General features: G+C 48.0%; 1 protein-coding gene across 2 annotated transcripts; it reads right to left on the bottom strand.

Moving 5' to 3' along the window:
• Positions 1 to 466: 466 nt before the first annotated feature.
• On the bottom strand, positions 467 to 26,439 carry GPR20 (G protein-coupled receptor 20). 2 transcript variants are annotated; one of them, XM_026113678.2, is made up of 3 exons: positions 26,272 to 26,439; positions 12,523 to 12,618; positions 467 to 1,821 (listed from the first exon to the last, which is right to left on the bottom strand). In XM_026113678.2, the coding sequence occupies exon 3, from the start codon at positions 1,798 to 1,800 to the stop codon at positions 739 to 741; it is 1,062 nt and encodes a 353-aa protein (XP_025969463.2). In that variant the 5' UTR covers positions 1,801 to 1,821; positions 12,523 to 12,618; positions 26,272 to 26,439; the 3' UTR covers positions 467 to 738. The 2 variants fall into 2 exon arrangements, with proteins under 2 accessions (XP_025969463.2, XP_064363994.1); XM_064507924.1 differs by lacking the exon at positions 12,523 to 12,618.
• Between the last annotated feature and the right edge of the window lie 44,779 nt (positions 26,440 to 71,218).

A 71,218-nucleotide genomic window follows, 5' to 3' on the forward strand; every position in this document is an offset into this window, starting at 1 on the left:
GAACAGAGTTTGTTGGAAAGCACGTTCATTTTCACAGCTTTTTTATATTTTCATCTGCAATTTAGGGGATTTAGTGATCCAAATGAACGTGGAACATATCCTTAACTTCTCCCCAAGCCCAGACAGTATACATGAAAACATATACCCATGTGTATTTTTTCATATAGCTGAAGTAGTGAGAGGAGACATTACTGCTTAACTTTATCATCTCCTCCCTGAGAAAGTTTGGAAACAACTGAATAGCTGCAGGTGGTAGGCAGGTTAGAGTATTTTCTGTCCCACTCTGCTGGCATCTAAAATCCTTGTAGTGGAAAGCTCTGGAAACATCTCTGTTATTCTTTACTCTTAAGCACATACCCAAGGCCTGAGAGCTTTCACAGAAAACAAAGGGATTTACTGCTTTCTAAGTCATCCTAGGAGTGTCGCATTGCAATGTCAAACAGGAAAAGAAAACCACAGTAAGGAATTTGTTGCTAGCAAAATGTCTGTATTAAAATACAAAGAAAACATTCCTATTGGGAACAGTAATTAATAGACTCTCTTTTGCATTGGTACTAACAGCACTGCAAGTTCTTCTTTCCAAACAGACCATAATGTTCTTTAGGAATAAATTCCACCACTGTCATTCTGAACCTCAGCCTGAAAAACAAAGAGGTCAAAGACAATAGTACCATGCATCCTAGCGATATTCCAGCATCATTACACTGGCTTACTGCAGCATGTCCCATCAGAAGTGGGTTACATCTGGGCATTGCTTGCTGACGGCAAGCTCAGAGGGCTTCCTATTGTGTTTGAAAAGGTGATGATTGCATTGGAGCTCTTGGTGTTCTTGTTCATACCCAGGATGTCCACACTGGTTTGTCCTGGCTCGGTTTTCCTGAAGATGTTTTTCATGGTTGACTGAAAGTTATTGGTGACGAAGCAGTAGACAATGGGGTCCATGCAGCTGTTGAGGCTACTCAGAGTCACTGTCACGTGGTAGACAATGAGGCTGACATCATGGGGCATATCGGGGTTGATGGAGATTGCTACCTGTCGCACGTGGAAGGGAGTGAAGCAGATCATAAAGATGATGAGGACAGTGATAAGGAGTTGCACAGCTCTCATTCTCCTCTCCCGACTCTGGTGCATGAGGCTGGGCTTGGACAGTGCACACATAATCCTAGTGGTGAAGAAGATGATTATGATGAGGGGGAAGAAGTACTCACAGACCATCAAGGCCAGGATCTTGGGGAGACAGCACTGGGCAAACTTTATTGCCAGACTCAGGATGGAGAAAGTCACCACGGTTGCAAAGATCCAAATGAAGACACAGATCCCCTTGGCACAGGTGGGATTCCTCCACTTACGTGAGGCCTCCACCTGTACGATCGCAAGATAGCGGTCAACACAGATGCATGTCAAGAAGAGGATGCTGCAGTACATGTTGACAAAGTAGCCAAAGATATGAACCAAGGAACAATTCAGGCAGCCCCCTGCACTATAGAACATGATGAGCCGGACAGGCAAGGAGAAGCCCACCAAGAGATCAGTTACAATCAAGTTGATGGTGTAGATAACGGAGGTGGTTTTTGTCTTGGTACGAAAGCAGAAGACGTACAGTGCCAAACTGTTCAGCACAACACCCACCAGGAAAATGATGGCATTGACCACCATCAGGGCAATCCACAGGTTGTAAAATTCTCTGTACAGTTCTTCGTCAGGGTGGATGAACTTGGAGAACAACTGGAGGCTGGAGTTGGGTCCATGTGTAGAGTTGATAGAGTCAGTGACTGGCAGTTGGGTGGAGGAGGTCGGCATGGTCACTGATTTCCCAAAGATCTGGAAGAAAAGAAACAGAGACATCGATGGGTATGTCAGCGTTCCTTTAGGGCTCAAAATATTGTCCCCTAAGAACACTTTAACCAATGTATTTACACATCCTCAGTGACAATGTACATTGCTGTAGTTTCTGAGCATTTTGCCTGTCAATATATTAAGTGGCAGGCCAATTTACCAATGATCGCCTACAGAATACCTGTTTTTATAGCTACGGTCTTTCAGTGCTTCCAGCTGGATGTTTCAGAGAAGACGCACAAGACTCACCTCAAGTTGCTCTTCCCCTGCCCTGGACACAAGTTTTTTTAAGGACAGAGCAATAACAGAGAAGTGAACTGTGCTGAAGGGAGCAGAAAGTAGAAGGGAAGGACTGGGGTGGTAGGGTGGAGAAGTGTGAGTCATGCTTGGCCCAGCCATGTGGCAAATGACCGAGGGAAGTAAAAGGGGTTGCTGAGGGCAAGCGAGGTGCATTGCTGCTCAGGGAGGGCACGACACATTTCCTGTCCTGACAGGGAGGATTGGACTGATATGGGGCTCCTAATAAGTTTTGTTTCCTAAACATGGCATTCACTCTTTTGACTACTTCTTTCATCAGAGCAGCCTCTTCCTAGCTGGGCGCTCTGTCTGCCTTGCCATGGCAGCAGGGTAGTGGTGGCAGCCAGAAGATGTTTGCCCGATCTAATAGCACAACTGTAGCCCCATCATGTGACTCCTAAAACATTGCATCCATTCCCCCAGCCAGGTGATGGCATGAGAGTCATGTGCAGCAGCATTTTCAGGAACTGTGAGAGTTGTCTAAAGGCAAAGGATGGCTGCATCTTCCAAGGAAGCACGAGCAGGTTGTGTGGCATCTTCTAGAGATTTGCACTCATAGCAACAGCAGCCAGGAGATTTCAAACCAAGGGCGTCAGCTGCTACTCCTGCCAGGGTTTGACAGTTTAATTTGCAAATCATTCCTGACTTATACACTATTTAAAACTGATTTGTATATTAAAAAGATAAAAAAAAGCCCAATATATACAGAGACTTGGCTGGTTTCAATAAAAATAAATGGTTGAAAAATGTCTGGAATATCTCAAAGTGGCTAAGCAGGACTGTGAGGTTAAAAAAAATCAGCTTGAATCAGCAGAGAATGATGCTGAAAGACTTGAGTTATGAGGGTTTGAAATCCTTGCTACCAAAGAGCCAAGTGCGGAAGGGCTAGGAGACAACGAGCTGCGAGCACATCTTCCAGTGCTCGCAGAAACACAGTGAGCCTGGATTGCACGTCTGAATGGAGGAAGTTGAACTGCTAAGGGGGTCCAGATATCCAGCTTGCCTGTGTCCTTTGGCAGCTGACTCTGCCTGGACTAGTCCTCTTTGCTCCTTCTGGGGATAGTGAGGATGGAAAGATGTGTCCCATTGGCTGTGAGATGCTTCAAGTTGTTGGTGGCAGAGGAGGAGGCTACCTGGGCCAGAAGCTTTCCAGTGAAAAGTGATTCCACAGGAGAGTGTTTGCTGGCCAACAGTAAATGTTTCATGGGGACTGTCCTAACTAGGTCCACAGAGGGTTACAACTGGTCTTGGCCTGCCTGATGAGTGCCAAAGCCCACCTTTCCTGCCCAGCTGCGTGAGAAACCCTGACGAGCTAATGAAATGCAAGTCCCTGCTAGCCATAACTCTCAAACTGTTGGACTGCTCCACATCTCTTGAGAAAAGTAGGTTTCCAGCTCTTTGGGATAAAAAGTTGGGGAACTGAGATTTAGGAGAAGAGAGTCCCAAGTCCCTGAGCCTACGGATCTTCAATAGCTCCAGCCCCTACAGTTAGTATCTCCAGAACAGACAGCTTGGGATTGTCAGAATATTTTTGTTTCTGAATTTGAACAAGATCAAATGCTAACAGAACTGTATCCTCAATCACTATGAGATTTTAAAACCCTCTGAAAAATGCTGGCCAAAGGTGGCCTTGGGCTTGGTTTAGAGTTACAGTAGTAACCCAGGAAAAGAAAGACTTTTATAAGCGCAGTCACGGACTATTGATAGAGCATGTCTCAGAAATGCCAGCAGAAAGTTTCTTTTTTTTTCTGGTGTTTTCTACTGGGTGCACTGATGGTTCTGTAAATGAGCCCCTGGTCATGAGTTAGTTCAGGATGGGAAATCTTGTACTTTCCATCTTGTGGATAAAAACATCTGTCAAAGTTGTGTGAATTGAGGAAAGGAGAAGAGATTTAATACAAAAATCGTACTTCGAATCTGAATGGCAGGGGAGGGGTATGAGCTTTCCAGTGGCGCATAGGTTGAAGGCCTATACTCCTGTCTCACTGCCCTACAGCATTATGGGAACAGGATCATAGGATCATGGTAGCATTGGCTGAAAGGGACCCGTGGGTCTAGTCCTACCTCCACTCTCCCTGCAATATTCTCCTAGTGAAGAAGTTTTTCTTAATGTCCAACCTGAACCTCTCAAACTGCAATTTCACAGAATCACAGAATAACTGAGGTTGGCAGAGTCCTCTAGTGATCATCTAGTCCAACCCCCTGCTCAAGCACAGTCAGCTAGAGCAGGTTCCTCAGAACTGTGTCCAGTCAGGTTTTGAATATCTCCAAGGAGGGAGACTCTACGACATCTCTGGCCAGCCTGTTCCAGGGTTTGACCACCCTCGCACTAAAAAGTTTTTTCTTATGTCCGGATGGAATTTACTGCATTTCAGTTTGTGCCCGTTGACTCTTGTCCTGTCACTGGGCACCACTGAGGAGAGTCTGTCTCTGTTTTCTTTACTCCCTCCCATCAGGGATTCGTACACATCTAGTCTCTGGAGATGGTGTCAAAGAAAAAGGCTGGTTTCAAATATCCTTGAACTTGGAAGGATATTTAAAATCAAATGGCAATTTGTGGTTTTTATGTAGCTACTCAGTTCCAGGTATTTGGATTGCTCATTGGCATGGTTGGGGCTTACCATACAGCCCTCCTCCGATCAAACCCAGTGTTGGGTTTTGTGACAGGAGTGAAATCCTGAAGGCTGGCATCAGAGCACCTGCAATGTCCCAAGGAACTGCTCAGCAAACATGAGCAATCCTAACTCACAACCAAATTTGCACTTCTTAGGACATCGCTAGCAGAAACTGGACGTTGGAACATCTTGTGTTTCAGGAATGACTGGATTACCTCACTCTGCACTGAACTCCAGTGGCAGCCAAAGTAGCACACATGCTCACATTATTTTGTCTGGGTCTGATTGAGCCTGCAAACTCCTGGGGGAGAGTCTTGTCTCTTTACATTTTGTGCCAAGCATGCTGTCAGTGAATAACAGGAAAAACTAGACCTGAGACTGGCTGAAGGTAGAAGGGTTGGAACATCTGGTACCTGAGAAAGATGCATGGGGAGGATGCAGAACATGGTCCCATTTTCTAATGACTTTTTAATGATTTTCTCAACATCTCATCCTCTCTGTTTGTTTGTGTAGCACTTTAATTACCCAATAACAAAAACAAATGAGCAGATGCCTGGATCTGCTCCCAGATTTCCCTTTGCAGATGCTGTCAAGGGGAACAATGTGGAAGCTTCTGCACCCATGCAAACCGGGAAATAAAGATGTTGCTGCTTCTTGAGTGCAGCATGAGCTTGTGTATCTGTGCTCATATAGATGGGGGAGCAAGTGGAGAAGACAAATCACCTGTCCTGCCCCTTAGCAGGCACTTACGGGTATTGCCCTGAGTGTGCATTTGTCTGTTTTTCTAATGTACTTCTGAGGTACTGACTGTTCACTCAGATTTTACAGCCTGTAAGCAGCTTGCCTCCTCTGGGAGATTTTTTGTCCATCTCAGTTACCTTCTTATCAGGAATACCTGACATTCATCTTGCATTTTTCATTTTCTGCTTCAGCAAAATTAGTAACTTGAAATGCATTCAAATGTGCCTTATCCTCAGATTGCTGTTGAGGTGTGTAGGCCACTCTACAGACTAATAGAATATGATCCCCTATGAGTATTGCCCATACACGGAAATTAAAATCATCAACATACAGAGTGTGCTGCTTACGTATTCACCCCTCCCACCGAGTCCGATTTACAGTAGAATAAACCCTAGATGTTGTAGACTGCTAAAAAGAGACAGGTAGCACTTTGTCTGCCAGACTGAATATGCAATGCTGACGTTGCGTGAGAGCTGGTATCTCTTTCCACTCCATGGCTGCACTGCGTGGGCTCAAAAGCCAAGCAGTTATATGCAAGAAACCCCAGCAAGATTTAAGTAATTCTGAAGACTTCCCCACTGACAGGCTATGAACTGTCTCTTAGTCTGCAGTGCAAAAAGCCTTCCTCTAATCAAATAGTTGCTGATGGATGTTTGGGTGAATGGCCTTTTTTGCTTTCTTTGTGGGACTGCTCTCATCTCATGGTTCACAATCGGAAGGGATGGAGGGCTGGACTGGCAAAGTAATAGCATTCCTCTGAGTACTCTTAATGAGATGGAGCTGGACCAAACCCCTGGTTAACAGCTACGAAGTATTTTTCCATTGTGGGTCTCCAAGCATTTGACAAAGGTACGTTGCCCCATTTTACAGAGGGCTGAGCAAGGCACAGAAAGGCAGCGTGACCTCGTGTCCAAGGAAAAAGCAAACATTTCCAAAGGTTTTCAGTTCCAACCTCCCCCATTTCTGAGTCCAAAAATTCCCACAACCAGGTCTCTCTCCGTGATCAGAAATACTTGTGCTGGTGTTAAGTGGGTCAGTTCAGCTGCCCATAACCATGGAGGGGTGACATACAGCAGTCAGTGTGGGTCATGGCTAAACACATGTGAAGCTTTGCAGCCCTGGAGACCTCTGTTTTGTTGTGATCTCACTGCTCGTTGCCACTCCAGCTTGCAGCTATAGCGTGAGCTCATGCAGAGCTACAGGAACCACAGTCGTATTTGTTTACAGAATGAATAGCCTCTGAGCTGCCCCTCTCCCTAAAATCTGCTGAGAGTTTGGAGCTGGGCCTTCCTCATGCTTAGTTCAGCTCTCAGCCCCCCAGGTTTCCATGCTATCCCTGTTTTGTAGAACAGGTAGTCTGCAAAGCCCAAGATGGGTAAACACACTCCCCTTCTGAGGGCTGTCTGAAAGCGACACTTGGCTTACACTGTTACATTATACCTCGCAGGCTGGATTTTGTCTGGCCTGAGAGTGTGGGTAGCATTTCCTTAAAAGTACAGTAGGCATCTGGGTAGAAGAGGGATAAGGGGAGGGACATAGATTTGAGGTTGACCTGGTTTCCTTGTTCTGATAAAGGTGCCTGTTCAGCACTGGGAGATGGTGACTTGCTGTGAAATACTTTCTCTTTTTATGTGACGCAACCAATTCCATCGTTCTTGGGCCAAATAGGAAACAGATGGATGCTGTGCTGAAACCGGGCCCTCCGGCCTCTTCCCTCACTTGCTCACTGCTTGGCATTGCATTTATTCATTTAATATGGACAGCTCAGTGCTACATCTGTCCCAGGAGGATTTCCTTGACCATCCTCTATTTCTTTCCACTCAACTTTTATTTCAGTGTCAGCCTTAAACCTCACCCTCCACTTGCAGGAGTCAGTGTGAGTTGCTTCCTTGACCCAAGGGATTTTTGGATCTGGCTCAGTAATTCAAGTAATGGGACGCAAAAGACAAGGCGGGTCAGACAGCTGAGCTCTGTCCTAATCGCCCTCCAAAAGGGTTATTTATTGGCGTGTGCAGATAGGCATGAGGACACAGAGAGGGAGAACCAGAGAGATGTGCACTGTGACGGGAAAGATGAAAAGGATATTAAGAAGCGAGTGTTATTTTGTATAAACAGCTTCAGCTTTTCTCATCTCCCTGCCTCCCTGAATCAGAACATCTGACCTGGCAAACTGGCTCCTCTATCATTCCCCCTTTCCCCCTCATCTATTCCAGCCTGCTAACGTTACTCCGCTGCTGGGGATGGCAGCAGCATGTGTTTAGTTTTTCCGGCTCTCCGTGTTTAAAGTTCCCTGGGCGATTTATCATCGTATTTATAAACGAAGGGTTAACTTACTCTCTTTCGGTTTAAATTGTATGATTCTCCTTCTGGCAAGCTCTCGCTCAACTCTGGCTCAAACTGGCCAAATATGGTGCTTTTGTGCATGTCGAGGACTTTGCCCTATACGTGGTAGCGTTCGTTCTGTGTGTCTCACACACAGCATGGGGAGGGTGGGTTTGCCGACAGGGAATTGAAGGAGAAAGGGAGAGAAAGGGAATGAATCCAGCTGCCAAAGGGGAAGAGCTAGCTTCCATCCCGTCCCCAGGCTCTGAGAAAGGAGCTAATGTCCTGGGGAGAAAGATCCCACTCCGAGGCAGAAAGTACCTTGTTAATGTTAATGGCAAAGGGCACCCTTGAACTTAGCAGCCAGTTTTCCACAGGGATTTGAGGGACTTGGCTGCAGAGGGATGCCCTGTGAGGTTGTCACAAGCACTGAATTCCCACTGAGCTCTGAGCAGGGAGCCTTGCTCCTCTGCAAAATCCCAAACAACCCTATTTTGCATCTGTAGGTGCCTAAACTAAACACTGCTGGTTCTGTGACCCAGCCTACCCTCCCTGGCCTGGCCCTGATGAGTTGGTGCTGAGGAATGTGATTTAGGGTTGTAAGAGGGGAGTCATGCCTCAGGAAGCAATGGGGCTATTCCTGGGGCAGGAGGACCCAGTATTTGAGGGCATCAGATCTCTGCTCTCGCTTGACTTCTCGACATTGATGTGTTCTAGAAACCTCCAGCTCTGTGGACGGTTGAACAGTGTGTGTGAAAGACCTGACTGCTGGAGAATTGCGGTTGGAAATAGTCAAACACAGTCCAAAGCAGGATTTTTTTCTTTGCCTCCAGTGCTGTGGAAATACAAGGCGCTTCAATGACACAAAACACACTGTTCTGTGAGTGTCAGATGAAATGACATCTGCTTTCATACGGTTTCATGTCTTGCAGTGACTTGCAGGGTCGGATGAATGCTTTTCCCTGGTTGGGTTGCTTATTGTAACTTTTTCCCACATGGACACTCTGGTGCCTTAATGAGAACTCACGTTCCAGCTCTTCCCTTGGCTCAGACTTTCTCCTCCCTTTACTGCCTAGTTTCTTGAAAGCTGAGGTGATCTTTCCCTTCTGCCAAACTTTGGGTGAAATTAGCCAATGGATTAAAAACATTAGGAGGACAGAAGAAGCCAGAGCTGACAAACACACAAACACACACTAAGCATGACCAGATAATCCTTGTTTCCTCAAATATGAAACTGCAGGAAGTTTACTAGCATTCTCCACCACATATCCTCTGATTTAGGTTTTCATCCCCGCAAACTCTGAATTGCTTTGGCACTAAAACACTGTAAACAGGGCTGAGTGGCTTCTTTGCAGGGAAAAAATATTGCCTGCCTCCTCCTTTCTCTTTGTTTGACTGCACTGCAATAATTTCAGATTTACACCAAATCATATCTTCCTTAAGGCAGAACCAGCCTAAGGATAGCTATTAGCTGATTGCGTGGCGTCTGCACTGTCCAGCCACGGCCTGCTTCTCCATGTGTAATGGAGAGCATGATGGCCAGCAGCTCCTATCCTTGTGTCCCAGTTTGAGTAGCCACATATTGAATTACAGCCAGAGAGCCTTTGGTTGGAGCTGAGAAGGTCCAAATTCCCTTTGCATGACACCAAGAGAGATTAACAACCTCCTACCGACTTTTGCAGCTCTAATGTTGCCTTTGGGAATCAGATCTTCTGTCTGGCCAGAGGAAAAGCTTGGTTGTCTAGCCCCTGGCATGGCCAGAGGCTGTCCTTTGGGCTGTGTAAGCCATCACAGCCTAAGGATTTGTGGAGGCTAACACGGTGCTAGTCTTTGGGCTGCTGTTGCTGACATGCCATTGAGCCATTTGCCTCCTGTCTGACGTGCCTGAGTGGTCTGCACGTGACCCTCCATCTCTAAGGCCCTGCTGTGGATGGCATATGGGCACTGCTGTGGGTTGTGATTTGATTTCCACCCACCCTGCTGTGTTCAGTGCTTTGTGTGCACTTGGGTAGACCCCTCCCATCCCCAGTAAGTCTAAGGACAAAATCAGGTGCTCTGCGAGCGAGGGATCTAGCTGCCTGGTTCAGGCAGGGGCAGTCAGGTTGCAAAAGCCCGTGGGTGCCTGAGCAACAATTTAGTGGAGCAGATCATCCAAGGCCCTGAGGGATCATTGCCAGTCAGAAGAGAGAGTTTTGTTATGATCTCACACAACTCTCTGAATGGCACTTATCTTCTTCATGGAGCAAAATGACCCAGATGTGAGGGAGACCACTCAGCTTGGCCCAGAGGCACATTCTCTGCATCTAGGTTCGAACATGCTGGTTAACACCAGGCAAGGGCTCATCAGTCCCAGACACCGCAGACACAACTATTTAACATCAGAAAAGGTCTGCATGGTTGTCCCCCAGCCCTGTCCTGAGCATGCATGGAAAATACGGAACAAAGCTCCCAAAGATACACAGAGCAGGAAGTTCATTTGCCGGCAAATCTGTTAAGGGTTCACACCTCCTCTGTGCTCCTTTGCGGCAGCAATGCTTCAGCCTTCAAAAGAAGGAGCCCAGCTGTGTGCACTGGTTGAAGTGAACAAAGAAGCAGACCTGCGCACTCGAGCTGCAGCTCCCTGGCCGGCCTCTCCAGGCTCACACACATGCACCTGGCAGTTGCGGGGGAACCACAGGCCCTTTACAGGTCTCCGATAAGGCTTGCTTATCCAGGTCCTCTTGTAACTGCTAATAAGTGCCTCCACTCCCTTGTTTATACCACGTCTTATAGAAAAGTCCCTCCTGAAATGTTTAGACTTCTAAAATGCCTTATTGATACCGTTGCATTTTTCATATCCCTCTTCTCTGCGTTACCAGATCTTGGCCTTAGAATGACAGAAATATTAAGTGTCTTCATGAATGCTCCATAAATCATGCCGTTAGCGTTTAAAAGTCCAATGTCTCATAGCCTGCCAGGGCTAGTACCAAGTACCATCTGTCATGAGGAAGCATGGAATGACATCTCTGCAACAGATACTCTTTCTGACTCTGATACAAGAAATCAGAGCATGACTTCCCTCTCTGTTCTTTGTGGGCCTATATAATGTGAGGGGAAAGTGCCTCTTTTGGGGGAAAAATATATTTTTCCAACAGGTTTTAAAATTATTTTTAGGCTAGATCTGGAAAGAAACTCATGGATTTGGAGCTGCATAAGTATAGTCAGTAGAGATGGATTTATGCCTCTCTTCTTGGGAGGTAGTAACATTGCAAGAGAAATGAATTTGATTTTATTGGGATTACGATAATCCATCTAGCAGCTCTCGGGTGCCTAGTACACAGTGCTAGAAATGTCAGTTTAGGAGAAAGGCTATCATGGCTGTGTACAAGGAGATCTCTGCAGTGAGAATTGCCATATGGGCACATACAGGAACTTCACAGACAAGCGAAGAAACATTGCGGGAGATTTAACTGAATAACATCTGGCCGATGCATTGTTGCTAGCTTCTGAAAGGGAAGTTTTTGATTGCAAATCTTTGAGCAATTTTCCCTCTTTCTGCCTGCAGCTGCCTGTTTGCTTTATCCCTTGATGAGAGGCCTGAGCAGGACAGCGGAGGAAGAGCAACAGCGGAGGTTTGCATTTGGGGAACACATTGGGTCCTGCATGGCCCAGGGATGCAGGACAGAAGAGGGCAGGCTCCCTCCCCAGGGAGCACAAGGAAAGGAGAGCAATAAAAAATGCAGGTAGGGAGGAGATGAAGGGGAGAAGCAGGGGAAGAAGAGTCTGTTGTTTCCTTTGCTGGGCACATGTGACACTCTCTGCTGTGCAGAGGATCCCCCCACCCCCAGTCCCTTCAGGGATGTGCAAGTTTTGGATAGACTGGGTCAACCTGAAGAGAAATTGAGGTGTTGGTGGGCGTAGTGCCAAGAAAGCAGTGAGCATTTCTGAAGGGCATAAAACACTCCCTGCTTAATGATTTTGGAAAGAATCTGTTTCTCTTTGGGCTGACCCAGCAAATTGATTCAGAGAAAGAAAACAGCATCTTCCTTAGAGCTGAACTCGTACCCTGCTTCACGGCCGAACAGAGGCTAAAATATCCCCAGCCCTGGCTGATCCTGTGCCAGGCACACGTCTGAGGAACAGTGCACTGTCTCCTCTCCTGATTTCCAAAATCTGCCTGAATCATTTCCCCAAGATTTTGTTATGCCTGGGAATACCCTGATACAAACAAGACATCATTCCTCGCATGAGCTGACACAGTACTTTTCACAGCCATTTCATACACCTTTTCTCACTCCCCCATTTCCTCGGGAAACAGGCAAATATCATGGCACTGACCAGAAACCAAAGTGCAGAGAAGCTTGTTCTGAAAAAGCCCTCTCGCAGCCTGGAGTGACCGCTGGTGCAGCCTCGCTCTCTGGGGACAGGTAGCTCCTGATGAGCTTCGACATCTGCTGCAAGAGCAGAGGCAGGGGCTTGCCAAGGTCTTCTTGCACATGTTGGATGCGGGGCCCTCTCCACCTCACCTGCAATGGCTCACAGCCCCACAGGGCTCCCTGCCATGATAGCCATGATTTCCAGAGCAGACTTTGAATTCGGTCTCCAGTGATTCCCTCCTGGCCCCCGCTGCCACCTCTGCAACACCATGCCCCCCCCTTCTCTCTAACCAATAACCCAAAGTGTTCACTTCGACAGTCCCTGCAGTATATTCCTTCACAATGGATTGACTTACCTCTGTCCCGATCTCCCTTTATGTTAGAGGAGCTGCCGTTAAGAAAATTTCCTCATGGACCTGAATGTTATCGCCCCAGGAAAGAGACATCTGTTCCTACAAACAGAACAACTGGAGTGACTACAGAATATGAAGAAATGCCTAATCTCTCTCTCTCTCCCTCTCTCTCTCCCCCCCCCCCCCCTTCTAAATATAGCCTTGCGACTAATGGGAAAAAATACACACGACCAAAAAAAAAAAATTTCCACTTGTCTTCAGTGTTCAGAATTTCTCCCCAAACATCTGGCTCCTTGCCCTAAGTCTCACTGAAATTTATGAAGTGTTGGAAACGCTGAAGATCCAGCCTTCCTCACGGTGTTAATGTCTGAACATTGGTAGCAAGCTAAAATTGATGTTGCTGACCCCCTTCGTCCCCTCCCCGTGTCAACTTCCCTATGTCTCTGCGGGAACAAACTCTCCTTGCTGAGCACTAGCCAGCTCAAGGCCACTGCAATGTGTCTGAGCCATTGCCGTGTTACATGGGAGGGAAATACCTCTCTTTTCGTCTTCCCAACAGGAATTGTGATTAGACAGAAGCATCTCTGGCAGTTGGAGGAAGGTGCCATATCAAATGCCGTGACGCCTGTGACATGCTGTGAGCCAACCTGGTTGTCCAGACCCCAAGAGGGGACCTGGCACAGGGAGATGAAGGATGACCTTGCACGCTTCGGTGACTTCTGGCTGCACTAATCTGGGAGAAGGTTAGTAAGATCTATCCAATCCATGGCCTCAAGTGGCTGAGCATATATGAGATGAGAGTGGAAATGAGAGTCTGAGGTTCCACCAAGGAGCCGCCCAACAACTTGCCGCATTCATCCATTCTCACACAGCCCTTACCTACTGGCGGTACCATTGTTGTGGGTATTGGGACCATCTCAGAGCTGGTGAGCGAATGGGTAATCTCCCAAACTCCCAGCTCATGATGGGAGACTCCCTGGTCTAAATTGGATAGCAACATATGCCATCTTTTGTGGGGTGCGAGGAAAAAAGGGACGTGCACAGATTTTACCTCCAGGAGGGTATATGGTAGCTAGAGAAGTCCCTTCTGGGAAAACAGGCAGAAAAAAATAAAGTGAGAAGCTGCATCAAATATAGTTCTTTAGAAGGATGGGGAGGATGGATGCTAGATTTTAGTGTCGGTCCTGGACTGCTCTTTTCCCTCATCCTTCAGATAAAGACCACACTGGTGCCAATGCAATAAACATGCAGGATATGGCCCGTCACAATATGACAGGATCAACTGAGAGGCATTGAATTCCAGGTCAAGAGGCCAAATCCATAAATAGAGGAGAGGTAAACTCCACACATGCGTGTCTCACTAGAGCACAAACAGTAGCTATGGATATGAGAGAAGGTTGACCTCATTTTCTGGAATTAGTTTTTCACCCTTGGATCTTTCCCAGGAAGGCTGAGCTGATCTTTTTTGTCATGTTATTTTATTGATTTTCTATTTTGAGTTTCCTCACAATGAGGGACAGATTCTTCCCCCAGTTTCAGTAACATCCTCTTTGACTTCGCATGCTCCCAATCCAGACATCCAGCTTTTCACAACTGACCTCCAGCTCAGGCACGTGTCTGGGCTCTCATCTACTTTTCACTTCCTTACAACTTGGAAAGCAAGTGTGATTGGAAGGCCTCCATGAGTCATCTCTGGGTAATAAAGTTGCCTTCACTTCCTTCCATGCTGGGAGTTAAATGGGAGGAAGAACGAAAGAGAAGAAACCAACCTATGATCCAGCGCTGGGCCAGGAGACTGAACTTGGATCCTCTCTTTCATTTTGGCTGTGGTGGCAAACACTTAAGTTACCCCTAGGCTGTGACCAAAACTTTTATATTTAGGGAATAAATCTTCAGCGGAGGAAGTCGCTGGAGTTACAAATGCAAGACTGAGAAAAGGAGGAGACTTTCTCCAGGATGAGATATTGGTACCTACACTCTGTTCATCTGATCTGAGACTTCCTGGCCCTTGCAGTGGCTTGTTTTTGTGCTTTTGCGTGATACATGGGAGCTTTGTTCTCATCCCTTGTGCACAGGATAATGAGTGCTTTGCACTCCCCCACTATCCCAGCCTCTCCCTCCTTGCCGAATTTAGTGGCAACAGCTGCAAAGTTTCAAGTTGTGCCTGAGATAGTGCAGAGCATGCCATATTGGGAAGCAGATGCTGCTGTTAAAGTGGAGAAGGCACATCCGGGCTCTGGGACATGCTTTGTCCCAGACCCAGTTCCCACAGTTGACTTCAGGAGGAGTTGCAACTGTAGCTGATGAATGAAGAGCCTCTATTGTCTTTTGATTTTCAGACATTCAGACAGAAAGACAGGAAAAAAAGGGAAGCTTTAGTAAGTGGAAAATTCTCAAGCTTGTTGGCTGCATGTTCAACAATATTACATATTGCAGTGGATGTCTTGAGGCTGTAGGTGGAAGAAGGTTCTGGCTTAGCTGAAATTAGCATGTGGGAGAAGTCAGAGCAGGAAAGGGTGCTACTGTCCCATAATAATTCCTAGCAGTCCCTTAACTGCTTCATGTAAAATAGGGACGGGGCAGGACTCTGGTTAAAAGCCTGCTGTGTCACAGAGCAGCAAAGCAAGAAGCTAGGCAGCTCTGGAGAAGGTGGGCAAAAGGGTGATAGCACACCCCGTTCTGTGGCGATGTCTTTGCTGTTGTCAGGAGGGTTTCCAGTCCTATTCAAAGAGGGGAGTTGCGTGTCCTTTCACCCCTCATCGCATGAGAGATGGAGATTGCCACAGCATAGTGAACTATTATACTGTCAAGATGGGCTCAAGGCACATGGCCATATCAGTGTTCAGGACATCTGTGCTGTCCAGCTCTGTAAGGACCCAAACCAGAATCCATGTCTGAACATGTCTTTTTTTTTTTTTCAGGATGTTGTATCTCATGTCTGTTAGACCAAACAGGTCCTCAGAAATTCATTCTGTTCTTCAGTAGCAAGAGAACTTCTACCCAAGAAGCTCATGGAACTAGACCTGAAGAATCAGAACACAGAAAATTGACAGGTTGGATGATCTCTAGGCCTCTGTAGTGTTCATAAGCACTGGAAAATGCTAATGTATGACTCTATGACATGCACTGCCCATGATCCCTAAGTTCTTGAGTCTCTACAGCATCCAGGGCCATCACTGGATGCTGTGAACTAAGTGTAGGATTGAGGACTCAGGGAACTGGTTTGGTTCTCATGGGTAGCCCGAGGGTAGAGGCTGTGGAGAAGTTGCTGTACTTGATTCCCCTCTGGGACTCACCTTCTACTGCATGGTGCTGTGAGACCACAGAGGAGAGCTGCTAGAAAAGTACCGCACAGTATTTGGTTTAGGGGGAAATGTGGAGACACTGAGACTGTCGCCAGATGTGTAGGAAATTCTTCTTGTAAAAAATGGCGTTGCTTGGTCAGGTGTGTTTCAGCCTCATCGTGCTTCCTTATCATTAATGAGTGAGACATACATTCCCTTCCCTTGGAAGGCAAGCCTTGGACAGCAGTGCAGGAATGTCGTCAAAGGATGTGGAACAAAACACTGGTTTCTGTCCCAGCAAAGCACAATGGAGCAGGACAGGGTCTGGCAGGTGCCAAGCTCCTGCCTGATGGACTAAAACACCTGCCCTAACTTTCCCCACTCCGACAGTGAGGAGGGGGGAGAGAAGCAAATATTTGACTGGAAGAACTTGTAGCTATTCTGAGTTAATGGAGCTGAGAATGGCCAGGGATAACCCCTGGCTCCTCATCCTACATCCAGCCCCGACCCTGCTCGTCCCATGGGTGGCAATCTCCCTGCTAGTGAGGCCTTGGCAACAGGGATGGGAGAGGGCTCAAGGGCTGGATTCATCCCAATGAGCTCCATTTACTCTAGCTGAGTCAAAATTGGACCCTGGAGGGATGCCAGCACTGAGATGGGTGCAGCACCCAGTGTTCATGAGAGAGAGGCTGGGGTGGACACAGCAGGGTGTGCAGGGAAAAAGGAGTTCACAGAGGATCTGGCCTTGTGGTTGCTCCTTGGTAGAGTTGATGTCACTCAGTCCTACTCCATTGCTGGTCCATGAAGAGATATCACACTCCCCTTTGGCAGCTGCTGACCCACAACCAGTCGGTGCTGGAGTCTCTTCCTGAACTATTGCTCAATCACATTGATGGTCGGGGCCATTTCTGTGACTCCATGGGAAGCAGTGGTCATGTCACCAAGATCAAGATCTGCCCTGCTATGCAGCTACCTCTGGGAAATGGATCCTGCTGGCTGTGCTGGGAGACCTGCTATGTAGTGGGCTCCAGCCTACATTTTGCATTGCTGCTCTGCTCCTCTCTCACCCTGGGCTCTGTGAAAGCAGTAGTGAGGAAATGGGTGGATTCCGAAAGCAGATCTGGGATTTGTCTGGGTCCCTTAGTAAAGTCCATGGGAAGCCCAGCTGAAGTTTGGGGCTCACACCTGGATCCAAGACAGTCAGTAGTCAACTTTGGGCTCATGACATTCGCTCCTTTGGATCCAAGCAGAGAGGGATGTAGCTTTAGTTGCTGGGCTGCTGAAAGGTCCTTCTCTGCTGCTCTCTGACATGATGATCCAGGTGTGCTTCACTGGGCCATCTGGGGAAGGAATATCTTCCTAATTCCTTGGGATCTGAACCCTGAAGCACTAATAATAATTCCTGGTGGCTATTTCTAAGGTGGCTATTTCTAAGTTTGGAGGGGCTGTAGAGAGGGATCAGAGCCCATTTTACTGAGCCCCAGGCAAAACCTGTGGGGAAGAGACAAACTTTGTCCCCCAGAACTTGTCCCCTCTCCTGACAGCAGGATGTGATGTTGGGGCAGAAACACAAAAAAGGCAAGGGAAAATGAGCATCTTCTGCCCAGATAAAGAGGACTTGGATTGCTCTCTCCTGGTCACATTCAGCAGCTCCAGGCTCTCAGCTCTCAGCATGGGCAGCAGAGGCAGTTCCCAGCCATAAAAAATGGTCCAACTGCCTCTGTAATTCCAGCTCAGCAGTGCTCAAAGGCAGCTCTGCCTACCTAACTGGCTCAGCAGAGAGCAGTTGGCTTTCCCTACAAAGGCACTGCTCCGAGATCAGTCAGTTCCCAGAGCCTGCTGGGCTGTCAGTCATCATCCTCAAAGGACTGCAGAGACCAGAGGGACCATTAGCACATGGCCCTGCCTCTGAACAAGCTCCCTATCTGCGTGTTTATACAGGGAGAGAGATGAGACAGTTGCTATATGGGGGCTTCTGCTGATGGGATCCAGCCGTGATTTGTCTGTTTGATGAGGGACGGGGAAAGATGAGTGGTTCCCAAATGACAGTCACGGCTCCCGTTGGGTGAGTCAGGCATGGGGGAGAAAGTGTGCAAGAGCCAGTTTCCTTCCTGCCTGCCTGCCAGATTTTTGGGAAACTACTCTTCTGATCGTCGCCTTCCCCTGCATTTCTCTCCCCAGGCCATGGCATTTTTGCTGGTGGATCTACTGAGTTCAAAAAGATGAAGATGTCTGCAGAACAGAAAGGGCAAGCTGCTCCTCTGGGACACCCTGAGATCTCTCATGGATGACTGGCTTGGAGTTCGCTTGATCCTGCCTATATCCCAATCTTGCATGACCAGGAGTGTAAAGCTGGACATGCCTTGTACTAGTACAAACGTACTCTGTGGGGATGAGTCCAAATCCCTCTCTGCAGCCTAGTCTGCCCAGATCACCACCACTCCTAAGCCAGTGAGGTTTCTAACCAGGTCCCTCAGTCAACACACCAACAAAATGAGCTGGAGAAACCCTTTGGGTACCCAACAGGGCCTGTTGTGTCTCCACTACCCCTTGTGATCCAACCCCCCTTGGGGTCCCTCATGGGATCCCACTCCAACCCTTTCATCCCCCCAACAGCTCTGGCCAGCAGCCACTTCTTGTTATTTTCTCGCTATTTTTTTAAAGTTTCAGGAGCTAATTGCCAAGAACACGATGTCCAGTGTCACAACCTCACTGCGAAGCTCTCTCCATTCCCAGCAAAGTATTTCCTGCTGGATTTGTTTGTCACTGGGCACACAGGGACACTGGCGCTTGGAGGGGGAGGCTGTGCAGGCATCCAGGGCTCTGGCATTGCTTGGGCACGCATGCCCTGAGGAGGTCAGAGCTGGGCCCCGCGGAGTGGCTCTTGCCCAGCTCCGGCTGGAGGGCTGCAAAGCAGGAGTCTGCAGGACACTTGGCATGGCTGCACTGGGCTGTGGCTCGAGGGTTGTCGAGAGAGTCACCAGACAGCTCTCCGGTGCTCTGCTCTTGAGTTCGGGGAGGTGGGACGCACCGCATGGCTGAGCTGAGCAGGAAAACCTGGAACTCAACGTGAGCTGCAGCCTGCAAGGCAGCACGGGAGAGTCCAGCTGTGCCCAAAGCCTCCCTCACATCTGCAACAGCCCTGCCCACTCCAGCACGTGGCAGGAGTGCGATGCAGCTTGGGGCTGGAGGTCCCAGACCTCGCTCTGAGCAGATGCTGTGCCACAGAGGTGCTAATCGGGACTGCTGCTCTCTTGTCCTTCTGCATCACTTCTGTCCTGGGCATGGGCCAGGCAAGAGAGGTTTCTCCATCCTGGTGGGGTGGCGAGGACAGAAGGGTCATTTACAGACCTGTGGAAGGGAACTGGCAGGGGCCTTAGGGCACCACTTTGGTGCCTCCACCTGCTCTGATTCGGCAGTAAGCACAAACCTGGCAAAGGGCAGCAGGATGCCTGCAGGACTCTCTGCTCAACAAGCAGAGGTCCTTTGCTCTGTGAGCAGCCCAGCCCGTGCCTCAATGCCATCTAGAGTCACAGCTCCCAGGAGGAAGAACACCTGCAACTCAGAAAATCTGGTCTTTGGACCCACGATCATAAAAGGGCTTTAGAGAAAGTCTCATTCTCTCGCTGTTAGCTCTCTGCAACCTGGACATACCAATCCCCTCTCTGCTGTCCTCTTTGTTTGCCTGGTCTGTAGAGATTGCAAGTGGTTCAGGGCAGGGCTGTGTTTTGTTAGACATGCACAGAGCTCAGCGATGCTCTGATCTGGAACAGGGCAGCATAAATCTAACGGATTATCCTAGGAAATTCCACTGTGATGAAAAACCCTAGAGGAAAAGGAAGAAAAGAAAGGGCCCCATTTGGAAAAAAAAAAAAAACCATGCTGCTGCTGCCTAGTTACAAGTGGTTCCTAAAATTGCTGCCTCTTGAAGAAGCTGATACAATTGCTGATTTTTTTGTCTGTTATTTTGGAGGGGGTGTTTTCCTTTGTGTTTTCAGCTGTTTGGAATTACAGTTTGAGTCCCTGCAGGCGGTCTCTCTCCTGCGGCGAGCCCTGTGTGAGGGGCCTCAGCAGGGGCAAAGAGCCGCCTTTTGGGGAGGTGCCTCAGTTTCCCTTTTGTTGAAATGACCCCTGTAAACACAAGGTGCAGAAATGCCCTTTTCAGGAAAAGTTTTCAGGAAGTGAAGGAGGGAATTACACATGCAATTTAAGGAGTTTTCTTACTGGGAACTGCAATGTCAGAATAATCAGTTTTCTCTTAAAGGCAAATAGTGGGCAGGAAAATACAAGAGGCACCATTTCTGATGCTGATGCTTTTTGCTGCAGAATTACACACCCTTTTGTCCTGGCCATGAGGCCCCTCTGCAGAATTTTTCAGCCATTTGAAATCTACCACATTTTAGCCTATTAATCCTCAGACATTCCCCTCTGCAGCAACACTTCTGTGTGCAATGTCAACCATGGGACTCCTGCTCCTCTCGTGCCTACCCCTGCTTGGCTTTTCTGGGTGCAATGATTTGCTTGCCATGCACAGGGGACCTGCTGTGAAGGTGAGACAGGTGGAAGTGTGACTCTTCAGAAATTCCTGGGGATTTTTTCCCTGCCTGGGACAAGGTTATAGACAGAAACAGCTTCACATTGGAGGTTATCAAGGAGGCCTCGAACTCTCTGAGATGTGGGCCATGGATGGTGAGTTGTGCGGAAAACCAAGACCCTTCTCTGATTTGCATTTATGGGTTCAGAGCAAGTTTTTTGCCAAGAGGAGAAGTGCAGCTTGCCACTGCTGAACAGTTACCCATTCCTTTCCGTAGCTTTGCCTCATTGCAGATAGCTTCAGTTGCCATTGTGCCAGAGGTGCTGTGAAGTGTCACCTATTTGACACCCTTGCATCATGGTCTTTTGCATCATCTGTGGTCATCATCTTTTGCATCTTCTTCCAGAAGAGCACTTCTAGATGTAGTAAATACTGTTAGATGGGATAATAAAAGGGGCATATGTCTCTGTCTTCCTTGGAAAAGGTCCAAAGCAAAGCGGTGGGAATGACCTGAAGTCCAGCAGACATGTCCCACCAGAAGAGACGGACTGAATTGGGGTTGTTTAGTCTAGAGAGGCGATGACCGAAGGCAGACCTGATAACAGCTCCAGAGATGTCCAAGGCAGCTCTCCTTGGAGCGGTTCAAGGTGGGTTCATCTCACCTGGCTTTGGATGTCCAAGAAACACCACCAGCTCCCTCCAGCCAAGGCAGAGAAGCGGGTGTTTTTAGTGGGATGTCTCTGGCCTGCTAGCCTGCATGGTGACAAGGACGCTGTGCAGACAGGGCTTTAGCCCATGCCCTGGGCTTGCTTAATGCATTAGTACAGGTGTAGTCTAAATGACCAACCCAGTCCCTGGCAGTTCCAGGGTAGAGATCTCCTTCTGGTCAGAGAAGTCCTACTCCTCATGTTTCCTGGGGCAGGAATATGTGGTTGGCAACTGCTGTCCTCTGTCATACAGAATGGCCAGCCTGGCCAGCCAGAGGGTCCCCCCACAGCACTGGGGCTGCAGGTTAATCCCATTGCTGTAACACAGCCTAAGTGGCACCTTCTTTCAGGCAAATTTTGCTGGCTTCTTAAAAGCAAAAAATCCTGTCTGCTGTGGTTGCTAAACTGGGCTGTGCTGCTTTGGGTGTCTTTCCATTTTCCAAGAAAAATAAACCGCAGGCTCTGTATTTTTAGATATGCCATCTGATCACAGCCAGTCATATATCAGTCCCAATACTGTGAGTCAAGATGCTGAGTGCCACCGCTGAGCTCCCCTGGGCAAGAACTAATGGCTGGAGCCATCTCGAGTGTATTAATAAATCAGTGCATTTAAAATAATTACGTATTTTCCTAGGTAGGCTGCTCACGAGGAGTCATAATGTTGGGATTTATTACTGCTAGTGTCTTAGTAGCTATGGCTCTCTGAGTGAACTAAATACTGTTGTGACTGGGAGACGAACAGCCCTGGTATGAGACAGGCCTAATCTAGGCAGGGGGCAGAGGCAGCGCGACTCCCCTTCCTTTTCCTCTCCCACTCGCGTCTCTGGCTCCTGACATCTGTCCTTTGCTATTTCAGTCCTGGGTGTCCTCCCAGGCGGCTGCCAGCCAAAATGGACTTTATGATACTTTTAACGCGATGGTGGGATGCAACAACCAGCTCTTTCTGTGCTGCTGAGACAGGGGTGGGAAATATAAGGCTTGTGCATCAATCCCAGTATTGCTGAACCTCGTTGTGGGCAGCGGGAGAAAAGATAGTTCAGGGGCAGCCGGGTCTCCCTGGGCCTTACCTTGCCCACTGTGTGACCTTGCTCTGTGGCTCATCCCTGGACTCCTTCAGAAACTACCTGCTCAACCTGGCCTGCACAACAGCGTGCAAACGTGAAGTTATTGGTGTATTACAAATTTCTGCCCCTCACCGGCTTGCTCCACCCCTCACAAGTCTGTGCCTCTAGCACCAGTGCAGCCTGGAGACAATTTTCTGTGCATTTGATCAAAGTAGCAGGAAACCTTGAGCCTGGCATGTGAAAAATGGGCTGCTTCATTCCTGAAAGTTAATTTGCTGAGCTACTTCATCACTCTAATGACAATCAATTTATCTGCATAATTGGTTGCTAGAGACAGCGTAACACCGCTTGGCAGCCTGGATTTATCTCGGAGATATATTGCTTGGCATAGTCACGCAGGGCAAAAGGAGCCAGCCTGGCTCCTGGCGGGGCTGTGACTCTGCAGAAGAGCCAAGCAGGTAAAACCTGGCTACAATAACCCAACTTTCCCTCTCCATCCTGCCAGAAGAGAGCGGATGGGTGAGAATGGGTGATCCTCACCTTGGGGTGAGGATAAAACTGAACCTGGCCAACGCCCTGCTAATGAGCCCCCTAATGCCTTGGCCTTCCTGCTGACACAGGTAATGACAAGTCAGGTGAGCCTCTCTCAGCATCCTCTCCTGTTGTGCTCCGGGTTTCCACTTTACTCTGTCCTTCTGGGAAACATCGCTCTGAGAGCGTGTAGTTGGGTTACAAACACCTGCAATGATCTCTGCCCCAGTCTGCATGCTCAGAGCTAAGTCAACCTTGCTAATGCCTACCCAGGGCATCCAAGCTACTTTAAGATAATTTTTTGTAGTTGTCCAGTGCTCTGGATAAAACAGAGAGTTTCAGCCAACCTCCACAGCATCCACAGATAATCCTCACCCATGAGGCCAAACTCTGCTTTTGACGGCTTCACTGTGGGGCAGCTTCCCAAACAGACCCAAATCCATATCTCCAGGTATCCCATGGAGAAGGCTGAAAACCTCTAGGTATGTGACCATGGGGAGCTCTCTACTGGACCCCCCACCACAGGAGCCATAGCCCCACATGCATTAGCCCTAGGGGCATTTCTCTGTGCCCCATCTCTCAGGCAGGCGTCTGGAGAGAGAGTGGCCGAAGTTATGAAGAGAAGGAGACATTTACCAGTAAATCTTTCCCTCAATGTGGAAGAATTTGCCATTTCTGTTGTGTGATAATGGCCGTAGCGGCATTTTTTGAGGCTTTGATAGATGAGATACACATCTTTTATGGATTATATATAAGAGGTAATAAAGAATTCAGTTCCTTTGTGTTTATGCACTAATGGCATATCGACCCCAGTAAATATCACACTGAGATGGAACAGCAGCATCCCTGGTTAGTGTCATCCTGACGGGTGACATCATTTCTGTGTGTGTCACGGCCCAGCTCAGCCTAGCCCTATCTAACCCACAGCTTTACTGATCCAGTCTGCTCTGGCCCTGGGCCTCACCTTTCTGTTTCACTGATTCATCCTTTGCCTCAGCCCAAATTCTTCTGCTTCTGGACTGTGTCATACTTGGCTGGGCTCTGCCTTGACTCTCTCAGACTTACTGGAAGGGAAGTCTCTCTCTGCAAAGAAGTCAATAGGATTTGCTCTGTGCAGGTATCCTTAATTGGTTGTTTCCAGATGGAGTGAAAACTACAGCTAAAAGCTACAAAGAAAAATGCAGGGATGAAAACTGGAGGAGAAGGGAGAGAAAGAGAGAGCAAGAAGGGAGGGAAGGTCCTTAAAATATTTACAGAAGGGCTTGTGAAGAACCAGCAGATATTCCTCGGAAGGGGCTGTAGACTTTACCTTAGATGTCATGGGATGCTCGCTAACGCGTGTGTTTAGGTAATAAATTGTTTAACCTCTCCCTAAACCTAGCAACTGGGCATTTACAGAAACCTGCTGTAACAGTCCGTGGTGCAAAGGAAAGTCCAAACAATGTACACTTTGTGTGTTTGTTAGAGCACTACTCCCATGGGGGATTTTTGGCTCCCATTTTAAAAACGGGCTCAGGAATTTGGATGTCTCCATTTTTAGATGCCAGGATTCACATGTCCTTAAAGGGTGAGGTCTCCTCGAACATGCTCAGCACCTGCCCACTAAAGATCCCCATTTCGATGTCTCCAGCTGATGAAAGTGCAGACAGCCAAAATCCCACAGCTCTTCCGAAAAGGTGGAGCGCAGGGTTTGGTCTCCCCCTTGAAAGAGGCTGTAGGGGCAGGACAGCCCCCATCCCTCTGGGAACCGCCTGATCCTGGGAGATGTCCCTGCGCTTGGTGGGCTACGATGCAGCCCTGGGGATGAGCACCTAACGGGGAGCAGAGCCGCTGCGGTGCTGTACGTGCGTGCGGTGGGATTTACTGCTCTGTTCAGCAGCCTCCCCGTCTCGCTTGCCTCGTCCCTGGGAGAACGTGCTGTGAAAGACGTTTCATGTGCAATTCCTTCCTTGGCCTTTGCCTCCTTCTTTGAAATGGGGGAAGGAAGACTTGCAGGGTGCTTCTGGCACCTTTGCACTCTGCGGGGAGGGAAGTAATGACTCCCTGTCTGTATGAAGTACGTTATCTCAGACAGACTGGTGAGACCGGGAAGGAGGCTGAAACGGAGTTAAGCAAAACCTCAGTGAAATCAATTGATTAATAAAGTAGTCGGCTGATTGCGCTGCTAGGTTGCCATGTGCCCCTATAAATAGGGAGGGAGAAAAGAAGGGGATTTGCTTTCCAGTTCATGAGTTGGCAGAAATTTCTGCATTCAGAGGAGCTAGAAAAGTTTCTCACTTGGGAAAAAAGGTTCCCACTGAAGACAAACTTCTGCCCTCACTCATGCCCTATAGATGCGATGATGCCGGTGCCATAACACAGGCATGGAGATGGCACGGAGTTTTGCTTCCTTTTTCTGTGTTTTCCCAGCTTTCCTGTAACTCTGTTCAGAGAGGAATTTATAGAGAAGCTGAGATGCAGCATTTGTATCTAATCGTGAGCAACAGAAGCATTTGCCCTAATGGTTTTCAGTTGGGACTGTCACATGCTTGTAATAAGGATTAAACTTGTGCACCCACTCTCTTTCATTTCTGAATGGGGGAGTTTTAGCTTTTGCTGAAGGAGCTGCCATTTCGGGGAAAGGGCGGCTTTTAGCTTAAGAAGAGAAATTGGCCCTGGCATGCAAGAAATGTTGAAAGAAAAGGCGCCTCGTGTTACCAAAACACAGCTGAACTGAGTCCAAAGAGCTGCATTTCCAATTCATCACACTCTCCTGCCGAGTATAGCTTGTGTAAAGGACGAGCGATGCTTTCTATCTTGAATGGACTGAACTGTAGCAGACCCGTCTCAGCGGCTTGCTGCCGGGGCTAGCAGGCCATTCATCCCTCCCACCCGTGCCAGCTCTGGCCCTGACACTTTCTTCCATCCACAGTCAAAGTGCCCAAAGTATGGGCATTTCCATACCATTTCCCTGGGGGAAGCTTTCTGCTTTCTAATCCTGTATTACAAAGTTCATCTTGACCTGTCTCAGACCACCTTTTCATGGCCTGACTCTAAACCCTTTGCTCAGCATCTCTGTGCGGTGACACTTGCAAGATGCCAAAGTGTAAACGTAGCAGCACTTGACAGAGGTAGGCAGTGTATGAAGAGCCACCAAGCATAAGCAATTTTACATACAGAATTCCCCTAGACAGCTCTGCCTGCAGCCTGCTTGATATGTATAGTTGTGTGTGTCCTCACACACCCATACCCTGTTGAGATAAAGGACTCGTACATCCAAAACAGGCCAGTTCAGCAACTAGGAAAAATAGCCACATTTCCCTTGTTGAGATGTTCTTTCCCTTTGTGCCGACCCTGGGCTGTTAAACCCCCCCATCCTCCCCTATCCGTGCAGTCCTTGGCCTGTGAGATGCTCCTCGCAAGCGCTATTCCCATCCGCATCGCACTGCCCTCAGCGCACGCAGCAAACCGGTTCAACACCCACGTGCTCTGCGCTGGACCCGGCTTGCAAGGAGTCCCGTCCCCGTCCGCATGGCTTCCGAAGAGCCCGCGCAGCTGGGGCTGGGGCGCGCTGCCTTTCCAAGCTGCCGAAGCTCCCTCCCTCTCCCCCGTGCTGTCTGCCTGCCTCCGTGCGCCCCGCAGCCGGTACTTACGCAGCTTGAATGAGAAAGCTCAGCTGCCGGTCTCTGAGCCCGCTCCCAGATTCGACAGCGCCTTCACTCCGCAGCGCTCAGCCCGGCACAGTAATACAGGAACCAGACCTCTTTGGTTTACTTTTACATTGACGTCAGTGTCTTTTCTAACCTCCACAGCTCGTTTTGGTAAAAGGATGTCTTCGGGGTGGAGGGGAGGGGTGGGGAAGGGAGAGGAGCGAAGAGGAGCTGGAGATGTGTTTTCGTGACGTAGGCAGTCGGCGGGAGGAGGGTTGAGGGCTGGCACTAAAAGAGGGGGTGCATACTGAGCCCAAGTTGACCCTGTGCGTGGCTCATCGCCTGGACGTGGGTCTGCGGGAGGCCTGACCCTGCTGTCCGCTCAGAGAGCTGCCTTCTCACCTGCACCAGCACCTGACTGGGAGCACAAGCCCGGCCTTCCCCCACCATGGGCAGCTCTTTTTACCCCGGTGCTGGTTCAAGGGGAGAGGGAAGCGGGGGGTGAAGATGGACCAAGGGAGGTCCAGTGCTCTTGCACAGTGCCCTGCGGACATGGCCACCCAGTTGGGCCATCTCTAGGCTCGGACCAAGGCTGTGTCCACTGCTGAAGGGAATAGGAGGCATCAGTTTGGTTTGCTTTTACAGTCACAAAGCACAGCCTTAGGGAAATAGGCCCCATGGGCCATGCAGTCGTAGATGAGTGTGCAGTATCTCTGCCTAAACATGCGTGTATGCACATGCAGATCAGCATTTTCCAGGCCTGCAGGTCACCACCTCTCATGTCCAGATCGAAGCGCCCTGATAACAGGCGAGGCCTTGCAGGGTGCTCACCTTTCTGCAACCCTTCTAGGGTCAGAGAGTACTCGTCTCCTGCAGAGATCTGGCTGGGTCGTATTTGGGCTCAGATTTCATCCGGGGATTTTTGCTGCGTGTATGCACATCTTTCCCCACTCTGTGCACCCGCTGTGCAGGGGACATGTGCATGGACATAGACACACTGCGCACAAGATGGTGTCTGAGAGATTTGGAGAACAGCAGCAGAAACTGGGGAAGCTGCGAGGGCGATCATTAATGCTGAATTATTCACAGCAAATTAATCACACCTGTATTTAGAACTTCTTTCTGCCTGGGAACGGAGCCAGATTTCTTCGCGTGGCCAAACAACTTCCAGTAATTCCAATGTGCGTCTTTCATGCCCTAAATGCTGTTAGATTTCTTTTAAGTTCGTGGGTAGTCATTCACTTGGGTAAGGTGATGCAAGCACTTGAACACTCAGATGTTAAGGCGTCATGTAATAGCTAATTTGGAGCTTTCCCCAGCACTGTTGCACAACGGCAATTAAACCTTTGCTTTTCCTGGGCCGTGGATCACCTTTCTGTGATGCATCCTTAACATAACTGGTCTGTCATCTGTTATTAGACTTTTTGTATGCTACGTTGGTAGAAAGCATTCATTGGAAGCTTTTAGAAGCAGGTGTTGAGATCAGTCTGTATGAATCAGGCACCAGACCTCACAACGCCCCAAGCATGTGGTGATTCCAGTGTGATTGGGTTGGCCAAACCTTGGAAACTGCGGTAATACAACCTCTCGGGGAGCTGGGTCTTGTTAGCAAGGAAGTATCATCTGGTACCACCAGTACAACCAGGCTGCACTGGGCTCTGTGCAAACCAGTAGTGAGAAGGTGGTTTCTGGCCCCAGTGAACATACCGTCTCTACAGACACAGAGAGACAGAAAGGGGAAGCTCTTACGTTGTTCAGCACATTGATGGCTGAGCCCGAGTAAGAAGTCCAGTTCCTTGGCCCTTGGATCACATGCTGTCTGTCATAAATAATATTAAAGTCTCAAATATTCCCAGTGTCGTTGTCATAACCAATCTAATCATGGCTGAAGAATGACAGGATCTTATAAAAAACAGAAAAAAAGGTCCTGATAAGTCCCATGTCTATACTTAGAAACGTGTTAAACCTTCTTAACTCCATTTCAGAGCATGTAAAGATTTTTTTTCCAAGTTGAAAAATCCACCCAAAGGTCAGTCAGAAACAGGAATAAAAGTGTCTTTGAAATCTCAAGCTGCTGTAATAGCATTTTTGGCAGTGAATGATAAACTTGAACAGTTGAGGTTTACATGGCAGATCAAGTGAACGTGTATTTGTCTATACATTAAATGACCCAGCAGTGGCCCTTTTTCATTCCGCCTCCTGACCTAGCAGACTATTTATAGGTTTTTACTACAAATGGACCTCCTGAACAGAAGAAGTCAGACCAACTAGCTCTGAAGAAACCATCACAGTGGAGCTGTGCCCATAAGCCATCATTCCTAGGCACCAGTCCCATTTTAGAGATAACCTCCTAGGTAGCTGGAATATTAACCCTCCATTTACCTGACAGGATTCCTGGTCTTTTTACAGTCTTTCACAGCTTTTGAAGGACATGAAGGGTTTTGAAGGGTTGTTCAGGGAGATCTCTCGATCCTGAGGGTCTGTGGGTTGAAAGGGAATTGTGGCATGTCCTGGCCAGGGCTCTTGTACAGACTACTAGGGAACAAGGTCTACCAGCCACTACACAGAGTACATCTGGCCCTGGTCTAGATGTAGCCGAAGGACTGGAGCTGAGTTTTCAGAGCTCTGAATTTGAATGAAAAGCTTAGCTAGTCCTTGATGGACAGATGGTGATGACAGACCTTCCCTTTCATCCAAGGATGGAAGGGATTCGGAGGCTCCTCTTTGTCAAGTCTAGTAGTTAGGAAGCTTTTGCTGGACACCTGGGTTGCAGTCCTTGTTCTTTTAACTATGGAAAAATATATTCAGTGACTGCTTTTTGGAAAATATCTTAACATTCATTAGAGCAGTGTCTGCCATGACATCTCTTCCATCATCCCAGTTAAGTGCCGGCTCAATGATGTGGCCTGTCTGGGCGGGGAGTCCTAACAGAAACGGCAAGATTTTTGATAGAGGTGACGATGAGATCCTCACCTCTGGACAGTTTAACCTGGTAACTGAGGGACAAGAGATGTGAATTTGAACCTCTTCAGGTGCAGGAGGGACTTGAACTAGAAGATTTGTAGCAGGAAAAAAAAGGTGTCTCCCTTTTTTTGAGTGAATTTTGGAGCCACTGGTTAAAAACCCCAAACAAGCAGGTCTTCTTCATCCTTTGGATGCTCTTTATATAGGCCTGGCTGAGCTGAGGTGCTTTCTGGGCTGAAGTGCCACTGATCTGAGCAACGCTAAATGCTGAGACGGGTCTGGAGAGCAGGCCAGGGCTGAAAAGAGAGATCTTCCAGGCATGACCAGCTGTTTCCACGCACCGAGTGAAAGAGAATGGCAAACAGACAAACAAAAAACAGATAGAGTGGGTATTTCAGAGCTCTTTGAGGGAAGACAGCTGCGGAGGGGAAGTTTAGGATGCCAGTTTTGGACTTCTGTGCTTGAGGTGGGAGCTTAGGCAGCTGTAGGCTCTCAGAACCTCTGTAGAGACGGGCTCTCCCACATCCTTTGTTGGGTGGCTGCAGTCTGTGGGACTTCTTCTTTGAAGCTGAATGCCAGCTCTGCAGATCCTGCTGGGGGGACTTGGTTGCTCCCTGTGTTCAGGATGTCCTGGTGCGTATTTAGTTTCTCATGGCTCCAAGGGAGGCTCTCCTTCCCCCATCCTCCCCCTACTCCCATGGCAGAGACTTGAGGTGATGTCAGACAAATAATGTTTCAAGCCACTAGGGAGTCTTTTTAGATACTTACATGAGCTGATCAGCTGGCTTTCCAAGCCCACACCATGTAGGGAGGCACAGAGCAGCTGGACAAAGTTGCTTCTAGTTCGGCACGTATCTAAGGAGTTTCCTAGGGAGGAAGAAATGTTCCCTGCAGTTCCTGGTGCTGGGAACAAAGGCAGCAATTGGATTCTGCAGGAGCATGGCCCTGTGCTTGGAAGAGAAGAACATCCAAGGTTTCCTGGGGACAATGAGAACAGGGCGGGGTCTCTTGGGTCCAAGAGTTGCCTCTACTCCACCTTTGCATGCAGGCAAGACAGTGGCACTTCAGAGACAGCAGTGGCCTCTCCAAAAGCAAACACGCAGAGGTGGAGTCCAGCAAGGCTTCAGCACTCCACACTGCCAGAAACACTCCTCTCAGCCAGCACAGGAGGATATACCACTCTCTGACTCCTTATGAGCATGCTGGGAGCTCTCTGCTACAGTAGCATTTGCAAACACATCTCTTTTCAAGATGAAAAAGCATCCCTTTCCTCCCTTTCCCAGCCAGCCTGCTGTATCCTGCTGTAAGGCCAGGCTGGGCTATGGGAGGCAATGGCATCTGAGCCAGCTGTGGGACACAGGACCTTGTGGTCACGTCCCAACGGCTGGTCACCCTTGTTGCAGGCCTGAAGCTAGCTTGGCCTGGCACTGCAAGCTCTGCAGATAAATGCACTTCAGAGCATGGGTCTCAGTGGCTTGGCTTAGAGGAGGAAGCAGGAAAAAAAAAGCTTGGGACTGCACTCAGCCCCACTAGACACCTTTGCAGTGGTGTCTAGGGCCAGTTGAGATGCTGAAGGGTAGCCACTGAGCTCACGGGTCTCCCATAGGTCCTGTGTCATGTCTCCCAGCCCTGTGAGGAACTCAGATTTCCTAAAGCATCTCAGACAAAACTAGACAGCACTGCGTCCCTGACCGGACCCTGACATAATGCAGACAGCTATATTCAGCCTGAGTAAAGACTCCCAAATGTTGGTGTTTCCCTGTGCTTTGAGTGTCCGGACTCCTGCTCCAGTCACTGGCGATCTAGTCAATGCAGTTGTGAAGCCTAGACAGCCATTTGATGACCAGCCAGGAGGGTCTTGAGGCTGTTGCTCACATGCAGATGCCGTTTTAGAGGTGCTAGCCTGGCCTCTGGTTGCTACTTTTTAATGGCATGGGCTCCCACAGGTCATAGCTGGGTCCTGAGGGCAATGCCAATGGCTCAGCGTGCCTCTGTGTGAGCAACTGAACTGAGCCCCTTGCAGAGGGTGAGAAGGATCTCAGACCCTCTTGCAAGCTAGACGGCCAGTGGTCTCGTCGCTTGGCCAACTCAGCAATCGAAGTATGAAACAACTCTGATTTCTATCTCTTTCTCCTTTATTTACCCCTTGAGCAATGACTTGTCTGTGTGATCAGTGGGGTGCATGTTGGAGGGGAGGGGATTGCAAGAGAAACTCCTAGAGGTCCTTTAGCTTCAGGGGAGCCCCAAATATTAGCCCCGCAGGGAAAATGCCACAGCAAAGTTTACAGGCGCAAAGGAATGAAGCAGACAGCAAGTGGATTTGTCCACAAAGACATTTTGAGAGTGGCCACGCAGCTGTCCAAGGTAAATAACAGTTGGGCTCCCAGAACACTCCCATGGTGCTGTAACCACACGGGGCCTCAGTTCTTTATTTTCAAAGGTGATTTTTCCTCTTGCCTTGCAAAAGCAGTTTTTTTGTGTATCAGAGCTGGTCCATCAATAAGGGAAACAATGCTTCATAAAATTCATAGTGGTTAGTTTGTGGCCTTGCCAGGGGTGATTACTTCTCTCAGTGCATTTGTGCCCGAGATCAAGGTTGCATCTGGCTGCATTTTCCTTGCTTTGCTGCCAACAGACCTCTGTAAAAGGGGCTTTAGTGTAAGCTACAGGGAACTCAGGCTGCGCTTGTTTCACTAAGACCTTTTCTTTTCCCTTGATTCCCATTTTTCAGAAATTTAAGTTGCAGCCTAGACCCAGTGAAGCAGGAAACCAGATCCAAGGAGTCTACTTACAAAATGAGCGTGTGGCATCAGCTACCTGGATTTTGTTTTTTCCTTTTCTTGGTGACCAAGTAGCAGATTGCAACTGATCTGCATCTTCACCCTTTTCTTCCCCAGACCAACAAGGGCCACATCCAAATCCTGTGATGTGAGCAATTTTTTGGGAGTCTTAGATCTGGAACTAAAAGCTCATTTTTCTACATGAACATATCAGACTTGTAATGCCACTATTCAAACAGCATATGCCGTAGGGAGCCCTGTCTCATGTACTAGCTGGCTGTGTAATGGCGTGTCTCCGGCTTTCTGTTGTGTAGGAATATGCATTCCCTCCCTTCTAGGCTTGTCTTAGTAAACAGAGTCCTGAGAAATCACCCTTCTAACACCAATAAAATCTGTTATTTTTCATTTTTTTTTACAGCAGTCTGTTTGGAAGCTATTTCTGGGAGCTCTGTCCTGTATAAAATTCCATGCCCATTTCAAATACTGTTTCTGCATTTCTTCCATCCTCTTGCTCTTCCATTCTGGCTAAAATTAAGATTAAAAATAAAAATAAAGACCCAACAATAACGTCCTGTACTGCCCAAAGTGTCTCAGACAAACTGGCAAAGCACAGCAATTTTAAGACTCGGTGGCCCAACCTTCAGAGCCCTTATGGCTTAACTTTCCATTAGTCAACAGGACAACTCATAGAGGTCCTAGTTCAATAGGCCAGAGAAGGACACACATAATGAACTACCCAATTTGCAAATGGCAGATGATGTGGTACTTGGGAATTTTCCATGGTTTAACCTTTGATGGATGGGGCTGGGTTCCTAAGGGAACCACCTGCTCCAGTCCTTACGATCGAACGGGATGGGTGACCCACGGTATAGCAGCAATGCCAACACCAGCTGGGCTGGCATACAGGGCTGTTCCCAGACTCAACAATAGCTAGTGTAAGCTATATACCATGGGAATGCCAGTCCGATGCAAAGGAAGCAGCCAGCTATTGGTGCACTTGCACCTTTGCTATTTTAAGTGAGTTTGATAGGGAAAATGGCATTTCCTATGTAGGTATGTAATCAGTGCTCACCACCCCCTGTAATATGTGAACTTTGACATTAGGGGGATTTATCTATCCCAGAGCAGAAAAAGGGGGAAAAAAACTGTTCCTCTTTGTTTCCAGCATCACCACCTCAAGCCCACCAGCTTTGCCCTCATTAAAAGCGTCCTCACTGTCCCTTGGCCAGCTTGCTGTAAGGGTGAAATGAACTCAGACATTTGTGGCTGGAATGAGCTGTGATGTTTGGAAAGAAAATAGCATGCTTGTTTTATGTAAAGTAGTAAAGCCAGTGGAGGGATATGCAGGACTTTACTGGGCCAAAGTCAGCCTGCTGCTGAAACTCAGCAAACTCCCAGGCAATGTAAATCTCACCTTGTTGATGGGTCACAGTGTAAACCGCACGGACATTAACGATGCAATCAAAGGAGTTAATCTTTTGGGGCTAATTCTTCTGCTGTTAAAATCAGTGGGAGTTCTGCGTTTGGGTCCTAGGCAGGGCCTTTAACATGAGTTATAGAAGGCAATATATCATGTGCTGTGACACAGTTACAGGAGACATCATGGGACTTTGTGTGTGTTTACATGAAGTGTAATAGCTTTTCCTTGGCGCCTGCAGAATAGTCGCTTTGGGGAAAACAGTTTCCCAAAGCCTTTTGTGAAAAAACAACCAACCAAAACCTGAACTGGAACTGAAACTATTTTGATCCTCTCGTGCCTTGCACAGGATGGCTTATGGCAGAATGCACTTCCTCCCATGAGCAGTGAGTGAGGTGAGAGCCTACAGAGTGGCCTTGTCTACACCCAGATCAGATCAAGGCAACTTGCCTTAGAAGGAAGCTTTATTTCACCCTCAAAATGGTCTGTCAAGCTGCTTATGTGAATACACCAGACCGTTAACATGATACATGCTAGGTGAAAATGATGCACCCTGGGATCAAGCTCACCATTGAAGACTGACTCTGAGTTGTGCTAAGCTTCCTCTGATGATGTAAAGGAGCCTGAAAGAGGATGCTAATGTGGTTTTGTTCCTGTCTGCTCCAGCACAGAGCCAACAAGGATACAAGCAGAAAAGCTCAAGAGGATCTGATGGGAGCATCCAAGTTCTCACTCCGGGGTGCTGTTCTCCTCTGGGATGGAGGCCACTTTGCCCAGAGCAAGCCTGGCAGAGCAAAACCCACTTTTGCTGGCTTTTGAGCTGAGTTGCAAGACCTTGCACAGAAATGGATGGGGCACATTGACTTGAGGATGGGAACACCTTGCAGAGAGTGGTGACAATCATGTGCTGTCCAGAACTGCCTCTGTTCTCACCTCATAAATAGGAGCTGTGCTGCGAGGATGAGGCCTGGTGGCCTCCCTCCGCTTTGGATGCGGCTCTGCAGTCCCTGAACCCTCCCCTCCTGCCATGCTGTACACGTCTGCTGCCTTGCATGTGCCAGTGCAAATGTTGGACTGGCTCTCTGGGACTGGACTCAGAGAAGTGGTGTGAAAGGGTCCTGGACATCGATTAATCCAGTGCTGGATCACTTCCCCTGTCAGCCTTTCTGCATGAAAGGAGCAGGAGAACCCATGTGTGCTGGGAAGGTTGTGGTGGGTAAAGCAGGACTGGTTCTCTCTGCAACAGCATGGGCTTGCTTGGAGATGACCACAGATCTACACTCACTATCTGTGGTTGGCAAGGAAACACTCCCCTGTGTGTTCTTCCCCTTCCCCTTTGTGTCCTTACTCTTTTGGGCTCAGAAAATGCTGCTTTACTGATGTGCCCTTGGCCTCTAACACCATTGTGCCAGCAAAGGGGTGAGTTGCTCGTGGCAGGGCTGTACTACGTAAACCTGGCAGCAGGCTGATGCTCTCTAAGGAGAAAGTGCCACGCTCCCTCCATCCACTTACATAACCCGTCATACCCATCACGGCTGCGTTCAGCTTCAAGCCCATAAAGAAGATGTATTAACACATTGCGGGCAGTAAAATGCTTAAGGAATAGCGAGTTCATTGATATATTTTATAGCTTGTTAATGTACACTCTATAAAGATTTCTGTGTGTTTGAACAATGAGGCCAAGGTCTTTCCTCTAGGAGTTTACTAGAAGCAGGCACACATTTCATTCCTGGAAGTGACTACAGGGCTGTTATTGATTTGTTCCTATTGATCGCTTTGGGAGCTTTTGGCAAATCACACTGGGTTTAAAAGAGGGAGAAAGAAGTAGATCTCAGCTATGTATTGTTTTGCTTCTATGCACCCAATGGCTATATGAAATGCAGATTAATGGGAAAGTGATGTTGTTAATTATCTTTGTCTGCCAGCATAGCTCTGAGGCAAAACCATATCAAGCATTGATGAACCAGCCAAATGCTGATTGTGTGATGGTTGTGTGCTGTTCTTGGAAATGACCTCCATTCTGAGATCTTCCAAAGTTGCTCCTGACCACTTTGGGCTGGACATGATGACACAAGCAGGCCTGCTCGTTTAGACTAAATTTTCCATGACTTGTGTTTTGTGTCTTCTCTGATCCATTTAGGACTCCTCTGGCACTACACTATTTGGAAGGGGTCTTTATATGCAAGTGATCAGATCTGCTTTGTTCTTAGTTTCAGATCATTACTTAGCCAGAAGAACTGCTTCCAAGATGTTATTGGTCTCAAAAGTGCTATAGTTACACCTATGGTTCCTTCCTACGACAGCTCAGTAAATGCATCTGGCAAGGGAACTGGCAGGTCCTCTCCAAGCAGCCGCTTCGGTTTAGCTCCTGAAGAGATGACAGCCTGATGACATGCATCCTCCTGATCCATCTGAGAGGTGGGCATGTGTGGGGGGATGTGAGTGAGGATGGACAGGAGCATGGCAGCTTGCTAAGGTCTATCCAAACTCACCTTCCCCTCCTGGAGGGCGGAGATCGTGGGCAATTTCTTTTTGTTGTGCAATTTCTTTCTCTTTTGTTTCTGAAGAGTCAGAATGGACAGCATACAGAACCAATAGGAAGTATGAGGCATCTTCTGCTGGTCCAGGGCAGGAGGATGGGCACGTGGCAGAGCAATGCTGGAGCTTCTCAGAGGAGGAAGGAGAGTCCTGGAAAGATCCATCTTGAAACCAGGCTGGAAAGCCCAAATGCTGGATGCACAGAATCTGTGCAACTGCTGGATCTCCTTTCAAAGAGGGACAAATGACAAAATGCAGTGAGGTACAACCTTCCCTGGGGCTCCTGTAAGAGCAGATATGTATCCAGTTAAAGAGGAGACATAGGCACAGAGTCTGGGAGAACAGAAGTGTAGGCTGGTGGTGGTGCTCTGTTTGCTCCAGAAGCAGGTCACCCTACTTCTTCCTGGATACCCTTGCTGCTCTTCCCCCTCCCTCCTGTGGGGTCCCCACACTTTTATGCAGGCCCTGACATTAGGGGAAGGCACACTCATGTGGCTGCAGAACTGGTGAGGGAAATCCTGCCTAGCCGAAGGTGTGCAAATGAGGAGCCTGCAGGCACCAAGTGAGGATGGAAGGAAGCAGTGACTTCCATGGCTTGATACTTACTTTCCTGCTTTCTATGGTTCAACAAAGATGAGGAGTTCTCACCCAGATTTCTCCAGAGCCCAGTAACCACCACGATCTTGGCGGTAGCTGTGGAAAGGAAAGTGTGCACATTCACAGCTCTAGGCTGTGCTTGCACTGGACACACTGCTGCTTTGGCTGGGTTTTGAGCTCTGTCCAGTGCATTTGCTGCACAGGGCTGCTGCAAGGGCAACATACCAAGTGCCTGACTCACTACTTGCTTTGCTTTTTACAGGGCTGCCATCCTATAGAGTCAGAGTGCTTAGCTAGCCTGCGGGCATCTTCCAAGGCAGTCAGATACTGTGGAAAACTACAAAACCCTTAATTTCACAGGTGGAAAATGCAGAGGACAAGTAGCCAGTCCTGACTCACATCTCTCTATCTGCCTTTCATAGATTACATCATCTTTTCTGAAGGAGGGCAAGTGTGGTGCATGTCGTCTTCTCCTCCCCATCCATCAATCTCATTGTGCCCTGAAGCATGAAGACTGATAACCTTTTCCAAGGTACTAAAGTGAACAATCTGAATTGCTTGAGGATGAGACAAGTTTGGATGGCTTCCCCCAGGCAGGCTTGGCTGCTGGCCTAACACCCTTACGAAAGGATTAACTAGCTCTATCTGATCACGGCTACTGGGGCAAGTGCTCTTCTCAGAGTGATTCATGTTTCCAGACCAGAACCAATGACGTTTTACACAGTTGAAGGTATTTGGGGGTGGGCACATCAGATGGGGAAGCTGAGTTGGAAGAGGTCATGGCAGCAGCTTGAAGGAGCTTCGGCTAAGCTGCTTTTTCATGGTTTTCCTGTTAAGACCATGACATTGGGCCCTTCTCATCACCTGTCTGTGCATTCTCCACCCCTGAGGGCTGTGACTTCTGGCCCTCTCCTTTGAGGTCAATGAAAATTTGGCTACTGACACCAAAGGAAAGAAGACATGCCCATTTCTGGACTCTAAATAACCAGATGTAGCAAGCTGAATCTGCAAATCAGATGGAAATGCTGGAACTGGGGTAGGAGAAGCTCCTTAGTAATCAGGCAGCGCAGGCTCCAGTTGCCTAATTAGAAGCATTTAGTGCCACCTGAGATGCCCTAGGGAATAGTGCCTGCTTGGTTAATTCAGCAGGTCATAGACCTCTTGTAGCTCCTGGGCCAAATCTGCCAGCTCCAGGTGGACCTCTCTGATACCCTGGGTTAGCTCAAAGAGGATGAGACACCTATGTGCAGGCAGCTGGCTGGAGCTTGCAGAGGCCATGGGATGGAAGAGCATGGCACTGGTAGAGGGAGGCAACGATTTTGGTATGGAAAGTAGATTTTGGCCCTGTTTGCGGAGACAGAACTAATACACTGACTCATCCTCTGAGACTGGGTGTCCTGATGTCTCAGCATATCCCTCCACGTCACGTCCTGTAGCTCTGTTAGAGAATCTGGGGCAGGCTACTCTCATTTTCCGCATGTAGAAGGTCTATTTTGGGAACTCCAGACATGTCCTTTCAGTAAGAAATAGCCTCCAGCTAACACCCGTTCTGCGAGGCCGGAAGGCAGGTACCAGATGCTTGCGTCATGAGGTCACTACTTACTCATTGGACTCTCTTTGACGGCTTAAGCTCTTCCCCTTTCAAAGGGAGTGAGCCTTTAGATTTAAAAGTGAGCTTTCCAGGAGCTTTGTCAGGCAGGCCTTGCAGCGAACCCAACCTACAAAACCTGCATTTCTTCACCCAGGCATTGCTGTATTATTTCCGTGGTCCTCATACTCCTACCTCCACAGGGGTAGGAATTCATCTCACTAGCTCCAGGGTGGGATTCAGCTCTGGACTGACACGCATACATGTAGGAATCTCCATGTCCGTATCTCCACACGTGCTAGGTGTCCAAGCTCCTAATACGGCTTCTGGAGACATAGTTAACAGAGACTAGCCAGAAAGGTCTTCATTCAGCTGCTCACATATACGTTTCTAGCATCGTGTGAGATGCTGTCATTGGCCTCCAGCTGCTCCGAAGAGCGTGGGTTTTCCAAAGATGTGTGGCACATTGTCCCAAACTTTCCTCCGTTCTAAAACATTCCCATCACAAGAAGCAGGAAAAGCCCCAGATCTCTGCAGCTTCCATCCATCTCTGAGAAGCAAAGGGACAGCCCAGCCTGACCCACTTGTCCCCCCCGTTCCCGAACACTTGTAGCTCTTCCGAGGGAACGCTGTGGCCTGTCCTTCCGCAGCGCATTGTGACACCAGTTTCTCCGAAGGCAGCACAACCGCAGGGCAGAGGCGAGGCACATTCCTGACAGGACCAAGATAGCTTTTTCCCATAGCTCCCAGGCAGTGGGAACAGGGCACTTTTTCAAAGAACTGCTGTGCCTAAAGTTAAAATAACAGGAGGAACAGAGTGGGAGATCCAGGCAGAATTATAGTACTCAGGGCTCGATTCCTTCAAATTAAAAGAGAAAAAAAGAAGACAAAGTCTAAAGCATGCACTTGGGAAGCTTCCAAAATACTTCTGCAACCACTTTGATATCTCTTCTGTCTCACAGCATCACAGGAATAAAGTGTTTGCCTGATTCCAGCTTGTAAATACAATCTGAGCTGCAGCGTTATTAACAGGGATTACCCAGGCCTGTGGTTTTGTTGTTGTTTCCGAACGACTTCTCCCGCTGCTGGGGTAGCTGTGTCCCTCTTCCTCCCTCCCCTTTATGGAAGAACAATATTGATACAAAGCCTCAAACATTTAAAATGAGATGGGCCAAGTGCTGCTTACAGCTTCGAAGCCCCAAGCTGTCTTTGTCCTTCTGATTTTTCCACGTGTTTACAAGCCATGGAAAATCTTGTCTGTTTTCGAAGTATAAATCTCCACTGAGTATACAAGTGTCTCTCACGAGAAAATAAATAGACAAGTACTCTGGGGCCACGATGGTGTTGTAGGTGACAATCTTGAAGCTTTCACAGTGGAGCACACGCTGTCTGTAAGAGCAAAGAAGAGGGAAAAATGCTCCTTATTATTTTAAAGATGCATCTTGAAAAACAGGAACTTATGCCAATGCAGTTTATTTTGGTTAAAACAGAGTTGTGCTGCAATTCCCCCAAGGCGAGACTGAATTGCAGGACATAGAGCAGGAGAGAGACACCCTCGGAGGGAGCCTGAGCGTTTAATCGATGCTGAGTGATCAGCGTGGCTCAGGAGCACCGGCGACAGGGTTGGGTCACGTGGAAAAGGCTATCTTCTCCCAATGTGCGCAAATGGCTCTGAGCAGCGAGGAAAAGTGGGGACTTCCTCAAACTGGGCTAAGCTGTGAGACTTCCTGGTATCCTTAATCTTCTGTACTATATTTAAGCAACCGTCCTGTTCCCAGGAACCAGGGGATCCCCCGGTCAGCACTGATCCCTAGGGAGCCGAGGGATGTTCATAGTCCTTAATTGGGAGAGAAAGGAAAGCCTCCATGGGCCCTTTCTCATGGAGAGAAATCCTTAACGCTGCAGGGGGAAGATGACTGATGGGGTCAGGAGGAAGTTTTTCCTTCTGGGCGTATTATTTCTGTCCTTCTTTGGGAGAACCCCTGTGACACAGGGGGTTGGCCGGGCGCAACTGAGCAGCTAGTTGTGGTTGCTGCATGGTGAGAGGCAGCCCAGTTTTACTGAGGCTGGACAGTTACTTGGGATGAGAGTGAGTTGTGTCAAACCACGAGTGAGCCACCACTCTGCTGGTGCTGATGGTGGTGAATGGGGATTTTCCCTTTTCTCATCCTTCTGGTACTCATCTCAAATGGGAATCAACGGAGGGAACAAAATGACTGTGATTAGTGGCTGGGCTGCTATTTTGCATAGCCTTTGTGTTCATCTGACAAAAATCACAGTGGCAGGGAGATTTTCAAGTTGCCTTGTGCTACGCACCTTGGGGTGGCTGGATGTCTCCCTGCAGGGCACCTTGTCTTAGAGGTGAGTTGAAGCTTTGTGGCCCGTATGTACAATGTATAAAAACAGAGCAAACATGTATGAAGCTTTTCTTCCACATACTCTTCCTGCCTCCAATACTATGTGTGTTGGGGACTTTCTGAGCTGAATATTGGTTTTATGTATTTAGTAATGCTCAGTGTATTTCTCTTCATGAACTTCCTACTGCTCTGTCGACATGTGTACATTTTAGCACCCACAAGATCATATGGCAGAGAATTCCACAGTTCGACCACACATTACATGAGGAACCATGTTTGTTTTGAAGTTCCAAGTCTTGGTTTCATTAGATGCCTAGTCCTTTCAACAAAGAGACCATGAAAAGTCAGTCCCTGTTTACCCTTTCTGTGCCTTTCATGGTTTTAGAAACCTCTGTCATCTTCCTATTGCTCATCTGTTATCCAGACTGAAGAGTCTGGCTTGCCATTCACTCCTGACTTTAAGCTTGCTGAAACCTGAACTGATGTTTTCATGGTTCTTTCAAAGCAAGATCTTGTTCCAGCCCATCATTTTAATCTGCATTTTGAAACACTACTTTAGCTGTTTCCAATCCATCCCATATGGAACAAGCAGCACAGCGTGTTACTTAGAGCAGCTAAACTTTCCATACAGAGATATGGTTATTTTATGAAGAAAGGAAGTCATCAGAAATAAATGTCAATGAGAACATGTGGCTATTAAATGTGAACAGCAAAAGCAATAATCACCCAAGTCCCATGATTGTATGTGTCATCTCTTCCTTGTTCACCTGTTGGGAACATGGAAAACCATGAGCAGCAATGCCAGAAGGCAGCATGGACTGTTGGGGTTGAAATCATGGGGAAACCAGGGTTTCAGAGCCAGATTGCAAAGTCCAGCCATGCACGTGAGATCTGCAAACAGGAATCACCCCAGCTAAATCTCCCCATTCCTTCCAGGAACATGACTGTGCAGCTAGGGCCCTGGAGACTTCTACAGTATCTTCCATCCCTTTGCAGTCCCCTGGAGATTTGTACAAGTTGGCTTTCTACAGAGATGGAGGAGGGAGGAGAGCGGGGTAAGGCTTGCTGTGGCCGAGCACACGCCTTATGAGATCCTTAGCATATCTTACTGCAAAGTGGCTGGGATGAACACAGCACAAAGCTTCTCTGAGAGACAGTAGTGAAAAATGTTGGAGATAGCAAAGCAGAAAGGGATGAAGGAGAAACTGTAAAAACCTTATCTCATCTTAGCCTTTGGATCAGCAACCAGTAGGGTCCCTTCCTCCTCTTGCTTAGCCTGATCTTTCTCCTTGTGATGTTTGTGTTGTCCCCTCAGTTTGGCCCATGATGGTGTCAGGCCTGCCGCCAGCTGGAGGAAGCACCAAGGTGCTCAGCCGTGCCCAGGACTGGGCCCAGCGCTGCTTGCTGAGCCGTGAGAGTGCGGTGGAGATAGATACGCTGATTCCTCCCTCCTGCTTACAGAGCTGTCACATAGAATAGACAGGAGAAGGCATTCGTGCCTGCGGGGTGAGAAAAAGTATGAGTCACGGGTGTGACAACCTCTGCCCAAAATGATGGGTGCCTTTGCCACTTGGACCGCTTGGGCCGCTGCGGGGAGAAGAGCTGGATTTCCCCTTTTCTGTCTTAATACCCCTGAAAGATGCAAACACAGAGCTATAGGGCAACTGTTCAATGAATATCCATCTTGCTGGGCTTGTGTGGACACTTGCTGGATGTCCTTCTACTGTCTGATCTGTTTAGAAAGGGCCATTTCCCCCTTTTCTCTTTCTAAATTTATATCCAGCTCTGTCCTTTCCCCCCGCCTTGTTTATCCCTTTGTGTTTCTGTTCTTTATTCTTTATGTTCAGGTGCATCAGCTGTTTGGGGAGCGCTGTGTGAGATGCTTCTCACATGCAGTCAAGAGAAGGATGGAAAAGCCCTGGCAAGTCTGTGACCAGCAAGAGGCTCTGCATCACTTTGTCTCTCTTCTACAGGCTCTCCTGTCCCAGGAGATTTTTTTCTTTCCGTGCTTTTCTCACCAGCCAGAAGATTTTGTCTGTGATTAAAATATCCCAGAAAGGGGAAGGGGAATTGTCTTCCTAATACTGCCATTTCTTCTTGCTGGTGGCCTCTTGCTACATCTACTGTATCTCAGTTTCCCTGCCTGCAAAAGAAGGAGTGTTACCTGGCTACTGTAGCCAGAATTGGTGTGCTTATGTTTGGAAATTGCTGGACAAGAAAGGGCTACTGAGAAGGCAGATCGTCATTACAGATGAAAATCTGCTTACCTAGGACACAGACACTAGAAAACACATGGTTTAACAGCTCTAAGATTTAGCTACTGCACTCCTTTCTATGTTTTTTTTTAATTACATTTTTTTCCCCCTAAATAAATCCCCAGTCTTTATTTTTCAAATGGGGAGGGTCTCACCCCTCAGCATAAAAGCAAAAAACAACATCTGGTTTTGCTGTGACTAGACTATAATGATTGTGTTAGTCTAGATTAAAAAGCTAGAGAGGATGACTCGTCCATAGGAGCAGAACGGGAGAAAGGAAGGAAGATGGGGAGAGGCAAACTTTCTGACCCAAAAGGGGGTGGTGAGCTGAGAGGTGGTTCTCTGTGGACACCTCTGCCAAGGCAGGGGCTGGAAGAAGGATTTCGAAGTGAGGGGAGATGGCATTCCTGAGGAGGTGGTCCCTCTTGGAGATGTGGGTTGGAGGTGACCCCCCTTAAGGACGTGGTTTGAAGGTGACCCTGCTTGAGGATGTGTGCTAGGGTAGGAAGAAGGTGCTGTTGGCCACAGACAACCCCAAAGTCCTGAATGCCACAGCCAGTTCTCTGGAGATGAGAGGAGAATGAGGTTCTGGGACCCACTGGGATGGGCACGAGCTAGAAATAATAGATAAGAGACTTACTCCCCCCAAACCACTGTACCCCCACAGGTGTTTCTCTCCATTCTGCCCCCACCCCAACTCACCCTGTGGGTGAAGAGCAGCAGAAACACTTTGTGAGCTAAGATGGGATTATTTTTCTGACACTTTCTCTTCCTCCTCTCTCTGCCTTCTTCCCATCCCACTGCCTAACGGCTAAGGGACTTCACTAGTCATCACAACGTCCCCTTTGACGGATGTGGAGATAGATGGGGTGGGATGAATCGGAGGAGCTGGAGTTTAGGAATGCTTGGGATCTACAAAGTGCGTGCTAATGCTACAGACACACATTTCACTGCTTAGCTGCTGATAGGTGCAGAGTTCAGTTATCCCCCACAAATAGATAGCATCATTCTCCCAAACACTATCCATTTCTCTGGTAGTGTTCTCACGATACTTCATGTCCGTTGACGTGCATGGGAAAAGAGCTGAGCCTTTCACGATACTTGTGAATGCCCCTAGTTCACTGCTGGTAGGGGGAACAAAGTCCCACTAGTGACAGTGGAGAGTCTCTGCTCACCGAGGCATCAGATTCAGTCCATTTTACTCTAGATATGTTTGCTGGGACCGTTTTGTGTTTAGCAGAGAGGCTGCAGAAAATCTGAGTGTTGCCTAGTACTGAGGAGAGAAGGGAGAATCAAGCAGATGGCTTTCACCATAGGAAAGCGCCTCCCAGGGAAATAGAGACGAATGAAGAAATCAGTCATGAAGTCAAGAGACAGAAATTAGCCATAATAAAATAGACATAACAGATACAAATTTTATTCCATTTTATTTTTAAAAAATTCTTAAGCAGTGGCTTGTTGATTCTGTGGCTGCTCTTGGCCAGGTGCAAGAGCTCCAATGCCTGGGTGTTAGTGTCTGTGTGTCTGACACATACTTGGAGGCAGGAGCAGAAAGAGGAGGGTGAGGTCACACCACCTCCGTGGGCCTGAGTGAGTGCCGATGCACAGTGACAGCCTCCAGATCCGTAGAAGGCTGCTGCAGAAGGAAGGGGAGCGTGGGCTCTGCAGGTCGCGGATGAATGGGGTGGGAAGAAATGTCCTCGCCCTGCGTGTGCCTCCTGACACATGGGAGGCAGGACCGTGGGGAGGCACAGGAGCAACTTGCCTGAGGAAGAGCTGGAGAGGGCTAAAAATAGTTTCTGTCGCAAACGCTTTCATAGAAGTGGTTCCACTTCGGTATAAAGGGACGGACCGGTTGTTTTTTCAAGGGCTGATTGTGCCTATTTTTAGCCTGGTTTCATAAGGCAATGGGTATTTGTCCATCTCTCCCTACGTTCCTCCCCACTCAAACATTTTGGCCTTTTGGCCACCTGGAATGAAGTATTACAGAGGGCCAGCAATCTCAAAGAGAAGAACTGCCAGCAAGTTTCTCAGCGCTCAAGAGCGCATGTCCCTGCTGAGAGCGGCCGCTATAGCGTAGCCCCTTGCGCATGCCGAGAGGCCGCTGCCCGCTGCCCAGCTGCATGGGTACATTGCCTGGCTGGCAAGTGCCATAGCATGTGGTCCCTCATTCAGGGACACGGGAATGCCCGGAGCCTGCGTGCGGATGCGGATGGCATCCGAGGTAACTCCGGCAATGGGGGTGGTGTGAGATGGGTGCCCTGAGGAAAGGGGGCTGAGTGGGCAGTGCCGTGGTACACCCATGGGCAGGGGGCTGTGGGAGCAGACGCCGCAGGCGGTAGAGCGTATGAAAAGGGACTCTTCGGTGTTGGCTTTTTCCGTGCAGGAAATGTGAGGCAATGCAAATTTCCCATATAAGGAAGAGCAGCAGAGGAGCCAGCTGTGTATCACGGCAGGGCAGTGAGTTGGAGAGGGACTGCAGGGCATCCTTGCCAGGGATGCTGAGCCGGCGGGGAGCGGCTGCCATGCTGGAGCAGCATGAGGTGCCTTTGGGCTCCTGCAGCCTGGGGGAAGCCGCAAGGAGACAGGGACTGAGGGAGTGGGAAGAACAAGGCCCCCTCATACTCCTGGGCTGGGATCATGAGCCTGCCTGCTGCTGGGAAGAGCTGAAGCCGGGCTGCCAGGCCACATCTGGCTTCAGCGAGCATTTCCCCCTGCTCCTCCATGCATCCTACCTGGGCTACCTCCTCCGCAGACACTGTGTACGGGTCGACTCTGACACCCACTGAATCTGTGGGGGGGTCTGACCCTGGCCTGGCCAAGGTGAAAAATGAGAAGGTTGCAATGCCGAAGAGATTAGTTGTGCAGTCTCCATCCCTGGAGGCCAGACTGGATAAAGCCTTAAGCAACCTGGGCTGACCTCCATTGCTGACCATCACTTGAACAGGAGGTTGGACTACAGACCTACTGAGGTGCCTTCCAACCTGAATTATCCTATGATCTGATGATGATCTCATGGGAAGTAGGACCCTGTGCTTTGTGGTGGGGGGTTCCCCCATCTCTCTCCTGGGGGAAGCTGTTGGGCAGAGTCCTACCATCTGGCCTGGAGAAAGCAGTTTGCCGACCTTGAAGATGATATTTAGGAGTGAGGTTGTCCACGACAGTGGACAGTGCAGCAGCTGGTGCTGTAGATACCAGCTAGTGCTCTAGGGCTGCTTTAGTGAATGGTGACTTCTGAATAAATGGAAAATGGTGGCATTTGCCTAGGCTTTGGGAAGGCAGGAATGTGTGTTCGGATGGAATTGCAGGGCACCTTTAATCAGGCGAAGCTGGATAAAATGACCAATACATGTTACTGAGCTGCTTTCCCCTGTCACGAAGAGGTTACGGGCCAGGACTGTCCCAGTCAGCATGTTGCGCTAGGTCCATCATCACAGGGTGGATGTATCCCAGGCTACTGCTGGGCCAGAAGGAAGCCACTGCCTGACACAGTGTTAGCGATAGAGGCAGCCTGTCTCCATGTCCTTTATTTCCATCCTGTCATTCACACGTGCATCATCTTTGCTTGGCCGGCTTGACCAGCCCTGTCCTCACAGCACTGATCCTTCTGTGGAACGTCTGCCCTGGGGTCCCCACAAGCACTGATCTTTTGTGCAACTTCTTTTCTTCTGTGATGGCTAGAGGGTCTCTCTTGCCCTATATCCTCCTTCCTACTTGATCCCTGTCATCCTTCCATAACAATCCCATCAAGACTAAAACTAAACTGTGAACCTTCAAGGTCCTTGGCAAAACTCTGGACTTCAGCAGGCTCAGGTTTTGCATCACTGCTCAGTAAATTGCCCAAAACAATTTTGGGAGGAGCTATTAAGGAAGAAGGTCCTGCAGAGGACCAACCTGTGGTCAGCCATCACATATAACTCTCTGGATGCCCTTATTCACCATCTCTGTTAAGTCCAGATGTACACAGATTGAAAAGTATACTTGAGAAGCATTTTTGCCTGGCAAAGTGAAGTTGTCTCCCCCAAATTTCCCTTTTTGGATGATCTGTTCCCATCTTCCTGAACAGAAGCTATGGGATAGCAACTGGAAGTGAAGGGGCATGGGACAGCTGCTGGGATGATATATACTAACATTTTTTCTGCTCTTGGGCATACCTGTTTGGAAAAAAACACACTTTTCACTTGGAAGGGAAAAGAGCTTGCAAGAGAGCAGTGATTTCTGGCAGTTCCTTTTGAGGGCAATAAAATCCGGATGAGAACCATTCGATGTGGAAACGGCAGGGCAGGTGGACCATGCCCTTGCCTGTGCATGGTTTGTAAACCCAGTTCCGGGCTCTGGGTCTTTTCTGAGCTAAAGTGGTCAGGTTTCCCCGTAGCTGAGCCCAAGATCAGCTTGAGGATGGCTGAAAACTGGGTTTCCTGTGTAGTAAGAAACCCAGGCCGTGCAATACATTCATGCTTTGTAGTGCAGAGAGGTCCAGAGACTGTGTCTCATTTTGCGTAAATTGTGTTTGGCTAGAAAAGCCTTTGGTCTTGATCTGAGGCATCAATAAGTTGTGAATCCATCTCTTCCCATGCTGTTTTCTTTAGTGGTTAATCATACTCATTGTTAAAGCATGTGCTTCATTTCTCTTTTGAATGTGCTTGGTTTCCTAAATATGTAACTTAGAGTTTGGCTGTGCTGACACACTTTAAATCTCTCTTGCTGTGCACTCCCAAGGTCTATGCTGACCTTATCTCACTTCTCCTTTGCCGGTAGACAGCAGACCACTAGGGCAGAACAGCTGATTTATCCTGATGTAAATCAGAGCACAAGCATATCCTGAATCTATTTTTATTTGGCCAAGAGAGATTACTGAGTGCAGCTGCAATTACGTGAATGCAGTGGGTGACCCTTGTGAAATCGGGGCTGTTAAAAGGCACAGATAATCCCGTGTGATGCTGTTATGACTATGATGATCACAGCATGACCAGGACATTGGGAGAAAAGTTTGTGCAGCCACTCGGAAGAAGGCTGCCAGGGGAGGTGGGCATGCAAATACACTTGAGCAAGGAGAGACTGGATATCCCCTGTAGCTTCCTGTGCTGAAACCCTGTATCAGGAAAAGATCTGGATATGGAAATGCTGTTGCTGCCCACTTTGCCATGTCCCTGCCTCTGCCTTTTGGACTTGCATCCCTGTGGCTTATGTTGTCCCCATTCATACAGCTGGTTCCTTCCTCCAGCTGCTATGTTGTGTTTCTCAGCCGCCTTCTTACCAGATAGGGAGACGGGACAGGTCCTGGCTAGAAGTTCAGAGCTCCAGACAGCTGCAGTTTTCGCCTCAAGTAGGTTGGTTCAAGCTAGATTTGCCCCATGTTAAAATCTGACCTTTTGTCTTAAATTCAGCACCCTTTTCTAAGCCTCTGTTTTTTTTTTTTATTGCTGCTTTAAAAACCTGAGAATACCCATGGAGCTGCCGTTGTTTTCTCCAGCAGCACCTGCCGCAGAGGGAGTCTGTTGCCAAGAAAAATAAAAATACTAATCCCCCGAAGCCTCAAGCTGCAATAGCATTCAGACCTTGCCCTGCTGTGGTGCACATCTACCCCATCACAGTGCTGGGGATCTGGCTACGAGGCAGACGTCCCTGGTTCCCAGCTTCAGCATAACTTGTGCGGAGCACTCTCAAAGCTTACACTGTACCCACTCTTATCTAAACACGCCTAAGCTCCAGCACGCTGCTTCAGCTGCGCTGGCTTTACACTTCGGGCTGTTTTGAAAGTGAATTTGTAAAGCCATTAACATTATTTAAACAGTTTAGCCACAGAATTACCCACTGGTGGAATCCGGCTGCCAGAAACGAGATGCGAAGCTCCTTTGCGCTTAGTATCAAATAAAACTCAGCCAAAGCACGTGCACTTTGGAGAATGCCGGACCCAGAGGTGATGGGGGAGTGAGAGTTAGCTGGCTAAGAAAGCAGGCTTTCCGGTTAGTGGGAAATGTCATTGTTTTTTTTTGTTTGTTTTGTTTCTTATGAGCTGGTTTGGGTCCAAATCAGACCAAAACCAGACTTTTTTTTCTGAAGTTTCCTGAGGACTGGAAGTTGTCAGGCCCCTGGGTCTCCTCAGGCAGCTTCCCTGCTTGCAGTGAGCCCGTTTCAGTGGGCAGCTTCGTGGCCCAGGTTAGGGGCATACGGCTGCCAGCCAGAGCTCTCAGTACCCTTGATCTCATGGCAGACCTTACTGAAATCACCTCCTCCAGCGCAACCCCCACCAGCTCCTGGTTTCCCCCGTCCTGAAGCAAAAATCCTCTTCTAGAACAGAAGAGGTTCTGGTGACACGTGGCCTAGAAGGTAGGGAAAGACTCAGCTATTTCGGGCATCTGCAGATGATTAATTCCTACAAGCTGAACCTGTGACAAGGCTAAGGTATGGTAAAGTCTGGGAGTGCCCTCACCAGTCAGGGTCGCATCATTTGTGGCTTTCTCTAACCACCACAGCAAGAGATGCTGCCTGTCCTGAGGAGCCTTCAAATGAAGACGGACTAAGCTTAGAGGAAGAAGTGTAACAGAAGTGGAGAAACTGAGGCACTGACTGCTCAGATGACCTCTCTAAGGTTACAAGGGGTTTCTAGCGGAAGCCAAGCTGAGCTACTGCAGAACCCCACAGTACACGATATTCAGGCTAGGGTCTTTCGTGCTCCAATAATGCAGGTGATAGCAACTTTCCAAAAACATGCAGAGGTCCAAGGGTCATTCTGAATCAGGATTTTTTTGTCTTCGTTGTCTTGGCTGGCATCTTAGGACAAGGCTTGAGATCTGCCGTAGTTCAGAATAAACCACTATCCTAACTACCAATATTCTTCCTTTTGAGCACATTTCCTTAATTGGCTATTTGATTGTATTCCATTACAACTTACAGACATGCAGCTGGGAGAAACAATGGTTATTGTTTTATATTTAGATTGAGTGTTAAAAGCTGAAACATGCAAAGAGACACACGCTGCTGGAAGGGTTCAGACTGCCAGCTCCCTCTGCTGACCTGCTCTGGAGAGAAGCAGTGCTGCCAAGTTTTAGGTCTTCTTGGGCTGGAAGAGTGAGAACTGAGGGGGCATAGGACAAAATTGCTCCTGAGCAGCAGGGAGGAGGAGAATAGAGAACAACTGTTCACCGTCTCTTCCAGTACAAGAACTAGAGGACACCAAGAGAAGCTCTCAAAGGAGAAGTATGGAACAAGCAAGGAGAGGTGGTTGTTCACTCAGGGTGACATTGAGCTGTGGAACTCCATGATGCAGGAGCCTGGGAATCTGAAAAGTTTAGGCAGGCTCAAAAGGAGATTGCAAAAGTCTGGAGGAGAAGTTCACTGACAACTACTAAATGCAGTGATCCCTCTTGTCACCTGGGAAATTCCCAGTCCACATTTGCTGAATGTTGGGAAAGTGTTTTGAAGAAATATTGTTATATATTTGTCTATTCGTCTAGTGCCGAAGTTCGTTCTTTGGCATCTGATGTTGGAGACAGGATGCTGACTCACTGCAGCTTGTTCTCCCGTTACTCCCAAGGGATGGCTGGAGTGTCTGGGTGTAGTGGTGGATAGCTTTGGCCACTGGATGTGGGGAAAGAAAACACTTTAGTATCAAAGAAATCCTTATTTTAATGAAAAATATGGGTTGTGGTTAGCCTTGTTATTGCCTCAGCCTCCATACTGAAGGAAGTGACAGTGTGGAGACATTTACACCAAGTGGAGGTGTTTTGATACCACTGAAGATATACTGACCTTTGGTTCAGACATAGCTACTCAACCTGGCCACTCAGTCTTTATTGATATCATTCTTTTTGAGCTAGCATGGACATGGGTTGACCTTCTAGCTTTCTAGGACCAAGAAACTCATAGTAACATGGTGGTGATGGTTTGAATGGAGGTCCCACCAACACAAGTAAAACCACTCTAAGAATTCAGAGGGAAATGGCTCCTAAATACTAGGAAAGCTAATACACAATGACCATTTCTGAACTCTGGAGATGAAGGGGTTGTGCTAACATAGCATGACATTGAGCTGGGGGACGGTGATTATTCTACGTGTCTCCTTATAGGGTTAATAGAGTATTGAGGCAGCTTCAGACAGAAAACCACGGGAACAGCAGAGTATGCAGGGACCCTTTACAGGCTAAACAATGCATCTTTTCTAATTTGTAATGTTAAATGAACTTTTTGGATGTCTTCCCAATGTGGCTTAAGATGCTCTGGATGCCTTCAGTATAGGATTATTCTCTTTCCACAAGGCAAGTAGCCTGCACGTTGGAGAGCCCAGAGATCAGAGCTGACGGCATTGTGGGAGAGAGTATCCAGAGTCTGAGCAGGTAGTGGCACTCAATTTGCCCAGACAAAGTGACATTTTCATTGTTGATGAGCATCGATGAGAAATTTACATCATTCCTGAAGACCAGAAGCTGAGGATAGCATCCACAAGAAATGCTGACCTCAGACTCCTGTAAGGCCAAAGGCATGGGTTTCTGTCTGACCCTGCAGGAGAGACTCTGCAGTTGTCTGACACTGTTTCCAAAGTTTGTTGACTGATTTAAGCAAAAAGACTCTTTGGCTTTGCTGGGGACGCATCTGGCTACCTGATTTGTTAGCGTCTTTGACCTACATGATGTACCTGTGGATGGAATTCAAATAATACCTCCTCATCTGAGGTGGAGCCTGTGTCATATCTACCAGCTCCATGTAGACGTCTTGAATACTCTCAGGCCTCTCAGATACCTCCTTTTAGGCAAATGAATCCACTCCAAACTAAGTATCTGCTGTAGCATGAGCTTACTCAAGCTTCAGGCTCCATTGACTTGATCTCCAGTGACTGTTGTGGAAACTCAGACTTGGATGGGAGCATCTAAATTTGGGTGTCTTCATCTGGAGCGAATCTCACCCTTACTGCCCCTTAGGCAGGGGAGTCAGGAGGACGGTGGTGAGGCTATGACAGGAATACAAATCATTTCATCACTTTTTATTCCTCTTGGATGAAGGAAGAATGACAGAAAACATAACATTTGTTCGTTATTCAGAATAATGCCCATATCCTGGGTCTCCGGTTGTGGCCCCACACCATATAGATTTCTTTCGTATTCCAGGCTTTGCAAGGTGAGGGATGATAAGGGAGAGCTGTCCTTGAGTACATCTGGGATTTTTCTGTCCCATCGAGATGCATGGTGTTACTTTTGTGACAAAGTGGGCAAGCAAGTAGAAAAAGAAAGTGAAGGAGGGAGAGTGGGTCTCTGTGGACTTTTCTGGGTCTGTTCGACTTTCCAAAGTATACTCTGGCCAGCTGAGCAGGACTTTGATTTGCTCTCAGAGCAGGTGAGGGTAGCACTTGGCATGACTGCTCAAGGAAAAAATTGCCATTTTTGTCGTGATTGGCCTCAGAATTGCTTTGTTTATTTGTGTTGACATCAGCCATGAAGTTGGTTTGAAGTAAGTTGTAACTCTGGAGCTAGATTCTTTTCCTGTGAAGACCACTCTAGAAAAATGTTAAATTCCCTAGAAGATAAAGCCTTTGCTTGGTAGTTTAGACTTCTCTTTGTGCAAGAGAGCTGGAGATGAATCCATAAGCATTCAATGCCCTAATACTTCTCCTGATGGCTACAGCTCAGAAAGATGAGAGGTCTTTACAGAGACCATGGATTTATCATGTTGCACCTGTTTCCCTCTTGCATCTTAAAATATTTCTTCCCCTTTCCTTCCAAGAGTTGTCAAGACCCTGGAAAAAAAAGGGTTGACATATCTCCAAGAAAACAGTTGTATCTCAAAGTCTATTGGGTGCTAATTTACTCTGCTACCACGCATGAGTTGCAAGAGAGAGCTGTTGCAAGTAGGCAAAGTGAGAAGCCAACTCTGCCCCTCTGGGCTATGCGATAAGCCAGGCAAATGAAGAACAGTTATCTGTATGTGACAGGTGGGAGTATAGTCCAGACCCTCCCATACCTTGGAGTATCACATCTAAAGGTCTAGCACTAGCTCAGGTGGGAAAACTCATGTCAGGAACCAAATCAGAGCTTGTCTGTGCAGTGGATTTTTGGTCCATCACGCAGCCCATATGGCCACCCTGCTGTTCTGCCTCTAATCGGAGCTGCCTAAAGGCATTCCAGTGGGACAACTGCTCTGTTGGAATCGCAGATCATAATGTTTTGAGGGACGTTTCCACACTGCTGACATGCCAGCAGGACCGGTAGGAGTTGATAAAGCTCCCAGCAAAATAGATTTTAGTGCATGTCTGCCTGCTTCTCACCATGCTTCTAGGCCGGTTAGTGTGGAGGCTGCTGGGCAGACCAAGCTCTGTGTGGACCTTCATTCTCCTGGGCAATAAGGAATCAGAGCAAAGCTGTATTTTGAAATAATACCCAGATACCCAACAGCACTGTCACTTCCCTCTGCACAGCACCAGCAGCACAGTGTAGTGCTGGCTTACAGGGGAGCTGTGTGCATGGGCTCTAAAATCAACAGAGCGCGAACAAACGTTGAAAGATGATGCCGTGTGGCAGTGCTGAGAAGCGCCCAGTCCCAGGTCAGGCTTCCCTCATCTGTCTCCTGGTTCTGGCATGACGGGCCAACACAGTCTGCGTGTGTCTCCTGAGCACTACCTAACATGGGCGATCTCAGCATGTGGGACCTCCCCTCTCTGCAGAGCAGCACTCTCGTGCTGAGCGGCTTGTTGATATATGTCCGTTCTGCTGCGAATGCTGCCCTGACCACCCACATGCAGGTTGACGGCTTGTGATGACGGGGATGAGGTGAGCTCACACAACGTCTTTGCAGTTGGAAAGCTGGCACGCAAGCACATTTATGGCAACTGTGAATTCGCTCCGTTTCTTCTTTGCCCTTCTGCATAAAGCTTTGCTCTGCTGCCACTGAAATCACTGGGAGTTTTGCCATTGACTGAGATAGGAGCATGAAGAGGAATTGTCTCCATTAAAGGCTAGAAGAATGGGTGCACGAATATGAATCTACCAGATGCAGAGTAGCCCAGATTCCTTCTACCTTTGCTGCCTATTCATTGACCTCTACTTTTCTCAGAGCCCAATTAAACAGATAGCAGTTTCTCCCCTCCTAGAACTAGGCACCTTGGTAAGGATAAGGCATTGCATGGGCTGGACTGAAGGCATGACTCATGCGGTGGCTCCTGTGGACAGCAGGCAGACGTCTTGGCTTGGGAGGGCTGGGTAGCACGGCACGTCCCCTGTGATAGCTTTCTGAGAACTGTATCAAGAAGTCTGTGCTGGTGGGAGCTTTTCACATCCAACTGCTTTGGTGCAGAGATAAAGCACTACCACCTCCATCACTGACGGTATCTTTAGTCATGCTTGAGCTCAGTGCCTGCCTGGGGATTTACTGCTGTGCCTGTGCTGCAGTCCAGTGGGAGGGAAATCCCGTGAGGGGAACCATGCAGTTCTCTCCTCCTCACAAGGAGTCATTCGCCTAACCTAGCCCCTGGCACTTCCTACAAGTGCCTTCCGCAGGCTGCAGAACGGGTATCTTCAACCTGCTGCAGTCGCCATGGTGGCGAGATCACAGGCTCGGGCCAAGACTTCCAGGGGGGTTATCGCTGTAATAGAAAGGCTACCAACTCCCAAAAGCCCACTCAGGCTGAATGGAAGCCCAGGGCACGGCACATTTGTCTGAAGCGCTGAGTGTTGGCTGTGGACCTGGGAAAGGAACACCTTCCTTCCCCATCAGGAAGGATGGGGCCAGACACAGGCCTTGAATGGAGAGTTAGGGATGCCAAATGCAGCCACACTAGGACTTGGAGGACATTGTCTTTATTGCCTTCTATTTGGATGCATGACATGGTGCTGTCCAGGACAGACACAAATTAACCAGTGATGAGAAAGATATAGCGAGACAGGAAGGTTCCCAGGTGTTTGACATCTGTCAGAATACTAGTTCTGTCTCAGCTTGGACATCTTCCCTTTGATCTGCTCTCTGCTCAGTGGCCTTTTCTGGGAGCAAAACATTGGATCCGTCATTTGTCTCCTCCATGAGCAGAGGCCTATGGAAAGTGAACACAGCACATGGCAGAACAGGGACGGGTGAGTAGTGCAGAAGAAGAAAATCACTCATTCTTACACCAAGAGGCTCCTTATATCTCATTCTGAGGTGACAAGCAGTTATCTTCTGGACTGAAATTGGGTCAGGTCAATGTGTTCATTATTGATGCTTGGTGGGTAGAGAACTGTAAAAAGTGACACAAGGCTTCACATCTGCACCAGAACCAGTTCATATGGAAGAGGTGTAGGGAGGCCAGGCCAGGGTTCAAATGTAGGTGTGGATGGGAAAAGGCCTGTCCAAACTTTTGCTGGAGAAATTACAGTGTCCATGTGTCCAGATGAACCTTATTATGCTTGGAAGCTCTTGTTTTAGTCGGATACTGTTTTTGTTGTTTAGCATGAGTTTTCCACAGTTAATACCTTGATGGCATTTGACTTAGTGGGGCACTGAGGAGAAAGACTCCTCTTGGCAACTCTGGGGATGGTGTATTCTTGTAGCTGCTGGCCACGGGACACAGCAGGTTGCCATCCGCACTGCTGCTGAACTTGTTAGCACTGCTAGCATGTCACAAAGATATTTTGCTGTGCTAGAAGGCCACCTTCTGCCCCCAGATGTGCATGTGAGGAGACCACAGAAGTCAGCTGATGTCTTTGCCAGCTATTTTGGAGATTCAGATATAGCCCACATCAAGCTGAATGTTTTTCCTTATTGATGAGCTTGTTTTGGTGTGGTCTTGTAACAGATGGCACACAAGGGTGTACATGAACTGAGAATAAATGTTGGGTTTTTTTTCATTGGCACTTTTAACCCTCCCAAAGCCTACCATGGTATTTCTGATTCATATTCAGGCCATCCTCCTTGTTGTGACAGAGCCAGATGAAATCTTCAGAAAACATATTGTCCGTAGGTAGACTCAGTCCACAGCTATAAAAGCGAGTGTGCACTTGTGGTCAGCAATGTTAAAATGGTGGTCTAAGGTGCTCTCAGCACTGCCTTCCCTGGTGAATCTTTGTCTGATGACAGTGGCTCTGTGATGAGAGAGGAAAAACATCCTCCTCTTACTCTGCTAGAGCAGGGAGGACGAAGGAGGAAACAAAAAAGAGTCAGACCTCTGCCAACTTACTGATGTTCATTGAGGGCATGCCATGGAGCCAGGCATATTTATCTGCTTTCTCAAGGTCTTGTTTCCTCTCATCCAACTCAGGGTCACCTTAACCTACTGTAAATGAACCTCTGCTTCAGCTGTTCCAGCTCTGCAAATCACAAACCACCGCTCCTGCCAACATGGAGGAGGTGATCTCTATAGCCAGTGGTGTTGGCATGGCTTTGTTTTACCAATATACACTTAGCCCTCTGACAAAACTTACGTATGCTCAGGACAACTTTTAATTCCTCCTCCCTTTTGCTCTTTGAAAACTTTTTGCTACTTTGAAAACTGACTCCAGTGTCTGGATCAGCTGCGATCCAGCAAAGATGTGCAGAATAATGACCCTGTCCTTATCAGGCTGCCTTCTGCCTAGATATGGTAGCACATGCAGGAGGTTGCTCAGCAGAGCATCTTTCAGCCAACAGCCTTTCCCAGAATGCACAATACCTGAAAAAAAAAGAAAAAAAGAAAAGAAAGAAAAAAGAGGCAACAGAGGGTTGCAAGAGGAGCAACAATTCAAGGGCAGAAGGGAGGGAGGAGGCAAGATCCTCCAGCTGAGCTGTGAGCAGAGACAGAGAAGCAATGCAGTGGAAAGGTGCAGCAGTAGCATGGCTGTGACGAGGGAAAGGGCTTGCAGCAGCAGGAAGGAATCTGTGGGCCACCAGAAAGAGATGTCTTAGAGAGGTGTTTGAGGTGTTTGAGAAAAGCAATGGCAAAAAGTTGGTTTCACTGCACCCACTTAGGACAATCCCGTACAACCTGTTCCTCTCCTCTGCGGCAGAAGGGAGGGTAGGGTGTTCCTTGCAGGATCCCATGGTCTGATGCCATTTTAAAAACCCATAAACCCAGCGTAAAAGGTGCAGTCCTGATTGTTAGAAGTCTAGTCAATGGCCCAACTTTTGGATGTGCACTCATGGCTGGTGCTGCTCAGTGGAGCGTGGCTGTTTCCAGAGGTTTGGAAGCAATTTTTAGGAGGAGAAGACTGGTGCGATTTTGACAGTGGTGCAGCTTCAGGAATGGAGAATTCCTGACGCAAAAAATGAGATGCAAGCAATTGTTCATGGCAAATCATTGATCACACAGACCATTTCCTTGTGTATCTCCCACTGAATGTGGAGTTAACAAACCAGCTCATACGCAGAATGAACACAGATAAACAGAACTAAAATGACAAGCTTAATTTATCTTCCTTCCCCTTCTCCCTCATGCATTCAGCTCCAAACAAAATGGAACAATGGGCTTGAGCTTTGCATTTTTGGCTAAGAGAAACAGCTGACTACTAGCTCAGGGTTACTATAATCAGTAGAGAAAATGAGATGAAATCTCACTATACACTTGGACTTAGAGGCTTCGGTTTGATAATCTAAATGTGTATTTGGAGATATAATGTTAGATTCTCCACATTAAAGGAAACTGCCGAATCCTCTCTGAGATTCCCCCTGTCCTCCAAGAAAGGGTTTGCTGAAAACGGATAATGAAAAAAGGCTATTTTGTGTAAACATCATACAGTTTTTAGTACATTTTGAGTTCCATTTTTCTCAGTGTTCAAAAGTTGAGTGCGAATAATTTTCAAATTCTCAGTATCTCTCTATGGAATTATTGCAAGCTCCCATTAAATTGACTGGAGTGTCTGCTCCCAGGCCTTTTTGTTAGCTAAAATTATTTTATGAAAAATAGAAACTTCTTATGTAAACTCCCGGTTTGACAGAAAATGCCTCATTTCATTCAAATAGGTAGTTTCCCACCAATAATTTTGACCAGCTCTAAAATGTTGTCAAATACTTTGCCCAAACTGGAAGGCACATATGAAAAAATCAAAATGAAAGCTGAGGACGCACTTCAGATTAAATAAGACATTGAAGGAATTTAGTCTGCTTTACTGTTTTCAAATTGTCCCCTAGGCAATGAAGGTTTTATTAATTGTACACATTACTGGATATTATTTGTCATCTAGTTGTAGTAAATATTTCTTGATTAGTGACAGTTTCATGTCTGGTTAACTTTTTGTTGGAACACAGATTATACAGTAATGTTTTTGATCTTTGATGAGATTAATAGAATGACGGTTACACAATGAAAATTAACCCTCCTGAAATATTTTCTAGTTATCATAGTGTGTGCTGTTCATACCAGCCTTCCTGCCAGAAAACTCATCTGTTGGCACGCTAACTATAAACTCAGCTTGCACAAATATTTGCAAAGTTAGGGGTCTATCTGACATCTTTGCCCATCTCTCTAGCACTGGCACCCCAGATTTACCAAGAGTCAGTCCACATTTCTGAGTCAGACAGCTGGGAAAAACAAGGAAGGGAAAGCAATCCTTACTTTGCTGGAAAAATCACATCGTTAAATGCCAAGAGGGTCTGACTGAAATGACTGAGAAAGAGGCAAATGCCAGGAATTGGCCCCGACACAAACCTATTTTTGGTAAGTCTAAGTAGGGTGAAGTCTAGTCCACTGGGTTCACCTCTCAGGATCAGGCCCCGGGTCTCCTGGGATCCAATTTCTCAGAGAACCACAGGAATGGCAGATGGGAAAGACTTGTTAGGTCATCCTGTCCACATGCCCCGGCCGGAGCGGAGCAGGATTGTCTCTTCGGTTCATTCTCAAGTGCCTCGTCTAGATTTAAACAACTCCGCAGTAAGACTGTTATTGCAAAAAAATTCCATTGCCTGCATGTACATTTGCAAAACCACTTCTTTAAAGCTCCTGACGTTAGTTTGTTCATTTTGCCTGAGTTACATCACAAAGGAGAAAAGTGAAAGTATCTAATGTGACCTTGGGCAGTTCGGGCTGTTTGGTGACTGAGAAATAGAATTAGAGTACTTATCATAGTGAAATGGGTTTTGCATGGGCTTGCTACAGGGCAGAGTTAATGTTTTTAGTTATCTAACCTGTGCACTTCCTTACATTAACATTCTTGGGCTTCTTTAAATTTCAGCTTAAAGTGAATTTCCAATGTTTGTAATACTTGGTTTTGGCATATATACCCTGTGACATTTTTACCCGAAAATTGCTGATATGCATTCAACCTTGACTCCAGGTTGAAGTTACTTTTAATCTGCCATTTTATCTCCTGTTTCCGGGCTATTTGTGACTGATTTTCTTAGCTATGTGGTTATATTATGCATGCGGGGTCCTTGTTTGGGTAAGAGAGGATACATAGATATCCATGCAAAATCAAAGACAGGCGTATGAAAGACCTACCATTGCAATTGGAATTATTCAGAGTCTTATTATTATTCAGAATCTTTTTGCTAAAATAAAGGGTCATGGGAACATACTAATTCAGCAAACATGTAATTCTTTGTTGGAAAAAACTTGGTTTTAAAGTGCTCCTACTGAGTCCAAGGGTAGGTTGCGGTGGAACCTGGCCAGGATTCCCGTGAGGCCAGTTACGGGCTGGGAACTCTTGAACCTGCTGGTTTTCGAGCCCGGGGTGAGTTCACATAGTGAGAGACCTTGGGAGCGGGGGAACCTGCAGCAGTGCAGTGCAATTGGTATTAAAGTCTATTGCTGCTGCTCGCTGTGGAATTGATAAAATGCCAGTTCTGTTGGGTGTGCACCGTGTTTGGAGAGCTTCCAGTTTCCAGGAAACTAAAAAATATACATTTACTGATTCGAATCCAATTTGGACAGGAAATTTTTTTTCCTGTCAACTTGGAAACTGTGCTTTCTTGCCAATTAGAGTCACATTTGTATCATTTTTTCTGTAATATTCTTGGTTTAATTAATGTGCATGAAAAATGTGCAACTTCAGTATCTTCGTTAAGTTTATAATGCAAATGAAAATCATGTCTCTGGAGATGAAATGATGCATTATGCAGGTGCTTATGAGCAGCTACACCACCTTCCCCTTGACGCTAGTGAAAAACCGTGGAAAAATCCTTTTCAAGAATCATTTTCAGGGAAAATTTTTAGCCTCAAAGCCATGCCTTCCTTTACAGTGAAGAATTCAGCCCTTGCTTATTGTACTCTTGGCAGATGCTTGTAGATTTAAAGGAGAACCTTCTGTCTTCACAGGAAGGTATTTTTATTAGAAATAGTTAACAGCTGGAAAGACTTGGTTACAACACCCATGGGACAGTCCATTCAGATAGTAACAATAGAATGAGCTTAAAAGATGGACTCAGATTTAGTGCCTAACTGTTGGGGCCTACAGTAAAATGAAATGAATTGTACCCGTGCTCTTCTTGGAGCAACAGCCTGCCTTCTGACCCGTGCTCCTCCCAAGTGGTGCGTTGGGCAAACACCGTGCAGCGCAGCCGAAACCTCAGGGAGCATAAGCTCCGGTGAAGCCCCTCTGGCCATGGCGAACTGCCACACGAAGGGCAGTCAACGTTGCTTCGGAAAGGAAGGAGAACGAGTGAAACCAGCAGCTCACATCTACGGTTTGTGGAGAAGAAAGAGGCCTGATTGCACCTGCTCTCTGCCGGCTGAGGATGGAGGGTCAGCAGGTCTGCAGGTGGGAGCTGCTGTGAAGTGTGAGCTACAGTAGCTTTTGCAGTAAGTAAACAAGGACGCTAACAAAGTCCCTGCTTGTAACGCTGACTTATCATCCCATAAGGGACAGTCTTGCAACGACCTAGAGTGTGAATAATTCCCAGGCTAGAAGGGCAGCAGCCGTAATGTAAGTTCATCTGGACTTATTGCCTATGTCTACAGTGGTAAATTCGACAGTGTCAGGGAAGTTTTTACTGCCTTGAGCCAACAGGAATGATCTAGGCACATCTGTATTACCAAACACTCCTTACCTCCAAAGCAAGGTGGCTGCATCCAATTTGCCTGGTGGGAAAAGCCTGGTGTCAATTCCTGATTTTTGTGCTGGGGAATCATTTAGGAGAGTGCTAGCTGTCCCAGGCCAAAACCATGCCAAGTGCTGTGCCAGCAGTTAACCAGTGTAGGAGATGACCATCCAGTGTGATCCTGGGAATGTTTCGCTGCACAGCTGAGTTTGCTGGCATAGAAGTAGTATCAGTGTAAAAAGAGGTCCCAAAAGCAGGATAAACACTTCTTGGCGGATCTCTTGTGAGCTTCACGAACATCTGCAAAAACGAGTCCTTTTTCAGTTATTCAGTGGTGGTAGAAAACCAACATTTGTTGCTCCGAGTGTGTAATTAGTGATTACTCTGATTTCTTTGCTGCCAGCCTCATAAAGTGCACGAAGGACGACCAGCTGGCCTCTCCTGCTCAGGAGGTTTTCCCATTCCTAACGAAACCCTGTTGGTAAGAGACAGTGAGGGAAAACCACCTGGCAAGTAGCTCTTCTGTGCTGGATCTGTGAACTTCTCAGGGGGAAGGATGAGTTCTCCTCTGTGTTCAATTTGATGGGAGTTGAATCTTACATCATCCACTAGAAATTGTCCTGGGAGAGGGGCTGGTGATTCCCATGGTTGGCTGGGAGCACAGCTCTGGTGGGAGCAGGGTTTCGCTGGGGAATTACAGCAGTGTCTCAGACTGGAGTGGAGACTGTGAGATGCTCTTTGATCCCATCACCCTTTGGCCAGAAGAAGAGGACCTCAAAGAACAGAAGCAGTATTTCAATTAAATAGTAGGTTACAATGCACCATGCTCTTCATCCAGCATATTATTATTAGCAACTGTTTCTCCTGACAGATAACCTGGTTATTCAATAAAACTTTTCTTTGTTCTCTGCAGGTTCCCCTAAGCAATGAGAAGAGCTCATGAAACCTGGCTCTCTTGTTATTTTTATCCAGGAGCAGCTGACAGTAACAGCGACAAAGGAATTGATGGGGGATGTGGGCCAGAGCATGAAAAATCCGGTCGTAAAAGCCAGAGTGTTTGCAATAAAATATCTATACATATAGGAGGAGGAGGGAGGGAAAACCAGCGCTGGACACAAAGCAGAGCAATGAGCTGTGAAAAGTGTTGTCTGGACCAGACGAAGAAAGTGTAAATCCAGCTGTCGGCGCAATAATATCCCTTGGCACCTCTGCCTCATTTCCCTTGGAGCTCACGCCCACGCCGGTGGCTAACGTGCAACAGCAGCTGGATCCAGAGGGCCGATACGGTGCAGCGGGGTAAAGCGACGTGCTTGGAGTCTCCCAGGGTCATCGGCAAAGCCAGCGCAACCCTCCGCCCCTGGCTGTGACTGCTCCAAAGGGCTTTTCCCCTTCGACAACGAGGAGCTGGGGTTGCTGCAGGGATCTGGGTTTGGGAGGGTGATCTGGTCTGCGGTGCGACCCGGTGGGCACCACAGCCGCCAGGGCAGGGCAGCGAACTGTGCCGAGGGTAAGCAAGAGCAGCTGGGGAGGAAACAGCTGAAGTTGGTTAAATGCCTGAAAGGAGCGTATTGCTGAGCTGCCTCCTGCTTTTTGGGGGCTACTCTATGCCCTTCGCTGGGCCCAAGGCTCAGGAGGAAAGATGCGTCTGGGAGCAGCCGACGCAGTTCTGTTCAGAGACAGGAAAGGGAGGTGCACAGGGAGGTGAAGCACTTTTATCTACCTCAGAGAACAAACGGGATGGCATTAGAGAGCAGCGGGCGGCCTCGTGGTGAGATTTCTTTCAGTGTAGGGAGGGAACTAATGCTAAGAACAGATACTATTATTATTAATTATTAATTATTATTATTAACTGACCCCATTCCCTCCTCCTCTAGCTCAGTGATGAATAAAGGCTCAGAAGTGTGCATAGGAAAGGAGCTGCTTCATAGGGCAACATGCTGCTGTCTTGAGATACCAGAACAGGAAAGAAAGCTTCCCTAATCACACACGACAGTGGACTTCAGAGCTGGCATTGAGGACAAAGGAGGGCAATTGCTTGTGTCAGGCACCAGGTTTTGGGGGGAGAGTCCAAATACTTAGTCCCCCGGTCTGTGCTACATCAGAGATGTCTCCATCGAGTGAGGACAAGGGAGAGAAGACGAATGAGCAACAGCGAGACCCTGGGTTGCCTCCAGATGTGAAAAGCCTGAAGAATTCAAAGCAAGGAAGGAAGCTATTTTTCCTTTGGCAGCTCCTTCTGAACTGCAGGATGTTTAACTCTGAAATATGTCTTTGTTACACTCGAGCTCGTGGAAGAGCCTCCTCGGCTGTCTGCTGGGCTATGGGACTGTGCTGGTGGGCAGAAGCAGCGTTTACAGTCTCCTTTGAATTGCTGTCTGCACTTGTGCTCTGCGGGCTGGGGCATGTGGCCAGGCGGGGCAGAATTTCTAGCTGTCATGCACGACAGCACGGCCCATGCTTTGAGATCCAAGTTTGCTACTATGCCTCGTGCACTCGCGGTGCTTTACAGCATCCTCCCGCAGGTAATACCCCGCGGGGCAGATTGCAGTGAGCCTGTCTGGCTCAGCCCTCCACATGTGTCCTGAGTGCTACTGCAGAAATGTCCAGCATCACCTCTGGGCAGGGGAGACACCAAGAACACCTTCCTGGACCTCTGCCTCCATGCCAAAGTGGGTGTGATGAGTGATGGGAATGCACCAGACCTTGGTCCCTCTCTGGGACTGGCCATCCTTGTGCAGCAGAGACACAGCCCTGTTCTCTGAATCTGTTTGAGGGTGAGAGGGGCCATGCTCTGAACCCCACTGACTCACTCTGTGAAAGTCACTGGCTTGGGGGTAGACACTGCTATTGTAGGAACACATTTAGTCCAGCAAATAAACGAACAGGAAGAGGATATTTTAACTTTTTCTTTCCCATATTCCAGTGCACTGCTCATCACAGGCTTCTTGCAGTGCTGACGTGACACTCTTCTCTCTCCTTAGCTTTGCCAGAGCACCCATGGTCTTTCTGAGGTGACAGCATCCACGCTGGCCAGATGTGTCTCCTCCAGGGGTCTGGCCAGGTGGTTGTAGACTTTCTGAGCACGGAGGTGAAGAGGTGCAAGGCCCAGCCTGGCCTTGGCATGACACAGACCTTGTGCTGCAGCAGGCAGTCAGCAAGTTGGCCATGGCCATGCTCTGGTGCCAGGTACAAGGCAGCTTTGCCATGCTGGCAAAAGAACCGTTGAAGCACACAGGGCATCAGGCAGGGAGAGAAGATATTGTCCAGACCAGGGACTGTAATCTGTTATTCCGGGACCTTTTAAGGGCTCAATACAATGAGAGATGGAGTGTGAACGAGCCTGTGTGTGTGTGTGCCCACATATGTGTACAAGTGAGAGATTTACTTGGCGGCTTTTGGTAGCACAGAAAATATACAAAACTAATACCATTTCCAAATCAAGGGCTGGGAGGCCTGTGCTTCTGGAACGGGCAGGAACTGATCCTGATTGAATTGGTCCTGGTTGAAGCTGCCGTCTCACCCAGCGTGCAGCTCAGCGTGGAACTCCTTGCCACGAGGTTGTCGTGACTGCAAAAAGTGTATTTGTGGCTGGACAAATTTATGGAAGGGAAATAAAGTGAGGTTTATTAGGGAGAAATACAGCCCCTCTGACTGAAATGGGAATATTTTGGAGAAGTTTTATTGCAGTCCAGCCCTGTTTGTATGCTTTTCCCTAGGAATGTATTAGCTCTGATGGGAGGTAAAAGACTGATAGAGGCACACCTTTTGCTGTTCTCTGCAGGACAGACCCCTGAGAAGACCCCTATGAGATTAATTGATAGGCTGCAACTAATAAACTAGGGGGATAGTCTCACATTAAACTTGCTGGGATGTAATAATTCCAGCTAAGGCCCATTGACTGTCTGTGTGCTTTTAGCACATGGGAAGCACGAGGTGATCAGTTTTACCTTGGCACAGACGTAAATTGAATTACCACACACAAGAACCCAGCCCTGACAGCTACTGGGGCTCAGCTGATGTGGTAGCTTGTTATGCTGGATCGTGCATCTGAGACCTCAGTGTCCCCTTCTTTAGTCTCACTGCAAAATGCCAGACGTGGAGGATCCTGGTGATGAGCTGTGACAGACCACGTCGGACAGTGGCACCATGCATGGCCTTGGAGCAGTGCCTTCGCAGTTGCAGTGTGCCCTTGTGCAGCTGCAGGAAACCCGCTGTCCAGGGATTGGGAAGAGAGATGGGGACGAGTGGGGAGCCTGTTTGCTCCAACCCAGTCATGCTATCCTGTGAACTTGGAAACCCAGCACTTGCTGCTTTGAACACTGAGCACTCTTGGGAGACGTGGGGAAGATACGTTAGGAACTGAAGTGTCCCAGAAGTACACCTAAGAGCATCACACCCTTGACATGGACAAGGCCAAGAGCATCTTCCTACTTCCCTGCCAATGCTTCTTGGAAGGCACAGCCTTTAGCAGCACTATGATATCTTGGCCTCAGCAGGCATTAAATCCCAGGCCTCACCCCAAAGAGCTTGGTAGCTGATGCCAGCTTTGCATGGTGTCTATGGCAATAAACCTGGCAGAGAAAGGGCCGAGATCATGTGTTCTCTATGGGCCACCACCACCTCAGGCTGGGTCTGTGTCAACCAGCAGGAACCCCAGACCTTCACAGTTCCATTATTACCGTTTTCAGGCAACATCTCTAGTTGCCTACAGCAACTCAGCCAGCTGGTGTAAATCCTTCAGTACAAGAGCAGATATCCTCTCCATGTATCATTTCCAGTCCCTGCGTTGCTGGCTAAGGACTGCTAACACTTACTCTTGTGAAATACGATATCGTGAGGGCAGGAAAGTGGGGGAGACAAAGCTCTTCAGTGTTACGTCAGGATCTGATACTGATCTGTGACAAAGCTATCCATCTTCCGAGCAGCTGGGACCAGTTCACATTATGAGTATGAAGACAGCTTCTTTAGGGACTAACAGGGAGAGAAACCTTGTAATACTGAGAATGGTGGCAAGTCCTTTAGGACCAGATAGAGTGGTCCTGTGTGATGAGTGGGGGCTGCCAAATAGCTGCCCACTGGCTATGCTTAGTATGCTCAGTTTTCTCTGCTGCCAAGAGAGTTTCTACCTTTATTTTTGGGAATGATTTACTTGCAATAGCATGGTTAGTTTAGTGGACACACTATATGCTTTTTTCCCAGCCACTCAAAGTTCAAGTGGCTGGTGGATCCCAAGATCCCAATGACCTTTTCTCATTGCTGAGTAAAGCCTGTGCTGTACTAGAAACCTCCTAGATAAGCTGTACTAGGGGCTTTTCCCTACCCTGCTGAAGGCAATTCTGAAGGGAGAGAAAAAGGCTCAAGAACAGGAGAGGGGAGAGGAAGAGGCATCTCTGCCATGACATCTGCATTGTCCTCATGGGCACAATACTGCAGTGAGGCTCTGGTGACAGCAATAGAGAAGGGCAGAGGGACATGGAGAAACTCCTCCATGTGCCTCCTGCGAGTCTGAAGGGCTTTGCTAGAATCCTTTCAATGCAAGGAGAGCTTTTGAAGGCACAATGGAAAGCTAATGTCCTATCTGTTTGGAAAAGACAAGCGGGGCTAGATCTTCTGCTGGGATATGTCTCCAGAGCCTAATGGAAAAGTCAGAACCTAACCTGACTTACAGCAGCTGAAAATCTGCCCCTGCATCCTATGAAATAAAGGATTATAACCTTATCTCCCAATCTTTTATACCCTTATCTCCCAATCTTTCCTGGACATCCTGGGGAATATATAACAGCTGAACTCTATTGGTGCACCTAGCTCAGTGTCCTCCTTCTGACAGTGGCCAGTAGCAAATGTTTAGTGAATAAGTGCAAGAAACAGGGAAGTCTGGAGGAACATGCTTGATAGACCCTCTCTGCCTTTGTTAATCAGCATTTTAGGGGCTTCCTAAGGCAGAAGCTGTAGCCAGATCACCATGCTAAGTTGTTCCATTGAAATCCTTCATGATTTTGCAGAAATCCTCTGGGTATCCATTAATGAAGCTGACCTCTCTGACATCCTGTGGCAACAAGTCCCACAGGTTAATTGTGTGCACCATGGAGAAGAAAACCCCTTTCCTTCTGTTTGTTCCAAACCTTTTGCCTGATTATCTCTTTGGACACTGCTTGCATTCTAGCATGATTAACAGTCAGAAATCATTCCTTTTTTGCCATCTGTGGCAATGCTTTGCACTAGCTGGACCCTAATTTGAGGAGCTCCATCTCAGAAATGACAGCATTTCTGTAGCACAAAGCAAGCAGTGCCTTGGGATGTGCATGTGGAGACATGCCAGAGGAAACATATTCTTTTCTTATTTGTTCCCTTTCAAAAGCCAAATAATGATCACGTGCCTTTTGTGTTTTTCCCAGATGATCTGTTTTTCCAAGGGCCAAACACATAAGCAGCTTCAACAAGAAAAGAGGTGTTTCTGCCAGTAACTCCCCAAGTGGCCTCAAGCTGAACTCTTCCCTTTTAGCTTCCCTATGACTTTGGACTCAACAGCTGGTGCCTCTGCTTTAATGAACACTAGATGAGGTTTTGCCGTGAACCCAGGTCCAAAAAGGCTTACAGGGTATTTAAAGAATGAACTCCATGCAGTGTCCTCCTCAGGAAAGGACTGGGACACCCCTGAAGGCAACACGGACTGTCAGATTTGGTCTGCTCCTAACCATTGAGGGAAGAACCTTCCAAAGAGGGAATTTTCTTCTGCTTGGGAGCTGTTGAGAAAGAGCAGGGAGTGAGAACCTTCTGGTGGGGCACAGAGCACAGGGACCTAGGGTTGATGTAGGAGCGGGACTGGACAAGGTATGAAACTGTTGCAATATGAGAGGAGGTCAGGCAGAAGACACCCTATCTGACCAAGACTGATGAACTGCAGACCTACAAGCTGGGGAGATCAGAGGAACGGACCATGCATTTCAGAATATTTTGTTTCCAAAGATCTGCAACCTTTATTCATGCTAAAGCCTGTTTTTGTCTGCCATCCAAAGTCATCTAAGCTGAACTGGAGAGACTGTGAAATTAAGAATTAAGTAAGTTAAGTGTAGCACTGCCAGGAGAATGGTGTTTTAGTGTGTGAAATTTTTAAAAGCCTTTGCTGCTCATTTAAGGTTGTTTAAATTTATCCAGTAAATAATTAACACTGGAAAGAAGGTAGTTTTTATTAAGGATTCAACCTCTTTTAATGGTTTAACTGAAAAATTAGAGACAGCAATAAATATGCTTTTTGAGTCCAGAAGAGGTTTTTCAACAGAACTAAGGGGGTCCAACTCTAATGCTTCCAATTAAGTAAAGACATATTAACTCAATAAGCACAAACCTTTTGTGTCATTGTTCCACATCAGAATGAAGATCACTGGGTACAACCTAGGAGCCCAGAACCTTTCCCAAATGTCTTGGTAATGAAGAAGTCTGCCATGATGGTCTCTTTTGGGGTAGGTATTAGTAACCCTGTCTATAACTGACTGGAATGTTTTCTGATGGAACTTTTTCCATCAGAAAATGCTGATTTAATTGGAACTGAAACCTTCCATGGGAACATATCAATTTAATGAAACCTTAGTTGAGAAAAGTTTCTCAGGTCCCAGATGGAATTTGTGGTCAGGAGGAAGGAGAGTGTGCATAGTTTCATATGAGCCTGGTAGATATGGATATGGAAATCCCATAGCACATGGGAGACACAGGTTCAAATCACTGCTCCAGTGAATACTAGCTTTTACAAAGTGGAGCAGCTCAACATAGATATGCAGCAATAATGAGCCCTTGCAGTGACGAAGAATAACCATATACTGGTCTGTGTTAGGAAAAGCATAGGCAGTAGGTCAGGAGAATTGATTTTTCCCCTCTATTCTGCACTTGAGAGGCTACCATGGGAGTACTGTTGAGGGCAAGCTGGTGCAGAGGCCACCAAGGTGGTCGGGGGGTCTGGAGGCTCCGTGGGGAGAAATTGACAGAGCTGGGTTTGCTCTAGAGGAGACAAAGCTAAAGGAGGACCTAATTGCCTACATCCACTACCTAAAGGAGACTTGCAAAAAACTTGGAGCCAGGCTCTTCTCAGAGGCATGGAGTGAAAGGACAAGAGGACAAGCACAAGCATCAGCAAAGGAAATTCCAAGCAGAAAGATGGAAAAAAACTATTCCATGTGAGAGTGGCTAAGCACTGGGATGGATGCCCAGAAAGCCTGTGGCATCTCAGTCCTTAGAGATGTTCAAAACTTGACTGGGCAAGGCCCTGAGCAACCTGCTCTAGCTTTGACAGCAGCTCAGTTTTGAGCAGGGTTTGGCACTCACGTGATTCTGTGATAACACGGTGTAGATATGGCTATGCTCATGCTGGTGTTTGGAAATTGGGTAGTTGTGTTGGATGAGGTTTAAACAAAGATGTGAACCATAGTAGGCCATCCAAGTGAGCTGCCCGTGGACTGGCCAAGCTGAGGTAACTGCATCTACCCTTTTCTCTCTGATTTTCTGTGAAAAACTCAGCAAAATAATTTTTTTGTTCCCGTTCAGAAAGAGAAGTTCTTCCTTCGAATTTTTTAGAACTTCTGAGAATAAGGAAACCATTTTATTACCTGCTCCATTGAATAGAAGGGGAGAGATGGCCATGGGTAGTTACCTATCTCCAAGGTGCCTGAATCCTGCCCTCCATAGTCCTTCCCTGAACTCTTCCCCAGTCAGGCTCTCTCCTCCAGCTGTGCAGGGGATGGGTATCACCTGCAAATACATCCATCAGACTGGCTGAATAGATCAGCAGGGACATTAGACACTTCACACCTAAATTCCTTGAGGGTTTCCAGAAGCGAAAGGTCAATAAATTCCCAGCTCACTCCATCACTGATCTATGTAGCTTGGATCCATAACTGCTAAATAAAGAGTGATCAGGGTTTGTTTGACAACCTGATCTAAACCTTTGCACACAGTAATATTAGGATATATTTTCGTTCCGATGCAAAACTCTGCTGGGATCAAGCTGTGCTTTCAGGGGCATATAGGGGGTCGGAAATTTCTGTCGGCTGCAACCAGAGCTTTTAAAACACCATGATGTAAGCAGGTGCTTACTACTGCTGTAGACAACGGCAAATCCCGTATCTCTGGTCTTCCCTTGCAGGCAGCTCCTGGGGGCACAATGTCGCGTTGGCACTGCAAGGGGATGAGCAGGCCACAGCGTTGTTGGGGAGGAGCTGGGTACCCGCTGTGACGAGGCTGGGTGCACAGCCCCATGGAGGGGTGTCTCTCAGCTCTCCTGCTGTGGCATGTGGTGATCTGTGTGGCTGTTTGTCCGTTCTGCAACCCTGCAAAGCCCAGGGGTAGCTACTCTGCCTTCCTCTGCCTCCAGCCCTTCTCCTTCCCCAGGTCCTGCCTCCTGCTCCAGCCCGACATCAGCTCTGCCCTGCAGCAGCATTTCAGGCACTGTCCCCTCTCCCGTGCATCCCTGCCTTGTCCTGGAGCCGTCCTTCGCCTCTAGGTAGGAGGGAGGGCATGCTTCTATCTGACCAGATAAACCTCATTCCCTGTCTTGTTCAGGTGGAAGTAAGCTTAAAATACTGGATAAAGAAGGGTCAGGATGGAAAGTTGCATGTTGCAACCTGCGTGGTTCAATATATGTGCCTCCAGTGTGATAACCAGGCTGGCCCCACTCGCTGACTGCTGCTTTTCACGCTGTTCTCTGGCCCAGCGTTTTGGAGCCTTGTACAGAGAAAATTTAGCTTTCTTAGTTAACATTTTGACAGGTTGGCCTGTTTAGTTTCCACTTCCCTCGTCACGCTGCTTGTGTCCACGCAGGAGGTGTTTCCATCACATGCAAACCACGGCTTGGCTTATGCATTTAATGAGCCGAGGCATGGACAGGACGAGAGTCAGGCCTCAGGGAACAAGCTCTTTCTCCCCACCACCACAACAGGATGATCCCTTTGGATTGCACGGTTGTGATTCCACGCGGCCAGAGGTAAGCGGGTGTGCACACCCCGGGACAGGATCTGGCCTGTCAACCTGCTGACACTTCCCTTTCAGGAATGAGCTCTGTAAACCTGATTGCTGTTACCAAGCAGCTCCCTGACAGGTGCTGGGAGCACGTATCAGGGTGATGGAAATGCTTCTAGCAAGGCAGATTGGGGTGGCTGCAGCCTGGTTCCCGGAGCCGGGCTCCTGGGAGCTGCTGGAGCGGGACACCAAAAGCCTCAGAGACAACAAAGCTTTTTTAGCACTGCTGCAAAGCAGGTGCTGCAGCACGTGGGGGCTGAGATCAGCAACCAGAGGCAGTGCGTTTATCAGGAATCTGTACAAGCTGCTTTTAACAGTTTCCCATTGCGGGAGGGACTGTCCACCAGACTAAAGGGCAGGACAGGTCCTTGGGGGTTGTGCTGCTCAGCCCCTCATCTTGCTCTCTGGTGCCTTCCATCCCATCTTGGTTATGCAGTGATTTAAGGGAAGGAGCTAGAGATGGGGTGGCACTGCCATCTGGTGCAAGTTTTCAGGAATGAACCAGGTTAGAGCAGCCCTGGAGTCAAAATGCTCACCTGGGA

Source organism: Dromaius novaehollandiae, chromosome 2, assembly GCF_036370855.1.
Source record: "Dromaius novaehollandiae isolate bDroNov1 chromosome 2, bDroNov1.hap1, whole genome shotgun sequence".
In the NCBI taxonomy this organism is placed as follows: domain Eukaryota; kingdom Metazoa; phylum Chordata; class Aves; order Casuariiformes; family Dromaiidae; genus Dromaius; species Dromaius novaehollandiae.

Coding starts and splice junctions, on each gene's coding strand:
- GPR20 (XM_064507924.1), bottom strand. CDS start 1,800: ATGCCGACCTCCTCCACCCAACTGCCAGTCACTGACTCTATCAACTCT.